General features: G+C 36.8%; 3 protein-coding genes across 4 annotated transcripts; 2 read left to right on the forward strand and 1 right to left on the reverse strand.

Annotated features, from left to right (window-relative positions):
- Nucleotides 1–1,531: 1,531 nt before the first annotated feature.
- On the forward strand, nucleotides 1,532–19,218 carry LOC118751970 (mitochondrial basic amino acids transporter-like). 2 transcript variants are annotated; one of them, XM_036486798.1, is made up of 4 exons: nucleotides 1,532–2,179; nucleotides 14,167–14,257; nucleotides 17,867–18,328; nucleotides 18,394–19,218. In XM_036486798.1, exons 2-4 carry the CDS (start codon nucleotides 14,224–14,226, stop codon nucleotides 19,023–19,025), a joined length of 1,128 nt encoding a protein of 375 aa, XP_036342691.1. In that variant the 5' UTR covers nucleotides 1,532–2,179; nucleotides 14,167–14,223; the 3' UTR covers nucleotides 19,026–19,218. The 2 variants fall into 2 exon arrangements, with proteins under 2 accessions (XP_036342691.1, XP_036342692.1); XM_036486799.1 differs by lacking the exon at nucleotides 14,167–14,257.
- A 3,739-nt stretch (nucleotides 19,219–22,957) lies between these two features.
- LOC118751972 (coiled-coil domain-containing protein 40-like) lies at nucleotides 22,958–38,249 on the forward strand. Its single transcript, XM_036486800.1, has 6 exons — nucleotides 22,958–24,246; nucleotides 24,337–24,479; nucleotides 24,548–25,107; nucleotides 25,217–25,361; nucleotides 37,169–37,377; nucleotides 37,448–38,249. The coding sequence occupies exons 1-6, from the start codon at nucleotides 23,336–23,338 to the stop codon at nucleotides 38,246–38,248; spliced, it is 2,769 nt and encodes a 922-aa protein (XP_036342693.1). The 5' UTR covers nucleotides 22,958–23,335; the 3' UTR covers nucleotide 38,249.
- A 9,224-nt stretch (nucleotides 38,250–47,473) lies between these two features.
- LOC118751973 (protein daughterless-like) lies at nucleotides 47,474–51,123 on the reverse strand (the record flags this gene model as incomplete). The annotated part of the gene is given in 1 exon segment (XM_036486801.1): nucleotides 47,474–51,123. A coding segment is annotated over 1 exon segment (1,647 nt), but the record flags the coding sequence as incomplete, so codon positions are not given.

The following is a 51,123-nucleotide window of genomic DNA, read 5'->3' on the forward strand; positions in this document are numbered from 1 at the left end:
TGTTAACACAAATTTTAGTTTTGTATTACCAAACTATGAAAAAGCATCTGCGACGTGCAGACTGAAAACGTATTTGAACGAAAAACCCGCCCAGCAAAAATCTATTTAAAGTAAACAAGCCCCCCGCTGCATCCCTTTTTCAGTAGTTTCGAACTAGTTCAAAATGCGCCTGATGAGATCTAGTTCGTTCTGCATCCCTTTTTCTATAGTTTTGAACCAGTTCTAAATTCGTCATTTTAGATATAGATTTCTAAAATTGTTTTTTAAAAGTACCACACATCGCTGCTTTTGAACTGGTGGCGATCTAGTTACTATCGGACGGTTCGTTTTTGTCGATAAAGATCTAGTACGGAACTACAAATTTGGTTCACCAGTTCGGGGTTTCCCTACAGGGCCGTGCTGTGGTGTTGATGGATATTCAACATTAAAAAGAAAATTTATATGTCTGAGTGTAGCTGAGTGCGCAAAGATGCTTGCCACAAGTTGTTGATGTCCGGAGACGATCGGGTTCGAATTCCACTGCAGGCAACATGCACATTAATTTTTTTCTTTAGTTTTTGTCTTGATTATTCACTTCACGGATGCTTTTTCAGTACGAACGCGGTCATTTTAATATGCGCGTAATTGAATTGAATATTTACCAATATACAGTACTTTCGTTGACGTTTATAGTAAGATCAATCATGTTTCTATTTGATTTTAATATTTTTTCCCCTCAGTGTATGCACGAGGAAGTTTTTTTCTTAAGTTTTTCGTTCAAGGTCCATTACGTTGTGGCAGCAAGTTTGAGTTAACCGTTTTTCCTTCCAGCTTTTAAATCATTACGGCTTTCAATTACGCGTGAAGCGCACCAGCAAACACTTACTTTCACACTGACACCTACAATCATGCGTTGTAATTTTCCACTATCAGTTTTTGGAAAAACAACGATCGATGATACTAACTGACAGCTGAGACGGCATCCATAGGTCGTGCGTATGTATAAGGAAATAAATACACTGTAAAAAAATTATGGAGCATTTCGGAGGTGTTCATGAAATGCATAGAAAATAAAAGGCGAAAGAAAAGATAAAAATTATGATATATGCACTAAGAAATAAGTAAAATAAAGAGCTTTCAGATGTATGCTTTTCATACATAATATCTTATCAATTCCTTACCACAGAAAGTGAAAACACATAACTCCAAATTGTTGATAGACATTTTTAGAAATTTCTGATTACGCACGCAGGCGTATTATACGAGTACATATGTATTAGATGCTCTTACCCACTGATAACCTCAAAATTCGAACCAAACATGTAAATAAATTATGATTGTTGCTATAATATAATATGTATCATAACTGTACGTTAATTTCTATTTTTCGCGGATTATTTCTTGTGATTTCTGATTTCTAATTATCATTTTTATTTTTGCTTACAACACGAGTATTTGTGCTCTTCACTGCTTATCAGTTAAGCGTCAAAGTGAGAGTAAGTTTTCTGAATCTATGTAATTGAATTGGGTGCGCAGCTTCAATTAGGTCTGTGGTTCTGCAGAGCTAGCGATTAGCCAGTGACTTTAAGTCGGGTTGGAATATTGCTAACAAGCGCTCATACATTTTTGATTTTTACTTCTTACTCAATTGTTTAAAAAACACAATAGTGAGATGGCAAATATTTTGTTTGAGCTCGGAGCCTTAAAACGCATTTAAAGTTTAGCGTTCTCACTCTTTGTTGTTGTGATCTTGAAGAAAAATTAAACTAATCTTAGTTTTCTCCAAAACAATTTTCATACCAAATAGCGTTCAGAAAGTTTGTGTTATCAGTTTAATGCGGAATATAATCCAGTGATAATTCGACAGCGTAGTTTGTGCATTGATTTCAAAAGTCAGTAAACATTATTCAGAATCCGGCTTTTACGTAGAAAGGTTTAAATTTTGTTCACCTACTATGAAATTAATTGTTTGTGCGCACATGGAAACGGTCAAGATTGCTTCTACTGTGATAAAGTGGAAATTGTGCAAATAAAAAATATTAATAAATAAATAAAAGTAAATAAATAAATAATAACAAGCTCTAAATTTCTAAAAAAAAATCTATTTCTTCTTTTTGCAAATAAATAAAACAAAAACAAACAAATATAAAAATCCTTGTAGCTGCTTACTAAATACTGAGATCGTTGTGTAGATATAAAGGTAAAACAATATTTTTAAGTTATCTTCAGGAAATTTTACCAAAAAATTATATATAGATACATACATATTAGAGGTACACGCCGCCGAGCCACGCCGCCGCCGCCGCCGCCAATTTTTGTCATTCCTCACGCGCCGCCGCCGAGTTACGAAAATATCGGCGTGGCGGCGGCGGCGTTCGGCGCCTAAGGAATTTTGTACAAAATTATCATGATGACATTGAAATACATCGTTTGAAGGAACTAAATACTACTCGTTTAAAACACACAATTTTTCGAAATGAAAATTACTTTTTAAAGGAGTTTTTTTTTGCATAATTTGGGCCACAAAGAGCGTAACTCAGAAAAAACATAGTAACATATTTTTCGATCGAAAGCGTTTATTGCAGTTAAATTAGGGTCGAATACTGGTAATCTAACGATTTTTTCTGCAGTAGACAACTCTTTCCAATACTACAACAACAATAAAGTTACAACACATCAAAAACTTTAACGCCAATATCTCATAAAGCAGTTTTAACCGAAGCAGCTTCGGTTCATCTAGCTCATTCCATCTAACTCCTCAATTATTAGAGATAAAACAAAGACAAGTTGATTTTCCTAAGTATTTTTTTTTGTGTATTTGAAACAGACTTTAAATAAAGAGCAAACACTTTTTTTTGCTAATTTTTACATTCGTAAGTTATTTTATTCTGGGGTCCCACATACGTATACAAGTAGTAGGTGGCTGTGTGAAAATTACGTTAGCATTCCTTAATGTTGGTCAAACCCCAGGAAGGTGGTTTTGCTCCCTCGCATCGCAACGTTTTCTACAAAGGGTTTAAGTTCCCCTTTTTGGTAAAAGTTAGTATTATTTTTCATTACATTCGGTTTTCCTTAGAAAAATTTGGCACTTAATATTTTGGTGGACATTTTAACCATCTATAGGGTTGCCAGATTTTGAAACGGAGAAAGGAGTACATTTATATTTTCGATAGAAAAAAAGCAGTACATGACATAGAAAAAGAGTACAATTTTTTTAATTTTTTGTGCAATTTATTGTTACAAATTACCATTAATTAGGTACAAACAAACAAAGATATCTTAGAAATCTTTTTCAAAGCAACAATATATGTGAAAAATAAACAACTATATGGTTTGGCTTTCTAATAGGGACGATTGTTAAAGAGATGGTGATCGAAGGGAGAGTGGACGTGGCACCTTTTCCGACCTTTTTGGAGAGGGCATGAACCGCCATTGACAAAAATGTTACTCCCGACCACCTAGGGCCCCTACGGGACCCCTTACAAAAATTGCCAAAAGCCACAATTTTCACTTGCGACCACAGTATTTTTGCGTAGAATTCGGTTCTCAATGACCGCCCTTATAGGAAAGTTTCCCCAACTAAAAATCTAAAAACTACAAAAGAATTCCTTCTTCCTGAATGTATGACCATTTTTTTTAATTTAAGCCTTATAATTAATTTAATATTTTTCTGATTTTTATACCCGAGCGTCCTGCCCCTAAGGCTATGCTTACACCTTTTCACTATCACACTTAACTTTGCTTACTAAGTAGTGTTTGCCACAATATGAATGGCAAAGTACAGTTCTTTATAGATTTTGTGTTTTTTTTTTTTGTTAACTTTGTAAATATTTTACCTTAATTTTATTAATTGGTTTTAAAATTTTAATCCTGATTTGTATTTGCCAGCTTTGGGAGATAAGTACATGCGGCACGAACCTCTTTTTCAGGTGTATTTTTTCTTAGATTTTGTATAAAAAAAAGAAAAAAAAACCTGTATAGGGTTGGTCGAATGAATGCCCTCCTAGTCACCAGTTTCTAGCCTTTTCGATTGCTGAGTATGAGGCCTTATGTTGGACAAAAGACGGGGTATAAAGGACCCAAATGGGGGAAATTAGCCTATGGTTACAGAAGATATGTAGTAAAGTAACCGGTAAACCCAAATGAGGGGTAAAATTTAAAAACAAATTAATAAAATTGAAGTAAACTCTGTGGACAAATAACAATAAACTACTTTTTCGCAACAAAAAAAACTGTGCAACCGATATTATTTTACACCCTGTATATGATAAAATATTAATAGCTGGAAAAAGGAGTAGAAAAGAAGTACAAAGCTAATAAAGGAGTACATTTCCAGATATTTTTTTTTGGGAGTATAAGGGAGTACATTGCAATAAAAAGGAGTACGTTTACTCCTAAAAGCAGTACGTCTGGCAACCCTAACCATCTATAAGCAATTTTTTTAAACAGGGGGTCAAAAAGACCCATTATGGTTCGAGTTTATGGGTTAAACTTTTGGAAAAAAGTAGACCAACCTTTTTTTCAATATGTAATCCGCCAAAAATCGTAAGAACTCCGTAATTTAACACAACGGTTGATAAGAATATTGCAAAAATTTATTGATAGCGACATAAATTATGCCAATAACTTAACTTTTAAAATTTTTTATTTCTTTGAATTTAAATAGTACATACGGATCTGTCCTGCAGAAAAAAATTATCAATTAATAAAAAATAACCCAGTTGTAGTTAGCTTTTTTGCGGGATTTCTATAAAATATATAACTTGTAGTTAACTACAAAAAGATAGCTTGAAACTAGTTGACAAGTAATGCAGGAGTAATGAAGGAGATTGTTTTCATTAAACGCGTTTTGACAAACGCGTTGAGGACAAGTAAAAGGAAGATCGGAATTTCATATTATCATTTTGAAGTTATGTCTGACGGAGTTCGAATATGGGACCACCTACAGCAGAATATGAAAACAAATATGAAATTTAATAAAGTAAATAAAAATAAAAAGTAAATAAAATAAAATAAAAAAAAAATATTTTGTTTTTCCTATTGATATTTTATGTCCAAAAGTAGTTAGTTACAAGTTAGTCACATCTAATGCAGATGTAAACCCTTGACTATTTCGCGGCCATCGCCATGGAAATATAGTTAGCTTTCGTCAAAGAAAATATACAGATAATAAGTGAATTTTAGCTCCTTCCTAATCAACTTAAAGTTAGCTTATAGTTAGATACATTTCCTGCAGGGTGTATATGTATATATATACCTCAGACCTTCTTCTGTTCGTCCATCGTAATTTAAACTTAAAACTAGTTCAATGAATAAATTAAATAGAATTATAATCTGAATTGGCATGGTGAATGCCTAACGCTGACGAGATGACATGATAAGATTAGTAGCCTAATGGCTCTTTGGAATCTACCTCATGGGCAGTAGCGCCGGCGTTTCTTTTTGAAGTTGACCACACCGCCGCCGCAAGGCCTGTCATATGTATGTAAAATTGGCCGCTGTGGTGTAGTAGTAAGCAGTGCGCGCTTCCACTCCGCAACGCCTGGGTCCAAGTCCTGGTCAAAGCAACATCGCAAAAAAATATAGAAAAAAGGTTTTTTTCTTAACAGCGGTCGTCCCACGGCAGGCAATAGCAAACCTCCGAGTGCATTTCTGCCATGAACAACAGCTTCTCATAAAAATACAATGGCCGTTCGGAGTCGGCGTAAAATTGTAGATCCCTCCGCTTTGTGTGACAACATTAAGACGCACGCCACAAGTCGGAGGAGAAGCTCGGCCACACACTAATGTGTAAGCGCCAATCTATTATTATTATTTTATAAAAAGAACTCTTTAAATGAAATTTAAAAAAATCAAACATTTTTCTCCAAAAATTTAAACTTTTTAATCTACATATATCTTTTCAAGGGATTGTTGTTAGTATAAATTTTGAGTAAAATTAGCGTTCTTAAATTTCGAAATATCGAAGTTTCAAGCATTTCTGAAATTTACCGTTATAGAAAAGTGGGCTAATTTTTTTCAGATTTCAATCATTTTCAACGTTTTGCTTTTATGTGGCAAGCACAATAATCATACCGAGTTTGGTACAAATTGATCGAACGGATACTCATATATGGTCATAAGTGGGCTGGGTCCCGCCCATTTTCCAAAATTTTATTATAAGCGTATTTTTGCTAAAGAATTATTGCAAACATCAACTTTGAATACATTAGCTTCAGTATTTACTGATTTATCGAAGCTTTCGAATTTCTATAAATTACCGTTATATGGGATGTGGGTTTGGTTAGTGTCCGATTTATAAAATTTCCAGCCGTTTGGTATACTTTGTCAGGACCAACTGTGCCAAGTTTGATATAAATTGGTGGAGCGGTTCTCAAGATATACACATGTAAGTGGGCTTGGCTACGCCCTTTTTCCAAAAAATTTATAATATTCTCATTTTTCGCTTAAAAGTTATTGTAATGGTGCATTTACATGGTATTAATCTGTTCATAAGCCGTATGAATTATCCTATAAAAGAAGCACCAACTCTATGAAGAAATGAATGAAAGCGATATATGTTTAACAATTTTGACTTATATATTTGGCAAGTATTTTTTTGTAAACCACAATTTTTTTGTTATTTTAAGGCCTTATGGAAAATTTTAACAGAAATATTAACAAAAACCAACAAAACCAACAACCACATGATCTAGTGAATTGCAGCGGAAGAGCTGCGCTTGATTTTAGTTGGCTTAACAAGTGAAATAGTGGAAATAAGCAACAAGAATTAACAAGGCGAACTTAGCATAGTGCGTAGGCAACTGGCTGAGCCAGTGGGATCGTCGGTTCGAATCCTACTGAAAGAAGTCTGATGAGGAAATGTGGTGATTTCCGAAATAGCTATCACTTCTACCATTTTTTCAATTTATTGTTGCTTTTCCACAATAATTTTCATCAAAAAACGGTCTCAAGCTCAATAAAATTTGTTGAATGTAAACAAATAAAATAGAATTATTTTTTGCTTGCTTCGAAACTAAAAGCTTTTTTTTTTTGTTAAATGTGCTTTAAAAGGGACCTACTTCAATAAAGCCTTGTGGATTGCTATTTTTCCATATTTGTAATGCTTCCATTTAAACATCTTTCTGGAAAAACAGTTTTTTGTTCAGAATTGCTTGTTTACGAAACGTTTGGCATAAGTTTAAATCATAGCGATGCCCTTTTCTTCCGTTTCTCAATGGATTTTTTTTACTTGAAAAGGCACCAAAATATGTAAGCAATACTTCTACAAATCGTCGTTTAAAGTACAAAACCGCGCATCAAGAAAATGCAAAACCTCGTAAGTGAGCTTGCCTAAATTTTATAGGAGAGTGTAAAACTTTTCCTAATTAAAAAGGGTTCTCTCTCTTAAACTTAATTGCCTGAGGGCTTGATGCCCGAAGCTTCCTTCCGGTGACAAAATATCTTTTTTGGCACAAATTTCAGTTTCGAGGTTTTGCAGAACCACGACAAAGGACAGTTTTACGCCGACTCCGAGCGGCAATTGTATTTTTATGAGAAGCTGTTTCCATCAGAGAATACACTCGGAGGTTTACTATTACCAACAGAGGGGCAACCGCTATTAGAAAAAATGCTCCACAGCAGCCGCCACTTTACATATCGATGGCTGAGTAGAAGATCGACCTATCTCGGCAGCCAGTTCGAAAACGCCCATCTGTGTAGAGCGCATAGGAAAGCTGCTCTGAATAGCAAAAAAAAAATTTTAGTCGGATTTACTAGAGCGCGTCAGATTAAGGGCCAATTTCAAATGAATATTTAAATGGCACTTAAGTTTAATTGTGGATTGTTGTTTAAATGCCATTTTACTTTCGTTGGGTTTCGGATCAACTTTGTTTAAATATGCCCAACAATTGGCAGCACTACTGCATGTTCCTTGAAATTGCTGTTGCATTTGCTTGTTTGTTTACATTTTGTGCTGAACAGCTGATTGTTTTTTGGTGGGATTGATTAAACAACCTACCAATCAATCTTGGTTGTTTGGTACAAACACAGGGTTGCATATCTCATATTTAAATTGCCAATATTGGCCATTTAAGTGCAGATTAAATGTATGATCTGAAAATGAATAGTAGAAGTTAATCAATTATCTCTACTTGGGCCTAAGGAATGGTGGGTTAATTAAATAAATGCTGAAGTGTCGATTTCAATAATCTGACGATTTGATCGTGAGGCAAGGGATTGGGAGGGTCGCAAACTTGCAAACGTAAAACGTTACGTTACGTATATGTATATACGGTTATGGTTATGGTATGTTACCACTAATCGGGCCTTATTTCAATTGTCTACTGCGGCCCATCCAAAGGAAGTCTGATGACAAACAAAAAATTACTTCTACCTTTATGAATTGTTGTTGTTTTACCAAAAGAAATTTTCATAAAAATGGCTATAAGCTCTACACATACAAGATTTTAGAAAATTAGTCTGCCGAATAGTACTAGCAGAGGTTGCTTTGGGCAAAGATCGTTATTATCTGCATATGTCAATCAAGCACTAAGTTATTTACAGTTATAGGCTTACATATGCAGAGAGACACGTGTGAGTGAACTAGACATTTTACAATGCCAGTCACGATGCAGTCGCATGTTTATGGTATTGCACAATTGGCATACGGCTTCAGTTGTTCATATATAGCCTTTCTAGATATAAATCAAGAAAAATACGAAAAATTTGCGTAATCGGTTGATTTTAACGCATAGCTCCCATGCAAACCTAACCTCGAAAAAGCCTTAAAAACGCTAGTATTTATATTTATTAGTATATAGAAGAAGTTTTCAGGTAATTGCAGCTCAAATGGATTAGATCCTGGGCATATAAATAATTGGTGCTATATCACGACACCAAGATCGTTGACGAAAAAAAAGCCGCAGTCGAATGAATTAAATATTAAACGGTCAAAAATGTCAGTTTCTTTAAATTAAATAATTACATATGTGACCTGGTCTACGGAAAGGGAGCTTAGGTGTCAAAAAATCAATTTTCACTTTTTGGTTGATTCGGATGGAAGATGAGATGATTTTCACTTTTAACAGCTTTTTCACAGACAACTTTTTTCGCACGTAAGCTCCCTTTTCGTAGACCAGGTCACATATGTAATTATTTAATTTAAAGAAACTGACATTTTTGACCGTTTAATATTTAATTCATTCGACTGCGGCTTTTTTTTCGTCAACGATCTTGGTGTCGTGATATAGCACCAATTATTTATATGTCAAGCGTTATACAAGGTTAGCATTAATATCACCGATGACATTTAAATCTTAGGTGGATTTTTATATCAGAATCTCATTTTTGTGAAAAGTGCAGATAGAGGGTATAATTGAATATAAGCCCTCGATATGTAATTATAAATAATAAAAAAAGTATATTGAAAAACCCCTTAACCCTCAACAATATCAAATTGAGACCTGTATAGTATTTTTGGTTCTTTTTGGTTTCAATGCAACAACGAAAAATATTTCAAAGTAACAACGAAATCTATCATTTAGATTAGATGATTAATGAGGAAAAATATATACTCGAGAGTTTCATGTTAATGGCTAAATAGCACCATCCTGAAGGGGGATGGAATTTTGACCGCGGGAATTAAGGCCGCCTTCTTATTTGTTTGGCGGCCTATTTTCATTTTTTGATTGCGGCCTAACTTCACTTGCCAAAATAAATTATTTCCGCGCGGCCTAATTTCTTTTTTTCATCGCGGCCTAATGTCACCTGCCAAATGAATTATGCCCGCGCGGCCTAATTTTATTTTTTGATCGTTTTTCATTGGCACAATTGAATTATCCGCATAAAATCACAAATAAATTTTATTTTCCATTTGGTCGACAAATCAAACCACAAAATAAAGAAAGGTGTTCTTCTTCGGCAACACAGAAAGGAGAATTCTACTTAGTGAGGGTTATAATCACTGAGCGCGGCCGATGGCCGCCTACGCAGAAAGGTGTTCTCTATATGTATATCAAATTAAAGGTAATAACTTGTACTTTCTAAATAATATAAATTTCATTAGCATTAATTGTGCATTTCTTTTGGAAAAGTTTATTTATAAAATTTTTTTTTGGGTTTTTTTGCTTATGCCCCCGTGGCCTAGTTTCATTTTTTCATCGCGGCGTAATTTCCCTAATCAAAATGAATTATGCCCGTTCGGCCTAATTTCATTTTTGGATCGTGGTCTTAATACCCGCGGCCATAATTCACGGAGCCCGCCCTGAGGACACCTTTTTTTGAGTTTAATATAGTGGCATATTAAATAACATGACATATGGGTATTTCCATACGTCACATACTTGCCAGTCGTACGCTTCAATGAGATACAAACAATGAAACACATTTGTTTTCTTTTACGTTTTACGTACCCTTTTATAGCGCATAATTAGCTCTATATTTAGCTGAAAAACGTAAACAATCGAACCGCATGGTCCTTAAATATAAACAATTAAAGAGAGTGTCGTTACAAGACAAAAAAGCTGATTTTTGCTTTTCTTACAAAATCGCAAAACTCTGTGAATTGTGGGCTTTCCATAAAACTTGTTTTAATATGGTTTGGAGTAGAGATGGGCACGGGCCGGAATATTTGCTGTCAGCACGAACTCGTGCGGTCCTGGGCGTTCAGTAAAATTTCATAAAAGCACGAAAAGGCACGAAAAGGCCCGTTGCTAATACTAAAAATTTAGATGAGCTTTTGTTTTTATACAAAACATAATAGTACATATTTAAAAATCTTTTGATAAGAGAAAAGCAAAAAAAGAAATATTTGGAAACCGATAGAAAATATATGATACTTAGTAGTTTTGTTTACATACATATCTGTACATAAAATACCTTCCACTTTTTCTACTTCCCAGAAAATATATTATAAAAATATAATAATAATAATAAAATTTGATGTAAAATATTGATTCGGCCCGTGCCTATCTCTGGTTTGGAGTAATTCTAGTTTTTTTTAGAGTTTTTTTTGAATTAATGCAACTGGTTTACATGTTGCTTTTACAACCCCAAGTGTGAAACGTTACGTGACGTGGCGTCACATGACATAAATTTCCATCGTTATATTTTTGTTAATATTTCTTTTAAATGAATTTTTAACGCAAATAAAACATGCATTTTAGGGCGAATAACTTCAGCGCCAATTCAGAGTAAATTTTTAGGAAATTTACGATTTATTATGTTTCAACTGCATACGCCAAATTCGAAAAAAATCGGACCATAAATACGGGTTTTCAAAATATCTCGACCTTGGCGCCACCTAGCAAGACCATTTTACGCAAAAATTTGTCTACTTACATAGCCCGTATATATTAAAAAAAAAACAGACATATGCATACAGACATATTTGTTTTAATTTTTTTATATATACGTATATATGTACATACCAGGGATGTTGCGAATATTTACCTTCGCATTCGTTATGGGAATGATTAGCATCATTTTACACATTCGCATTCGCATCAAATGATACGAATGTTTTGCAAATCTTGTAAAACCATCACAAATATAATTTTTTTCGCTCATGTTCCGTTGTACGCCGCGACGCACAGTGGGACGTCCCCATATAAGCTGCCGCCGAAAGTAGAAACCGTACTAGAAATTCGCTGAAATTTCGTATATGCGTTGTTCGGCACTTAGGAATGAAGAAATGTGGAAAATAATAAAATTCAACGCACTACCACGCCCACAGCTCTTGTGGGCGGAAATAGTAAATGTTATCCGATTTTGATAAAATTCAGGGCATATGCTGGTTTTAACGAGAAAAGCTTGAATCTCAAAGATCGTCAAAATCGGTTTACATTATCGTCCAGTAATTCTAGAAAAACAGGCGCAAATTAAAAAAAAAAATCTTTCTGATGAAATGCGGTTTGCCCTGGTCGTCTAAGCCAAAATTTTCCAACTTGGCAGATAATAAAGAATTTTTTATTACGGTGCCCACCTCCTACACAACCTTTTTGCCTCCAATTATTAAATTTTATGAATTTTGGAGAAAATGAACAGGCACATTTATTTTATTTCTAAAGGAGTTCCTATTTCTTCATTTTAAAAATGACAAAACGAAAACATTTACAATACCTGCATACTAAATTATGTGCACGATATGTATTTACACTGAAACTTTCAATTTTAACTACATTTTATACAAAAAAAGCTGAGCTGAGGCAAGCAGGACTCTTGCCATCGAAAACGGATCTCGTCCAGAGGGGCTGAATGTTGTTTGTGATTAATAGATTGGCGAGTCATTCTTTCATTTCCACTTTATATCGCATATTATTCATTTTATGTACATATCAGAGTCTTTCCTTTCAGCTCTACAATACAAATTCAATAAATTTTACAGGAGGTGGGTCTATAAAAGGAACTATTTGAGATATGACACGCATATTTAATGTTTACTTATCCAAAGCATAATTTACCTCGCTTCCTAGGTCCTTTTTAAATATCCCTTTTTAAAGTAAGCACTCAAAAAATTTTACACTCACAAAATTATGTAGAATTTCAAGGTAAACTGTTTTATACATTTCAAAAGATTTATAAAAATGTTAAGCAATGTTTGACCCCAGATATATTCAAAAACTGCTCATTAATCAGATTGGTTTTTTTTTATATATCTGTACAAGTAGAAAAAAGTAATTCAAATTACTTGCGACAAAATCAAAATTGTTTCTTACAAATTTATTTTTTCGCATTGCTACTACTTTAAGCTCGTGTCATGATTGCAAATTTTTATCAAAAATTATTTTTGGTTTGAGTTAGCTGGATATTTTGCTATGCATCTGCGTAATTACTTATTCAGAATTCGCTAATCCGTTTTAACTACTTTTGGCCGCTGTAGTCCCATAGTGCGACGTAGATATATGTATGTATATCGTCGTTTAAAGTACAAAACTCACACAAGCTCCTGGCTCAACCCTTATCCAATCGTCTTGAAGTATACTAGCCAGAAATGCGATTGCTTTATAAAAAAGAAACCCCCTATGCAACTTCAGATACGCGGTTTTGCATTTTGTTTATACGCGGTTTTGTACTTTAAACGGCGATATGTATGTACGTATGTTTTAAATACGTAACAAGTTGGCCAAATGTCTTCTTATACTGCATCCGTTTCAGTTGAACTTTTGTTTCCGAGGGGTCAATGCAATAATATAATACGAAGACATATCTACTGGCTTGTTGATTGTCTAATTCCTCAATTTCCAACGATTCTCTATTAGTGTACAAGAACTCACTCATACTTGGCAATGATCCCGAAGCCAATTTATGCCATCTTGATACGATATGTCTACTACTTCAGATATGTATTAACTGCTGTCAAGGTTCGTCGGTCTCTTAAATTCACTTGGACTTGTTGACCAATCTACTTATGTTAATAATGAAGCATTTCAATAAGATTTAGAGACATTGTCAAGAATATAATTATGCCTATACTGCCTCGACCTCCAACAGAATTCTAAGGGCAGTTGATGCAGATTCACATTAAGCGCATCGGTAGGACGTGACTTAATTGCTCCTTTAGCACCTGTATAAGCTGCTCGCTGAACGCTGTTTAGTTTTTTGGTGTAGTATTTCTTGTCCAGCGCTGGTCTCATAATGGCTGTATAAATTCAAATGCCCACTTTTGACTTAAGTCTCGAATTTCTACTGAATATCCTTTTACATTTATTATAGGGCCAAGTGATTTATAGGGTGAAAAATTATTTATTTATTATTTATAATTTTATTTTTTTATCTACCATGGAGTCCAGCAACTCCTATGAGTGCCCATTTTGGTTCATATCGTTGTCCTCTGATCGCCGTGAGGGAAGTTAATACTGATCACGTTTTCTTAATAGACTTCCTTCACCTGTATTTGTTCATATACTGGTATTATCCTCTCTTCTAATGAGACTTGCTTAAAGCAATGAAAACTTTGTTTGTCTAGTGCAGATTTTAAAAGTAAAGTATTATACACAGTCAGTTTGTTTGGGTGACTTTTTCGATTTTGTAGTATGGGGAGTCCATTTCTGCACTTATATTTTTCTTAAAACTTCCACCAGAGGCCGCAAGATTTAAAATGGTTTCTGGTAGAAGTGACCCGCCCTGATGTTCATCCATAATATTCATACATATTTGTTCCGATAGTATTAAAAAAATATCCTTTATACAACATTTACTTCTTTTCAGGCTCGTTCCGAGGGTGTACAACATATAGTTCCTGTAAACCGAACACAGATAGCGAGAATGGCTTTTGATTTTGTTGCGGGTTGTCTTGGTGGTGAGTTGAAAAAGCAAATAAAAAGATAGACTTCACAACGAGACTACGATAGACCCATAATGCAAGGCTCACTACGCTCTGATTGACCCCTGAGTTGTAGCTAGAGAAGTATTTAGAACGTTCCAACAGCAGAGCCCGTGAACGAGAAGAAACCAAGCGAGCGGAGTATACATAATTTCTTTCAGTGGGGCTTGCCGCTATTTCAGCTTTTATGATTAGAAAAAGATGTCGAAAACTCCGAACTGGTTGATTGGGGACCTTAAATTACCAGGGCTCTTTTATTATTTATTCGTTAGGTTACTCAATGGTTATCTAATCGGTATTATTTGCCCGCGTACTCATATGTAGCGGCAAGCTTCCTTCTCTTCCTTGAACGACTTTAACATTGTCCTCCGAGTAGAAATACTTAGATGTCGTTTTATATACCAAACTGAGCTGGAAGGCAAGCGTCGAGATAGACTACACAGCTTTTTACACATGCAAAAAGATATTCCTACGGTGCACAGTGGGGCAAAAAAGGTTGCTGTGAACAAATGGATTTCGAGAGCTTAAATATGAACCGACTTCAAATTTCTTTTTTTTTTAATAAGATATAATTAAATTTCGCGTCAATCTATCCGTGCCGCTTTTTTTAGAAAAGGTCTAATTTTTTATTTATTTATGTTGAAAAATGAAAGAAACAAAATTTTTACGTTTGAATGCTTCCACTTTTTTGGAAAATACTTGAAATTAATTTCAAATGCCTGCAATTATTTAAAAAAAATTCTCACATTGGAATGTGTATGTCATGCGAGAAATTCAGTTTGTACGGGAGGAGCCACGTCCCCTTTTTCAATAACTCCAATTTTTTCCCATGAGTTTGGCGTTGATATTATATATCTCTGTACTAAGTTGCAGCACTCTACGATGAATACTTCAAGAGATATGTTGTGTGACAACTTCAGTTTGTATGGGAGGTGCCACGCCCCCTTGATATATCGAAATTGCTTTTCATCTATTATCATCCTTGGACAGTCCGGAGTCGATGTCCAAAATTTCAAAGATATCGGTAGAGCTGATCTCGAGATTTACGAACAGAAAAAAAAACCAAAGAAACGGCTTTGAAAAGAAATACGTTTTGTAATTAAATGTATCCTATAGGAAAATATTTATGAATATTTTTTTTAAAGTAATTTCAAATATTTTCCAAAAAAGTGGAAGCATTCAAACGTAAAAATTTTGTTTCTTTCATTTTTCAACATAAATAAATAAAAAAATAGAGCTTTAAAAAAAATCGCCACGGATAAATCGACGACAAATTTAATTTTCGCTTATTTAAAAAAAAAAAAGTTACATGAAATTGGTTCATATTTGTGCTCTCAAAATTCATTTGTCTACAGCAATCTTTTTTGCCCCACTGTTCGGAGCGTTAGGAAGTTGACCAGCACTAGAAAAACAATACAATGTCAATCAGACTATGTCTATACTACCTAGATGGATTTCAGGAAAAACTTTCTGCTAAAGTTTATTTCTAGACGTGATTGGATTAAAGGCAGGATAATCGAGGAGAATATATTTGGCCGCATTATGACAAAAAATAATAACGAGGAAAGATATTGTTAGGTTAACAGCCACGATAACGGGCAGCGTTGCCAGGTTGACGTTTTTAACGTCATTTGGACGTTTTTTGTACCCTGTTGACGTTTGGATGTTTTTTGTGTAAAAAATTACGTTTTTTAACCTCTCAGTAATTTTTCTTTGTTACTAAATCTTTTAAGTAGAACTGATTTTGAATTATTTTCTTAATAAATCTTTACAATCTTTGTGTTTTGCTGCAGCTGCTTCCTCCAAAGGTTTTTTTTTTTGGATCCGAGGACTAAGGATCCTTTGTTTAAAGGCTGGTTGTGTAAACACTTGAGGTTACGAGGCTTGCTGTAATGATGGAATTGCACCATAAAAACCAAATCAGGTAGAGCCGATCTATTGCAGCAGGCACGCTCGCAAAAGCATCAAAAAGCTGTGCAGCATAAAACGTCAGAAAAAAGTAGGCGACTTCTTTAAGACTTTATTGAAAATGTACTGAACGCAAAAAAGACTGAAATATTAGGTCCATTCAATAACTTTTCCAGTAAGTACTTGCAGCGAGAACGTAAAAGAAAAATAGAGAGTAAAATTAAGAGCAAGAGAAAATTTTCAGAAAAAGTTATTGAACGCAAAACTAGTAAAAACTTGCAACTTAAGCCATTTTGACACTTTCTGACGGTTAAGTTTTGGCGCGCAATTTTCTTTTTAATTGGGAATAGTTCATAAGTCATAAAAGTAAAAATATATACAATAGTTTTAAATTTTTTATCCATATTTTCATTTCACTAATTATGTTTCATCAAATCATCCTCTTAAACAGTTTGTTTACATTTGAGTTTGAAACGTAACCTTACTTTTGGACTTCTGCAAATTCCTGCTAGTAAAATTTTTACTTGCAAGAATTTGCAGCTCTCTCGGGTTGTTACGCTCTCGAATTCGCTCCCTCTTGCAAATAGTTTGGGTAATTGAATGCATTTTCAGTAAAAACTTGCAAGTACTAGTAACAATTCGTAAGAATTTTTTGATATTGAATGGACCTATTGCTATGCTCCTTCTTAGCATAATGTAATTTAGCATTTTCGACAACCGATCCCCTACCCAAATTTCTACAAGAAAAAAAAATTAGTAAAAAACAACGCGATTATTTAGCCCCTTTAAACTTACACATTGTTGCCCTGAAATTTAATGGGCTAAAAAACCCGAATAGAAAGTTAAAAATCTAGCTGAAAATTTGCAGATTGTTTATAATTTTTGCACAATTTTTGCGGATTTATATTTTGTTTGTTAATTACCTTGGCTTTTATGGAAAAATAATAAACATTAAATAAACGAAAGAGAAACAGCCAAAATCGATCAAAATGTTGATGACTTAATCAGCTGATCACAAGTGTATGTATAAAATGATTTTTATATTAACGATCTCAAACCAGTTTACAATGAGTTTTAAATGTGCTCTGTCGAAATGATATTTTAATATGCCTTACGTACATATCGAGCCCTAACCGCCAAAATAACGTAAGCGACATTTTTTTTTTCAAAATTTTCTTTTTGATGCAGAAATGTATCTAGATGCTCTAGGAATTAACACAATAAAAGTTTAAATAAGAACACTTTTTTGTACATTCATTTGAAAAAGACGTTTTTGGGTAGGAAATTACGATTTTTTAGACCAAGAGGGACGTTTTCTCATGCTGAAGACCTGGCAACACTGATAACGGGCATTGGCCATTGCCGAACATGCGGCCGTACAACCCCCGGTGCCGTAGCGGCAAGCTAGAGGAAAGTAAGGAAACGATGCTCTCAGCAATAACTGGGTCCTGGGCATGACCAACCAAAGACTTTGGAGCTATGGACTCCACTAGGGACTAGACGATTCTTAATGACTTAACTTTCATTTCATCTACGGTTGATTTCTTAAGTTTAGGCAATCATCTACACAGGTCTTCTTCGTATTTATTAGGGAAGCTGACAGTATCTTAATAATTAACGGATTATTTATCTTCAATAAAGCTCTAATAAATAATATTCTTCTTTCAACTTTTTTAGGATGTGCAGGCGTTTTAGTCGGTCATCCATTCGACACAGTTAAGGTTCACTTACAAATGCAAGATGTTAAAAATCCGGTATACCGGGGTACATTCCACTGCATATCAACTTTAATTCGAACCGATGGTGTGGGCAGTTTATATCGAGGCATGTCCAGCCCACTGATGGGCATTAGTGTTGTAAATGCCATTGTCTTCGGTGTTTATGGCAATGTACAACGTCAAATGCCGGAGCATAATACATTACATTCACATTTACTAGCCGGTGCGGTCTCTGGCTTTGCACAAAGTATCGCCTGTTCGCCAATGGAATTAGCTAAGACGCGTATGCAACTTCAACATCTGAATCCGAAAGCACCTCAATTTCAAAGTCCATTCAAATGTATAAGGCATATAATAGCTACAGACGGGTTTAAGGGAGCATTTCGTGGATTGGGTATGACAGCGCTGAGGGATGTACCAGGTATGTACATAAATTTTCTATTCACAAATATAAAAAAATACATTTTCACCACAATTTCTTCACAGGTTTCTCCGCATACTTCGTCAGCTATGAGTGGTTAATGTCGTTGAGAGAAAAGCCAAACGTGGCGCATGCTCTTATTGCCGGCGGCTTGGCCGGAATTGCCTCCTGGCTCGTGTGCTACCCCATAGATGTGATCAAAACTTTATTGCAGGCAGACGGAATGCATTCAGCGCCAGTGTATAAGGGGGCCTGGAACTGCGCGGTAAAGAATTATCAAAAGGATGGTTTACGCTTCTTTTTCCGCGGATTCACATCGACCATAATAAGAGCATTCCCAGCGAACGCAGCCTGCTTCTATGTGGTTGCGTGGATTTTGGGTTTGGCAAAGCATACCAGCTTGAATGTGGAATTACAAACAGCAGATCCATTGGCCATCGCAAGTGTGCATATAGCAGTGGATATGCCACTCTCCTATCTGCATAAGTACGAAAGAGAGCGGCAGGAAGTACGCGAGAAACGTTCGACTATGGTGAGAATATTGCAGACATTGGGTGCATTCAATGAAGCTGTTTGTCAATCTGATATTGAAGAGCTGGCATCCGAATTCTATCCCGAAAATGATAATGATTTTAAATATTATGTGTTCGAGGATGAACGTTTGACAGTGAAAGAACATTTTGATGATAAGGATTAATGTTATATGGTTCGTAATACTTAGCTGACTAAATGTATGTATGTACGAGTGATATGTATGGATGTATGTTTAAAGAACACACTTGGACATACATAACTGTGCATATACAAATACTTAGTGCTAAAGCATAAAATCGTCGTCTGTAGGTAGGAACTATGTAAATTAATAAATTTGTTTTAAAATAATATTTTAAGTTTTTTATAAAAGAAGGCATTTATGTATATACTTTGGAAGATTTTAGTGAAAAAAAGGGGAAATAAATAAAATAAAATAAATTATTTTAAACTCCAAATCAATACCTTAATAACTTAAACTTTCATTTCGAAAATAATTGTAAAACAAATTTTTTTTTTCGAGTCTTCCTCGATAACGAATGGGAAAATGGATAGTATTCGATTCGAGAACTGGGCTAGGCCATTCTCCAGCAAAACTGAACCTTCGGTATCCAATGCATTTTCCCTTCGTTGTGAATTCGAAATCCAGCCCATTATCGAATTAAAATTTTAATGAGAGAGATGGTCATATAATGCTCTTTGAGGATGAACTGGATTTCACGTTCTCTCTTTTTTTCCAAGCCATCTCGGATGTATTTCCAATATACGTTGGAAAAGTAAAGGTCTAATTATGCATATTTCGCATAGCTTCGCACAGCTAATTGTATCAGTGCAATAAAAATGTAACTTAAGAAAATGTGAAGCGAAATGTAAACTCACAAGATCGCTAAGTTTTTAAAAGTTCTGCTAATTTCTGGCTAATGGAATACATACAAAGTACATAGGAAATTACAGTTTGAAGTTTATGCCAGGGACGTGAACCGGATGAAAAATTTGGTCGGTTCGGTTCAGCGGTTCGAACCGTTTTTGCACTTTTGGATTGGTTCGTCAAATACTTTTTTACATATCTTCTGTAAATATAGGCTGATTTCCCCCATTTGGGTCCTTTATACTCCGTCTTTTGTCCAACATAAGGCCTCATACTCAGCAAACGAAAAGACTCCGAACCGGTGACTAGGAGGGCATTCATACGATCAACCCTTTTTTTCTCTTTTCTTTTATACAAAGTCTAAGAAAAAGTACACCTATAAAAAACGTGAGTGCCGCATGAACTTATCTCCCAAAGCTGGCAAATGCAAATAAGGATTAAAATTTTAAAACTAATTAATAAAATTAATGTAAAGTATTTACAAAGTTAACAAAAAAATACTCTTTTTCGCAACATCTATAAAGGACCCTTTTATTTTTCAAAAAATCTGTGCGACAGTTATTATCTTACGCCCTGTACTTTGCCATTCATATTGTGGCAAACACTACTTAGTAAGCAAAGTTAGAAAGAAAGAGTTTGGAATTCTTTTGTAGAATTTAGTTGGGGAAAATTTCCTATAAGGGCGGTCATGGAAGAGGCGGTGAGCGAAGGGGGAGTAGGCGTGGCACCCCCGACCACATAGGCCCCCTATGGGTCCCTAGGGATGCCTTAGAAAAATCGCCAAATATCACAATTGTGTGCCACGCCCACTCCCCCTTTGATCTCTTTAACGACCGCCCTTATTGGAAAGCCAGCTCATTTAGTTATTTATTTTTAACATTTATTGTTGCTTTGAAAAAGATTTCTAAAAAATCTTTGTTTATTTGTACCTAATTAATGGTAATTTGTAACAATAAATTGCATAAAAAGTAAAAAAAAAAATTGTACTCCTTTTTTAGGTCCTGTGCTGCTTTTTTTTCTATCGAAAATATAAATGTACTCCTTTCTCCGTTTCAAAACCTGGCAACCCTAGGGCAAATCAAGGTTTGGAATGTTATATAATTCCGATGCGTTCTTATTAGCGGAGCTCTCGTATCTACCAGAAAAGCACACTGTGTATTGTTTTTACAATAAAAAACAAAAATGATAGAATACAAGATTGCGCCCATCAGAGAGAATTTTTGAGACGTCGCATTGGTGCAGAAGAAGAAATTTTGCAAGAAAAACGTAAACAAGTGGCACAAGTATGACGTCATACAAACAGCGATTCTGTCACATTCACTGAGAGCGGATGCCACCTTTGTTCTCTATATCATATACAAAAACACTACATGGTATTTCTAAAGTAACACGTTTCGGTTTCTGTGTACATCGAAAATCAAACACATTTTGCAGAGTAATTTTATATATATGTATTTTTTGTATTATTGAATAAATTTCATCGCGAGAAAAACTATCGTCAACATGCTTCCTTCATCCGGCATCGATCCCAGACTCAAACTCAAGACCCAATCACAAGATGAACTTGCGAATCAAGAACTTTTTGTTGACTATCTGAAGTCTCACTAAAGCACTCTGTACACGCATTGAATTTTCCATTAATTAAGTGTTAAAACTCCAGAAAAAAGTGTTCCTTATCAAATGCATCTATCGCCCGCGAGACCATTATACTGCCTAAGTATACTCAAATGTCGCCATACCGTTCACTTCGTAAAAGACAATACCAGCCTTAGGCCCTTTACAAAAATTTCCATTAAAAACTGTTTACGTATGGAAACCGAGCCGATCTAATGTGCATCAACAGCCGGCATGGAAACGAAACTTTCACACTCTGTAATGTTTACAAACACTCTGCTCAAAATATCCAAAGCAACACGTTTCACGTTTTTACACGGATGAATCCAAGCTAAAGAACAGGGTTGGCTACGGAGTTTTTTCTGTAGAATTAGGACTGGAAATATTCAACCGAATCCCGGGGCGCTGCAGCGTTTATCAGGCAGATCTAGCAAAAGAACAGGTGGCTGTGTACCTTAATACACATGCCGTAACGAAGACTACGATTAATATCTTCTCGGACAGCCATCAAATCAATGATATTAGCACGGTCTTCAAGGTCAACTTCACGTGGACAGCAGGACATAGAAATATTGATGAAAATTTCCAAGCCGATGAGCTAACCTCTTCTACTGCATGAAAACAGGAGTAAGATTGGTAACATTGATAACAAATTGATAAGAAAAAACGGAGGAACTGCTCAGCCATTCAAGAGAGGATATTTTGATGGTTATGGCTTATGTAATCGATTATTAACTATTTGGTAGCCACGCTTCGAGACTAGGAGCATTCTCCCATGAATATTTCAGAAGTTGCACAGGTAAGGAAGAAGAAGAAATATTTGAGCACTTCTTCTGTAGCTGTCGCAGAGAGCTTTCTGGGTAACTCTCTTATGGGAGGAATAAAACCACTCCTACACTTCATAAGAGCTAAAAAATGAAAAAAGTCGTTGATTGCCATACGGTGTAGTTGTTGATAGGGGAATCGTTCATGTACATATTTGTCAATGAGAGCCAATTTAATAATACGACTGCTGGTGTCTTCGTCATACCAGTTGTTCCTACGTGGAAAGTAGGAGAAGGAGCCAACCACCTCTTCCGCTGACACAACTACTACATACTTCTACTAACTACTACTTCTAATTATTAACTAATTATACTGGACTGTTATTCTAAGAGTAAACTTTCAAGCTTCATTGGGCCTCATACATAAAATAATGAGCTTAACAGCCTTATTATATATATCGAATGATAGGCGGCTCTGATTTCAAATTTATTACTCTATCGGTTGTCTTCGTCTTGCTTTACGTCGATTATGATTAGTAGGTCGTCTCGATTACGTTTAAACCGGCTGGAATGAAGCCGCCGGACTAATTGTTCCAGCACTCATCTGAGTGTAAGCTCGGACTCGAATTTCAGTACAAATGAGCTTGACCTCACTCCATCAGTGCAAAAAAATTTAGTATGAGCTTGAACTCACTTTTTATGCATGAGTCCTATTACATCTTCAATCAAGTTCTAAAAATTTCGTCTAACGCCCATGTAATTTCTACATTGTGCCGTTTTGCAAACGAGTGCGTTGGATGTTGCATTTTTTTATGATTCCTTCGTCTAACTACACCACCACCATCACAGCTCCTTGTAAAAATTTGTTTCAGCTTCCATTAAAAACTTTTCGTATGGAAACCGAACCGGTCTAATGTGCGTACATACATCTGTATGTTTTTATCATGGTTTGTATGTATGTACATGTCAACAAATAATACTCATTCAAAATTTGTTTGAGAAAAAAATCCAATAGCTGACATAGCAACGAGAATTTCACACTCTGTAATGTTTACAAGGGAATAACACTTAGCTCAAAATATCCAAAGCAACACGTTTCAATTTCAGTCGACCCCGAAAATCAAAAAACCAAAAAGTATTATTCAATTTTTACTTTCCAACTGAACCGGTTTTAGCTAGCGGTATATTTCACATTTTTATTTTGAAGAGGTTTTTTGAATCAACGCCACTATGAATAACGAACAAACCTCCGATGAGACCGCACCGGAAACGCAACCGACATTTGGCGACGATTTCGTTCCCGAACCCAAGTCGGAATCTGTAAAAGAACACGGCCATGATGGGCTTTCCGAATGCGAATTTGCAGCTATGACAGAGGCGCCAGCTCCACCTGAGCCGAAACCTATACGCTTGGCGCTTTTGCCACCGGACCATCCGCTCTTGGCAAAGTTCCAGGCAAACTTGAAGGAGTATCTTTTGCGCACGAAGGAGCAGTTGAAGAGTGAGATTGCCGAAATCAAATATCAACTCAAGTTAAAAGAAGCGACACGCGAAGAGCAGGGAGCGAAGCTATACGACTTGCAGCAAGGCATTAAGCGACAAAACGAACAGCTCGATGAATATGGACAAGAGATACAAACAAATATGGAGAAGCGTGTTGAAATGGAGGGTGTCGTTGCCAAACTCAAAGAGGAGTTCGAGGAACGTTTTCAAGTGAATAAGAATCAAAAGCAGAAGTATAATAAACGTATGGTCGAATTGGAGAACTTAAACACTTTAGAGGGACACATACGCAATTGGGCCGATGAGGTGGAGGACGAAGTGAAGAATGCCAAGCGTATCGTTGATCGTGATACCCAGCTGCAAAAGCAACTAAGCGAGGATAAGAAAAAATCTGACATGCTATTCTACCACCTGGATATGGAAGTGAAGAAGAAGGAACATCAGATCGAGATAATGCGCAGTGAGGTGCAAGATATGCGTGAAATAACCGATGCGCTGAAGATGAGCATTAATGATGCAAACACCGACTTGGAGGTGCTACAAACCGAGCACAAACGCTTGACTCTGGCGTGGAGCGAGGTGATTGTGGCCATACAACATCGCGATAAAATACTCTATCAAGCGCAACAAGCAATGGGGTGAGTACGAAATCGTCGAAGCGGTGATGTACTGTTAAGCTTAGCTCTGAGTGCATTGGTGTTCCAAAAAATGTGTTTTTGAACTTTCAGCAAAGAACAAGAGTCCATGAAACTTAACACCAGAAGCATTGAGGCCATCAAAAAGCAAATAGCAAAGGAAACAAAACTAAATGAAAAATTAGAGGTTTTTAAATCACGTCTTCTAGCCGATTGTGGTAATATTAAGCGCGAATGTAAGTAGGAGCTATTTTATTACTTCCGTAGTAGATATCTCTAATCTTTTATTGCTTACCACTTGCAGGTCAAAAGCAATCCGACACGCTTCTTGCTCTACAAACGAAACTCGAAGAACTTCCGCTTTGGTTGGAGCAAAATGAGAAAGATTTAACCGAAGCTAATCGCGAAGGCACTAATTTAGAAACTGAATTACGCAGATTACAATTGATATGTGATAAAATGAATGCCAGAAAGTATCAGCTGGAGGAGAATATGCTGAAGCTGGCGCAAGAAGGTTTGATTACGGATAAAGCCAGTCAATATCGCTTGAAATTGTTTCGCGAAGCACAGGAAACACGCAGAGCCACCGAATTAAACTTGGCTATAGTGCAAAGCCAACTGTCGGAAATACTGCTGGATATAGAACGTTACCGGGGTATATTGATTCGTTTGAATCAGGAGCAAGAAGAACTGCAAAAGCGTTTGGATATAGCTGAACACAACGCGGAACTAATTTCGGCCGAGACGCGTAACATGGAAACACAAATCGATTTGAAACTAAAGAAGGTCGATCGTTTGTCGAGTCGTGTTGCCTATCTGTCTGGTATTGGCGAAGACGAGGGATTAAATGCAACGCGAAAGAAGGTAAATGTAGAGAAGCTAGTTGGAAAAATGCGGAACAATCAATTCGTATTTCTGTGATAGCTCATATAAAAAAGAGATATTCTTAAGACCACTGATTTGTTGCCTACAGATTAAATTGCTAGAGAAAGCCATATCATCCATGGAACAGCAAATACGTGATTTACAACAATTTTGGCTGATGATGCAGAATCACTATGTTAATTTGTCCGAGAAGCGAAATAATCAGCTAAATGAAATGCAGGTTACCCAAAAACGTAAGTATGTGTACTGTTAAACAAAAAATTAAGAATAAACGATTCCGACATAAGCCTAACGCTGTAATATTTTGCACTGTTTCTAAATGATGTCAATAAACCAGCGATAGGCACAATTATTTTACTCTGCAAGCGTCTATACAAAATGTATAGAAAGCTTAAAGAGCCTTTCCCGGGGAAAGGTGACCGCCGTCACCGCAACAAACGCATATTCTCTTTCTAACCTAACTCTACAATCGTTTTTTGGTTTTAATCGAGACCAAACAAACTTCACCAATTATCTGTCCTCTGCAAAGTTGCGCCAGCTACTCAATTCATGTGTAGACAGGTCTTTGTGCACTTGTTCCTCCCTTTGTCTCCATGATTGACTTTGCTTTCGTTGACCACTGAAAGTGCCGAGTGGTATAATCCTTGCACCACAGCATCAACATCCAACCACATGCCCAATCCAGCACAATCGATGAATTTTTTGCGAGTTTGACTATGCCTGGGTCATTATAAAGTCCGTACCTACAGTGCGTCATACTATCTTACACGGTAACCGTCGCGCACGCAAATAGGCTCTTAGATATTACGTAAAATAGTTCTCTCGAAAGTCCCCAAGGCATTCTTAACTTACCACGTCTTCGTTCAAGTTTCTTTTCCATAAAAAATACGGTCGTGTCGAGAGATTTCATTCGGTTTTTTTTTTGTTTATTAAGAGAACATGTAGTGGTAAGCAGTGCCCGCTTCTATTCCGCAGGACCTGGGTTCAAGCCCCGGTCAAAGCATCATCGCAAAAAAAAAATTTCTTAACAGCGGTCGCCCCTCGGCAGGCAATGGCAAACCTCTTTCTGCCATGAAAAACAGCTTCTCATAAAAATACAATCGCCGTTCGGAGTCGGCGTAAAACTGTTGGGCCCGTCTTCTTTGTGTGACAACATCAAGGCGCACGCCACAAATCGGAGAAGAAGCTCGGCCAAACACTAACATATGTGTAAGCGCCATCTATTATTATCAGGGCGCGGTTCGGTTCAGTGGTTCGAACCACTTAGAAAAAGCTTGTACCGATACAAGAACTAGTTCTCGAGTATCCTTGAACCGCGGTTCGGTTCGATTCAAGTTGTTCAATTTGTTTATGCTAAAGTATATTGGCCTTATTCAAAAAAATAAAGTAGGTTTAGAGAGTTTTATAAATTGGAAGTTTTCAAAAATTTTTCAATTTATAAAGCTTTTAAAGCTACTTTATTTTTTATGAATAAGGTTATATATTTTACGAAAATATGACAAATCCATAATATAAAAATTAAAGGCTTTGTTATTGAAATCAAATTTAAATATCCACATGTATAGTGGTGGAAAAAAATAGGGACGCGGCATTTTATCAAGTATTGGCTATTTTTCTTTTCCTTATTTATTGCTTACTTTTTTTTAACTATATAAAACCAATTTTCAAACTTTCTGCAAAAATTATGAATATTTTCCATAGTTTCAACTAAATTGCAAACTTTTTAATAAGAATTCCTAGGATTTTTTTTTATCTAAGGGCCAAATTCATTTTAATGAAAATTTGCAGAATTCTCTTTACTTTTGTATATGGTTTGGAACTCTAATTTTTTGGGTTTTTGTTGTACAATCAACCACATTTTTATAAAAAGTTAGCAAAAAATTAAATATTTAAAAACATAGTTGCCCGTATTGTAAAAAATTCGCCGTACCTAAACTTTATTGACTGGCTGTATGTTGGACAATTTTTTTCAATGGAAGAAAACAAAAAAAATTATTTAAAATCAACGCGATCAAAATGAAATTAGAAGATTTTTAATAAACTTTTTAAACTTTAAACTTTAGTCGAGTATGTATATTAAAACAGCATACTCAAAATTTCGAATTGACCCTCAAAATCTTAGCTTAATGTTAAAAACCTCATTTTCGGTAGACTGGAGCTGACACTGGCCTTAACTTCATATGTAGATGTATACCTATGGTCAAAATAATATCAGTGCTGCATTTTACTATTTTTCTTTTTTCGGTTTAATGTTCATTAATTTTTTATAAAAGTATAGCTCGTTATATAATAACAAGCATATAAATCCAAATTTCAAACTTTGTACGAAAATTAGAAAAAGTCTACAAATTTCCAGAAAATTGCATCAAAAATTCAAACTTTTTAATCCAAACTAAAAAAATCCGAGAGTTATGCCCATTTCGTTTGTACCGAAAAATGCAACCTTTTCTTTGTCCTCTACGCATAAACACTAAGAAGGGGGCGATGAGAAGGCAACATTTTTTGTATAAACGAAATCGCCATTAGAAATTTTATATTTAACTGGCATCGTTAAGCATTTTCTTCTATATAAAAAAGTATCAAGCATTCTTTACAGGACGAAATTACAACTCACGGAGTTGCCATCAAACAAAAAAAATGTTTGCAGTTTTACTATACGGGTTTTTAGACCAAGTTGCGTATCACAAAACTTGAAAAATGCTTTACTGGACTTTCATTTTAAACCGAATCGAATCATTTTTTGGAGTGATTTTCGGTTCGGTTTTGGCATTTCAAAATAAAAACGGTTCGGTTCGAAGCCCGTTAACAGGGACAGTTAGGTTCAAGAAACGGTTCGGTTTAAAACCGGGTTGCAGCCCTGATTATTACTATTAAGAGAGCATCTATTTAAATCTATCTCTAAGATGTGTGACTGTACCAACAGTTTATAAGTAAACATCTCATTTAGAGTTATTATTTGTAAATGGATTTCCCCCATCTCCTCGTCTCAGTTAGCCAATACCTCTTTGTAATCACCTGAACTTTCAGCACTGCGAAAGATAGTCGGAAGGCGATGGGACAAGGTCAAACGCACCGTAGTCGAATCGTTAGTTTAATAAGTAGGGACTAAATTTGACGCCCGCCAATAGCGGTTCTTGCTCTGCAGGCAAAGACCAGGCCTCGACTGGGTTTATGCCATCGCAGAAGAGGCTAGACCGAACATTAAAAAAAAAGGTTTGATAATTTTTATAAGCGCACAGTAGCACTAGGGAAATTTAAGCACTAACGGAACCTATATGTTCCTCAGCCTCTCTCGGGCCACCACGGGATACACAGTAGAGTTTACAAAAAAATTTTAGATCTATTAATTTGACGCCCAATAGCGAATGGTCAGGCAAGCCAAAGGGGCCTATGAGCACGAACTGGTTTCCTGACAAAGTAATGGAACTTAGCTTGCCCTCATAGTAATATGCGACTCACTGAGGATACCGATTATAATTATAGGCTTATTTGGGTTGGCTGAGGATACCCCATGTAGTACTAATATATATATGTATGTATGCCGTAAGGGACCACCAAAGTGTACACCCTTCTTATGGAGCTTAGTGGTTGACGATCTTCTATAGAATCGCTAGCTAAAAAAGGGTATCACAGTCAAGAACACACGGACTGAGCGGTAAATCTGAAAACACACTTTGCGACAGTGACCAAAGTCTAGTGTAATTTAATATATTTTAACTCCTCCAAAACGGTTAGAGATAAATAAACTAAAATATCCCGTACTCAACCTAAATAAAAAGCTTTTGCGCAGAAAATAATTAGAAGTGCTTGCGAAGCGATAGAGAAGCCGTCCAAATTAATCAGCTCTAGAATGCTCCCCAACTTTAGCGGTCCTAGAATCAGCAAGCGACTTTATCTAGGGTAGTGGACGAATCCTTGCTATATGATGTTCCTATATGAGCACATTCTCTATAAAACGAGACACATGTCTAGACCTTTATTCGCGGCGACAAAACGGCTTTGTGCAGTGAGAGTCATAATCGCCTTCACGCCAACTTGAACCAACCAATTGAAGTTGGCGAGCTAGCACAATGCACAATTTCTCGAGAGAAAACATGGTGACTATAGGCGATGGATAATCAGATAAATGTATGCACTGATTGCATAACCTATAGTAAGCAATCGCAAGGCTCTTCGTTTAAGATTTCGACATATCTAATTCTTGAGCTTGCACCAATTACATCAGGTAGGGGCGAAAGCATGCGTATTCTATGAAGAGTAAAAATTTTAACGGGGCTATCCCCAAAAAAAAATGGAAGTTTTCACTCTAAGTATCCTGAGGTAAAGTCATTCTTAACCTTGGATTGTACAGATAATCACAATTCCATCGCAATCCATCTCGCCTGGAAACCGCACACAAATGTTGTTTAGGGGGTCAAAATATAGTGGAGCGGCGAGCAAAGAGCATCGAACAAAGCGTCGATTTCAAACGCTTATGTTTCAATGGGAGAATGCATAGTGCAGAGCAAAGCGTACATACACGTTTGTAATTGGAGCTTTGCTCGATGCTAGCTCTTCGCTTTGCTCGCCACTCCACTATGTTTTTACCCTTACAGCCCTATTCGCGTGCAATAACAAAACTTGCCGCTATAACTATTGTCATGCTTATAATCAATTGTCACGTTTAGTTATGCAGAGAGCAATTTGAAAGCTCTAACGGTGACAATTGCTATTATTTTTGTGATGACCTATTGAGTACGTGACAACGCTAAAACATATGTTAATAATTATTTTAAATTTTACGAATTTTGCAGAAAAAAGTTACAAAGTTGTATTAAATAAAAACTGTGCAACCATTTTATTTGCTTAAATAATGGGTGATTTTTTAAGAGCTTGATACCTTTTTTTTTTAAAAAAAACGCATAAAATTTGCAAAATCTCATCGGTTCTTTATTTGAAACGTTAGATTGGTCCATGACATTTACTTTTTGAAGATAATTTCATTTAAATGTTGACCGCGGCTGCGTCTTAGGTGGTCCATTCGGAAAGTCCAATTTTGGGCAACTTTTTCGAGCATTTCGGCCGGAATAGCCCGAATTTCTTCGGAAATGTTGTCTTCCAAAGCTGGAATAGTTGCTGGCTTATTTCTGTAGACTTTAGACTTGACGTAGCCCCACAAAAAATAGTCTAAAGGCGTCAAATCGCATGATCTTGGTGGCCAACTTACCGGTCCATTTCTTGAGATGAATTGTTCTCCGAAGTTTTCCCTCAAAATGGCCATAGAATCGCGAGCTGTGTGGCATGTAGCGCCATCTTGTTGAAACCACATGTCAACCAAGTTCAGTTCTTCCATTTTTTGGCAACAAAAAGTTTGTTAGCATCGAACGATAGCGATCGCCATTCACCGTAACGTTGCGTCCAACAGCATCTTTGAAAAAAATACGGTCCAATGATTCCACCAGCGTACAAACCACACCAAACAGTGCATTTTTCGGGATGCATGGGCAGTTCTTGAACGGCTTCTGGTTGCTCTTCACTCCAAATGCGGCAATTTTGCTTATTTACGAAGCCATTCAACCAGAAATGAGCCTCATCGCTGAACAAAATTTAAAGCGCGAAACACATTTCGAACCGAACACTGATTTTGGTAATAAAATTCAATGAGTTGCAAGCGTTGCTCGTTAGTAAGTCTATTCATGATGAAATGTCAAAGCATACTGAGCATCTTTCTCTTTGACACCATGTCTGAAATCCCACGTGATCTGTCAAATACTAATGCATGAAAATCCTAACCTCAAAAAAATCACCCGTTATGTGTGTCAAAAAGATACCATTTGCGTTTGCTTATCATAATAATGCAGAATATTAATAATGAAGGAAATAATTATTATGCGCGCGTCTATTGATATGGAGTAAGAAGGAATTATTCAGAGAAGAAGACTTCTGAGGGGACCCCGGGACAACAGTTTTTACCCATTTGCAGTTCGGGGTGGTCGTTACAAAACTGCATCTGCTCTTGTGTGGTGCGTTTATATTTTTCACGCCTGTTAATACACGAATTCCTAATAAAATGAAATAAATTTTCCTATTATAAAATTGCTCACTTTTCGGGCGTTTCGTAATCCATTGCGGTATATTTTAATTAAAAGAAATCCAGTCTGTTGCAGTGGCGGTCAAAAAGAACAATTAAAATGTAAAGAACAGCTGTTTCACTACAGAGAAACTTTCGCCACAATTGGCAAATAAAACGAGCTTTTCGGTTGTCATTATTGAATGTGCATACCTGTGACTACAGTTGATGACACGATAATGACAATTGAACTGTGACAATTGACGGCTGTGACAACACGCGAATAGGGCTGTTAGTCAGTCAACGCATTGCAACGGCAAAAACATACACCCCTATTCTGCAACTCTTTCGTATTCGGATTTTGCTACGAATCGTAGAAATAGTATGCTGCAATCCGAATCGTATTTTCGAACTTTCGAAATTCGTAACAATGGCATGGCTAAAAACGAACGAGTAAGCCTTTTTGCGTAATTTTGTACGAAAACAATTCTGTGTCGGAGGCGAGATAAAAGATGTAAATCAAATGTGTGTTTGCAGGAAATATTAGTGGTGTTCATTTAAACAGATAAAATTGTCCTTCGCATACACGTATATTTTTATCCACTGCTTTATATAAACGAGCGAAAAATAATCTTTGTTGCCCCTTATCGAGAAACTTGGGCCCAGTTTAGTTATTTTTACAATGCTTTCCGGTAGTTGTGTCCAAACGCATAATCCGAATCCAAAAACTTTAACATCACGTGTAATCGAAGGATTAAAATTTTATTCAAAACAAATGTTTCAAATTTCCAAGCACTATCTTATTAATAAATTCGGATTGCACTATGCATTTTTTTGCAAATTTCGACGTGGGTTCTGCGCAAAAATACTGTGGATGGCGTAGCCAGAGTGATGTGCACAAGAAGTGTTGTATACCTTTGACATGCGGAAGCCCCTCTTCTCCGGCAACACAGAAAGGAGAATTCTACTTAGTAAAGGTTATAATCCCTAAGGCAGAAGCAATTGCAACAGGGGGTGGACCTAATAAAGTGCATGTTTTCAATGACTTGGAAGAAGCTGTTGTTGCATTAACTGGATTGAGAACCAGTTCTTCAGGCATAGGAGTAGTTCTGGCTTGTGGTTCAGCAATTCAACCGGAAGCTGACATAGACGCGTCCATGGTTACTATGCCCGACAGCTCCGCATATCTTTGTCAAATCATTCCCATAGCGCGCTCTTGCTCCGCTGCTATAATTGCAAATGCAATAGAATCCACCGTTTCCTTCGAAATATGTAAAATCAAAACATTTTACTATAAATAAGCACTTCATGAATGTTTTTTTAATTCCTTTCCACTTTGTTTTCCTTCATTCAGCTATCTTCGAAAAACAACTGATAGCTGGCAATGCTGCACATGTTTCCGCAAGGGTTGCAGCATGTGGATTTTTCGTTTTTCGTAGCTGAGCTACGAACTACGAATTACGAAAATTCGGGTTCTAGAATAAGGGGGATAATTGAGGAGAGGTAAGGAAGTGTTGATTGAGAAAGTACATGAAACCAAGGATGCATTATAACGTTAATTTCAGCGTTTACCAAAAAAAAAAAATTCAATCGTTTCTGTTGAAACGATTCACTTTTTTATCGTTTAGGTAATTTATCAAAATAATTCTATTTTGCTTATTAACGTTAATGCTGAAGCTGTAGCATGCATTTAGGTGCTAGGCATGATACAAAAAAGAAGGTAGTTTCATTTAATGGCATTCCTTGTTTTTGTTAACCATTTGACTTTTAATAAAATTATGACATTTCATCAAATTTATGCTGCCTGATCACTAGAAGAAATATTTTTTTTTTCTTTTAACCAGAAGATTTTATCAGTACATTCAACGATGTGGAATATGATGAACTAGAAAATTATGCCTGCTACATGATTTCGAAAATGGGGTTGACGACTAGGTTTCAGAAAGCATGAAGAAAGTGTATGCTTACATATCGTCGCTTAAAGTACCAAACCGCGTATCGTCGTTCTGCAAAACCGCGTGACTGACATTTTTTGCCAAAAATGGGATTTGCTCACACAAGCTTTTGGCTCAAGCCTTATCCATTCGTCCTGAAATGTGATTTCTTTGTAAAAAAAGAGAACCATTTTGAAATATGAGTGTTTCTCTACAAAACAATTTATGTAACCTCACATACGCAGTTGTGCATTTTGTTGATAGACGTTTATGTACTTTAAACGAGGATCTGTTAGTTGTTTATCGGAGGGCGATCTCTTCAAGCCGACTTCAGGTATTTTGCATAAATTAAGAATTTGTGAAATTTAATGATGATGCGCTAATCACAAAGCCTAATTTTTTGCAAAATCTTATGAGAAATTTAAAAGTAAATTTGAACCGAAATATAAAAAGGATTTATTTGGGAAGAACATCCTTTAGATTCGAATCGCAAGATTGCTTTCAAAATAAGAAAACAAAAAAATAACAGAATAATGCGCGCGTGGTTTTTATTACAAAATGAAAAGAACAATTACGATGAAGTCTCCTTTAACAGTTTTCATTTTAAATATTTTTAATAAAAAAAAGGAGCGAACCACGTAAGTAAAAAAAGTACCAAACACTGATAATTACCATTAATGGTTTTTAATTTCAAATGTCATTACATTGGTATAAATATGGGAAAGAAAATACTCCGATTTATTGTTTTAATATCATCAAAGTGGCAAGGCCGTTGATAATACTCACAACTTATACAACTTATAAACTTAAAAAAATTTTATTATCCATCAAAAGTTGTTTATTGAAACTAAATACCTTCTTTTTTGTATCATGGTCATATATATAATACTCCTATATTGGCAGTAAGAGCTAGTACGGTCCGAAAACACTACAGTACAGATATATCAATAAACACGTACGAAAGAATAGAAACACATACGTTTATAAATATGTAAACATGTACACAACACATATACAAAAACGGCACTCAAGTACACAATACATTGACAAAAACAGTACTAGACTGTCTCGCTTTGATTTCGGAATGCTTACACATTGAGAAGTTAGCTTACTGCCAATATAGACCCAATAAACATTTGTCTTGGTTAACAATTCTAAAATGATTGGAAAACTAACATTTTTTTCAAGTCTCACCTTCGATAATGAATGTGGAATATGTTAGTATTCGATTCGAGAACTAGGCCATTCTCCAGCAAAACGGAGCCTTCGTTATCCAATGAATTTTTCCTTCGTTCTGAATTCGAAATCCAGCCCATTATCGAATTGAAATTTAATGAGAGAGAGTATTATATTTCCACTCAAAAATGAGCTGGATTTCACTTCCTCTCTTGTTACTATGATTTTAATTTTTTTCGAACACATCTCGAATGTAGTTCCAATACATTATGAACGTTGGAAAACTAAGGTTGGTTATGAGTTCGTTCTCAGTTCGATATTTATATTGGATATCGAAGGTAATTTTCGAACGTTCGCCAAAATGTTTATAGGGGAAGTATTACATATAAGATCATGGTGCTAGGTGTTTATAGTGAGTTGGCAATGGCATACAACAACAACTTTTCGTTGATTTATTTTGTTTCGCTGTTAACGATTGAAGATTTATTTCGTTTCGATGTTAGCGATTGAGTTTTGTTTCGTTAATTCAGCTCTGCAACGAAACGAAATTATTTTGACAAGCTATTTTTGCGCATCAACAAAACGAAATCGATTCATATAGTTTGTTGAGCATCTCTGCATAAAACCTGTTGACTTTTAACGTTCCTAGCAACTTCCAAAAGAAGAAAATGTATATTCCTATTATCCGCGCAGAATATTATTTATATGTGGTATATGAAGGAATTCCTTCATTCTTACTAAGTGACCTTAAATATATCGTCCCACCAACTACGTTTGTCTAGGCCTCAACTAAGTTTTAACCCATTTGCAGGCGCTAAGCTTGTCCCGTCCGTTTAAGATTGGATTGTTTCGGAAACTCCAACACGTTTTCTGATGCCACAGTCGATAAGTCAAGTAGACCTTTCGTAGTCTACAGCGACCTAAAAGTGCTTTAATAAAAATTCTCAATTTAGTTTTTGAATGTTTAATAAGATTTTCTACACTTCTGCACTCCAAATTGAATAGGAAAAGAAATTTAGTGGAAAGGGCTAAGAAATCCCTAGCAGCATAGTACAAGTTCAAAAGGACATTTGGAAAGCAATGGGAATTGTTGCGGCGCCTATGGGATGTATACCGCAGTCATCAGACCAATTTCCAACCCACTGGTCCTTAGTATGGTGGAAGGCTCTAGAAAAAGGGAATAACAGGAAAATAATAGGAAAATTGCAAAGACTCGCATGCCTATGGTCGAGGCCACGCAATGAGCGGCAAAGCGGTGAGCGGCAAAGCGGTGAGCGGCAAAGCGGTGAGCGGCGCCATACAAAAACACAGCTCAGTGAATGGCCACTTCAACAGTATTTCATATGTTTTAATTTTGAGCCGCTTTGCCGCTCATTACAAAATGCGCCCTCAGGCTCAGTGAGGGCCAATACATGGAAGACAACCAATTTCGAGTATGCAGAAATACTGAATGAAATAAAAGGGGGCCGGCTCAATGCAATTAAAGCTGACATAGAAGCTAGCACTGATTACATTACGCCTGCTTGGGAATTCAATACTAGAGTTCCTATGAGGTTCCCGGCCAAAGAAGAATTGGATGCAGGAATAACAGTACCAGAGGAAGGACTGCAGATCAACCGATCCTGACATCTTCTGAGTGACAGCAGCGTCTTTCAAACAAAGATCTACGCTATAGAAGTGGCGGCTAGTCTTTTACGTAGTAGTATGGTTCCAGAAGATTGAGCCACTATCTTTGTCGATAGTCAAGCAGCACTGAATACAGTAGGATCTAAAATAGTGATATCTGGTATTCCATCGTCGGTCGCACAAAGCTAACGTAACTGAGCCATATCAACGTCACTCTATGCTAGGTCCCCGGACATAGCAATATTGAAGAGAATGAGTCGGCTACTGAGATGGCCAGATACGGAAAATGTATGACTAATATATTGTTTTATAAGCAGGAACGTTGCGAGACCACAAGATTATTATAGCCGCGGCTTAATAGGAAAAAGGCGAGGGACCCACTGAAGCTCAATAGGTCTGCAGTAAGAGTCCTTATCCTTGTCATCACAGGACACTATGCTATAGCACCAATGCTTAAATAGTGTCGAATACCAACAAGTAATCTCCGAAAAAGCTGCTGATATGAGGATGAGTCAAATTGACCACCTTCTGTGTCGACGTCCGGGTCTAAAGTCGAAGCGCCTGAATCACTTGGGTTCACACTTCTTCAACAGTCTGAGCGAGATAGCGAAGTTGGAACTGTTGGATCTCCCCGGCTTCATTAGGGATAGTAATTGGTTCAGTAGAATGATTTGAAAGTACTTAGCTACTCTCTCGGTTTTGGGTACGTGTCTCCGCCTGACACTCGCTTGAAGAGGACACTCACAATGGACAATTCTGTATCAGAGTAGGCTAACGTAGCCTACCCTTTGATGTTGGTCCTTAGCAATAAGAACGTTCGCTGAACGGTTACAGTAAAATTTGTTATAACTGCTTCCAAGTAAAGATCATTGGCATGAAACCCTCCTCCCCTTTTGGTTACGCGGTCTTACCAGCATGGACTGTTATTTTATGGACATTTTATTTTTAACTTTAAAGCCCAATAGGTCTGCTGTGGTATGCCAAGTTTTCAAAGTAATCTGAAGGTATGTATTTAAATTATTCCTTTCGGCATTAATGCGAATAGTGACACAAAACACAGCTCCTCCGTTATCCAAATGCCTAAAGGTGTATACAAAGAACTTGACTAAGCAAAGAACTGACTTTAGAATATCGAAACCAGTAATAACTCTCACGCTTTAGGGGACTTAATTGTATGAGGGGCGGACATACTTCCAACCCTTTATCTGCTTCTTACTATTTTTTACTTATTTTGAAAATATCCGGCACTTTGCAGAGCTCGGTATTGTAAAGCAAAAGTCGCTGAAGATCGATGTAGATCTAGAAAAGCAAGAGGAAGCTACAAAAGAACTGGAGCGTGACATAGAAATATTCTTAACGAAATTGGAGATATTGAATAAAAAAATAAGTAAGGCGCGCCAGCAGCATGATACCGAGGAAAATGAATGCCAATTGGAGCACACGGAGCTAGTACTCAAATTAAAGGTAAGCCATTAACGAGGTTTCTTAATGCTCTCAGCCTCTAACAAAACGAATTTCTATTTAATTTACATAGGACCACGAAATGAATGTTTTGAATATGGAAGCCGAAATTGATGAGCTGCAGGATGAGATCGAGCATTATAAAGACTTGGTATTGGATAAACATCGCGAATCACTCTCGTGGGAGACCAAATATAAGCTCATAGAGGAGACGCTGCGTTGGCGCAAGGATGAAACGAATCTCACCAGCGAAATCGGTAATATGAAATCGGAGATACATCGCATGCGTATACGTTTTCAACAGCTGATGCGCGCTCAAGAGAAGCTTGCACAAGATTTGCAACATGGTGTGGCACATCGTGAGCACATCTATGTTGCCGCCTCGGCAAAGAAGTTGGCCGAGGTGAAAGCACAACGCATGAAAACTGGTATTTCATCCGAGCAGAAAGTCATCGATTTGCGTAATCGTTTGAAGAAGATACAAAATGAGATAAGCATCATTAACGATCAGCAACTTGTAAAGGTTACTCGCGAAAACGAACGCATACGCGCCGATCTAAATCGTTTATACAACAATATTGAAGGTGAAAAGGCAAACGACGAAGAGTATCGCCAGAAGATTGATGAGTGCATGTTGTTGAAACATTACAATTTAGAGCGCATTGTACGCAAACAAAATCGGGCAAAGTCCTATAGGCGTTTGGGTGTGGGAACTGTAACACCGAAAATGCGTTCCGATTCAACGATAGGACAACTGGTACAAAAGCAAATGGAAATCAATGATAATCTATTGGACGTAGTGCAGATTTTGACCAATGACTTTGCAGAAAAGAAAAAATTCTTTGCAAAAATTATCCAAGTTCTAAGAGACTAAGAGGTATATACATATATATCTATATCCTTTTTCAGAATATTTGCCTTTAATTAACGATTTTTTTGGTAAATAAATATATTTCGGACATCGAATTTCTTAAAAATATTTTTACTATTTACTTCCCGCCCATGGTGCAATTATTGCAAGTACATATTGTCTTCCCAGAGAGTATTGCTTCACATCGAAATTCGTGCTCTATTAGTTTAATTTTTAACCGACTTCACAAATTTTATGTATGTTACCGCATAACTTCGGACCACGTTAACCGATTTTGAATTGAAGTCGGTTTTGTTTTTTGCTTAAAAATTAGTTGTGACCAAGGCATATCAAACAGGTAGTAGCATTAGAGCAAAAACAACATTTGCGTGTATTTTTTTGTTGCTTCTGATATCGAAAGTGTCAAAAACTGTTGATTTTTTTCTTCTAAATCAAAGCATGCCATGTGAAATACAAAAAAAAAAATAAAGAATAAAAAATTGAAATTGGAAAAAAAATAAAATTGTTGCCACTTTTTTTCTTAGTAAAATTGCTTGCTTCTCGAAGCATTGATCCGTCCTTTGCAAGGCCCAGCCATCAGCGCACAGTGGTCAATAAATGGAATTTAATGTTCATAATTCACTGGAGCCTCCATTTCTCAACCAATTTGATATTTTTTTTTGTATTTTAAATCAAAGCTAATTAAATTTTCAAGAGGCTAGTTGATCCCGAATTTGAATTTTTATTTGTTTATATTAAATTTTTTAGTGCAAAGTGCAGAAAAGGTGCCAATATTGAAGAAGATCGGTTATCCTGTTCCAGCTAATAAAAGTTTCATAATAAAAACTAAGTAAAAATAATTGTAGGGTTATCCCAAAACGAAAAAAAAATTAAAAAGTTTGAAATGTTATAAAAAAAATTTCACCTAAAGTATTTTTTTTTTTGGTTTTTATAAAAATGTGCATTTATGGCAAAATATGTAAGAATATGCACTAACAAATCGATGTCATCTTAACACAAAACTCTTGATTCGCAACATTTGCTAATCTTTAAGTTCCTATGACTTACCAAAAAAAATTTAAATGCATAGAAATCCGGGCCCTGGTTATTAATTTTCCATGCAGTATACTTTTAGGCCCATTGCTTTTCATTTAGAGAATTTTGGCGACGAAAATTTTGCGTAGCGATTGTCAGAATTCCAATATAAAAACCCGAAGCGAGGAAATGAACAAAACTCTTTTTTAACAATTTTATTACTTTTGAAATTGAGCGCATCTTGTGTATATAGAACTTCTTATTAAACAAGTCATTTTTTAGCAAAAAAACATAACCGACTTCAATTCTCGTATACAAATTTAGGAATACCGTTAATTTTTTCATGATCCAATGATCGGATCTAAACCAAATTACGGGACGACCCTTGAGAGGTACCACATTTCCGATAAAAAAAGAACTATGGAAATCGGTTCACGTGGTCCACAGTTATGCGGCAGCATACATAAAAAAGAAAAAAATATTCCGTCGAATTGATAACCCTTTCCCTTTTTTGAAGTCGGCTAAAAATGTTTGAGGTCTTTGTTAATTTTATGTAAATAGAGTGCAATTTATGAAACTTTAAAGTTTATTTATTTATTATATACTATACATAAAACTTGCATAAATGTATTTAAAGAGCATATTATCTGAATCGAATTTTCTGAAGTATAAACCCCTAAATGAATTCCTGGTCGCGCCCCTGATGTATTTTATATTGGGAAACACTTTTTCGTAGAAAGGGTATAGAGTTAATTGAAAATTAATACTTTTCGATCGAAAAACCTTGTTTCTCTTCAGAAGACTTTTACCATATTTTAATACTAGCGACTTTTTATTGGCCCCCCTCATTGCGTTTTTTTAGGATTGTAGAAGGCCTATAAAAAATAGTTAATATTAAAAATAATGAAATAAACAATTGGGTGTTATGGGGCATCCATAAAGAGAAACAGAGTTTTCCGATCGAAAAATACTGATTTCAAGAATTTCTACAAAAAAAATTATTTTTCTCCATATAAAATACAAGGAAATCTTTATGGGCTTTGAGGCAGTTCTAAATATCTTCTTCCTTTTAACAAAAAATACGAGTATTCCTATTTTTCCATTTAAGAAAATCCTAACAGGCGAGAGATTGAGATTTTAAACTTTGTTCCCGCTTAATTGATCTGTACTTTGCAAAGACATGCTGAGAGTGGCTGCCGAGGAATTCTGTTTCCTACACATACACAGACTAAATGGTCTTAACCAGGTACCGAGTGCAAGAAATATGATCGAAACCAAAGGTCGTTCTCGTTGTTTTGTTCCCAAGAACGCTTAAAAATCCAAGCCAAAATGAGAAAAAACCTTCGGGAATGTTTTCACAAAAACGAAAGTGAGTAGGCTGTCGAGAAAGTTCTCAACGGGAATTATACAAGAAAAAACTCTGTGGAACGTTCCCAAAGAGAACAAATTGCGAACAATATTTTCGGGAACATTTCTAAAAGAACCAAAAAAACAACAAAAATGTCCGGAACTTTCTTACAAAGAAAAAAACGGGAATAAAAGTTTAAAAGAGCAATTTCTCAGGAACTATCTGACAGTCACCCTACTGATAAATCACTGAAACGATTTTTCATCGCAACACGCAGCCGCCCCTCTGATTCTTAACGTTATGATCTCAAAACTTGTATTCTCTAGCAGAACGTTTCCCAAGAATTTTGTTCTTATTTGATCCTCCTTGAAAAATTTTTCGATACTTCCGTTCTCTTTGGAAACGTTCCCGAAAGTTTCGTTCTCAGTCTGTTCTTTTCGTTTTTAGAAGTTTTTTCTCTATTTTGAGAAAGTTCCCGAGAGTTTTGTTCGCATTTTGACCTTTTTGGAAACATTCCCGAACACTTTGTTCTAGTTCCCGTTCATATTGCTCTGAACGCTTTTGTTCCCATTGTTCTCTTTTGCGGGAACGCTCTTTACGTTACAGTTCTCGTGCAGAACTAAAACATAAACCGGAGCGCGTTCTCGGTCCCTAGTCTTAACTTCTTGGAAGATATGTGATTTTGATGGCTGTGGGGGCACTACCAAGGCCTGTCCAATTCGGCTAGTCTAAACCCTAAATAGCGGTTTAGTCATCTCCGCGGCGCGCAGTTTTCATTGGTTGAGTATATGATAAGAGATGTGTGAAATATTTACGGTGCCAAAGAGGTGACTTATACCGTTTAATCCGTTTCCGAATGCGAACCGATGCTTTCGATGTGCACATTTAGTCTTGCTCTGTATGAATTGAGTCTGCTACACCAACTGGATCGGAGTTGGCTCAGTGTAACTCTGGTATATCGGGGACGTCAAATTCTCTTAGGGGATACATGTAGGTGAATGGGGGCAGCCTAGTTGCGAACGCGACTGCTTTATGGTGTAAGCTATTCTTCCATGTAGACTCCTCTGCCCAAAGGGTTTCTCGCGTGCTAATCTAGGTGTCCCAGTTTACTTAGGTGCTGTTTATAAGGTGTTTCGGTTAGTTCTGGTCTTATCTTGTAGATGTTGCTCCGCCGAAACGAAAAGAGAACCTGTAGCGGAGCGAGTGGCAGTATTCTACCCGGTTTGGAGCCTGGTCCACTGTGTATTGCTGGTGCCCACCGACAGGTCGTCGTTGTTTACATATCATCCGATAATCTAGTAGGTGGCAAGCAGGACCTAATTGCTGCTTCGGAGTTTGCTGCTGATTGTCGTGGGGTGAACCTAGAAAGAGAGCAGGCTATTAAACGTTACAACCCGTATTCGTGGGTGATTTACGGTCAGAATTTTTGTGCCATCTGTCTCTAGGTCCAACTCCAGCCTGACGTCTTTCACCAAGGTTATGAATAAGGTGGCCGTGGACTCCGCGAAGACTTCGCGTACTAAAAGACCGTTGCACAAATCTTCGATATCTTGCCAGTTGCCATGATGGAGCGGAAGATTGCAGAGGTACATGCTAAACAGGGTTGGAGGTAACCTTAATTTACCTGTTGACATCAAGCGCTTGATATATAGTGGTGAATCAGTGTACAGTGTAGCGTGGAAATCGGTGTCGAGGGCCATCGACAGATCGAGTGCTACGAAGATTTTACGTGCACATGGGCTTCTGATTGAGAGCGTCTTTTATTCGAGCGTTAATGGCGTTTATTCCTAGGCTGCTTTGATCGAGTCGAATGTAAAAATGGCGTTAGCTGAGTCTAAGTTAAGTTGTCGAACGCCGCTTTGTATCGTGCATCATCATACGTGTAGTCTACGTGCGCTCTCCAGTCATACAGCTGTCATTTCCCGTGTTGAGGGGCGGACTGCAACTGAGAAGGAAAAAAAAGTATCGAATGGGATAATTTTTGTAACCCATAGCGAAGGACAAACCGCTATCGAACGTGCTCTCAAGCTCTTGGGAGGTGGTACGCAGTAGATATTTTTGGGCCTCAACTTACACGTCGAGTTCTAGCCTAATCTCCTTGGTGCATATGGTGAAAAATGTGACATTGAAGAGACTAGACAGGTTAACCGCTACTTGATCCGTCCTATTATAAGGTCAACGTTGGTCCAAACCCTCACTTATCTGAATAGTGATGGCATGCACTGCTATCCATGCTGCTATTCAGACTATTTTAGGATGCTAAGTCAGTCTGGGGAGAAGATAGAGGGAGATAAGGCAAATTTGTCTGTACGGTTCTCCTGCGTTCGCCATCTGTGGCTTAAAGGGTAATGGATTCTACGTATTTTCCACAGCGTCGGGTTTAGTGCGCACCCCTAATTCAACGTAGCAGTCTCGTCTTTTCTGAATTCAAATAACGATTTACCTCCACACAGATATCTGGTTATCTACCGTTTCGTACGGGATGAAAGTGAAGAATACAGAATGGTTTGGCAAGGGGTCGTATGGTTAACGGTATCTAGTACCTTCGAGATCAAGCGCAACGATAACCGTCCTATCGCAAGGTGGAATATGATCCAGACCCTCAGTTATGTGTAATGATGGAGTTGACTTCTGTGGTGTTGCTTTCCATGCTGCTATTCCTACTATTGTAAGATGTTGGGGTATATTGGGTATAACACGGATATGGGCATGTAGGATTATCTTTTGTTTACCTATTTTTCTGGCTTAAGAAGTGTAACGATTCCACATCTGCGCGATGGTCAGAGTGAACAGTGACACATATAAAACGGTTGTGACGGACCAAACGGAGGGCGGTGTTAGCTTGAGTGGATTTGAGTCGGCAACTGAAGAGATGGTTGGTGTCGTGGGACAGCCTTCACAAACCGCAAGTTTGTAGGGTATGTCAGGGTTTAGTCTGGATACATACAAGCTCAGTCGACTGCAGTGTTCAAGCCTCAATTGAGCCAGATTTACTCTGGCCTTTCGAGGCAACTGAAGCTGGTCGACTGCTGTTGGGCTTGTCGTATCATCGAGTTCAATGGTTATATCTAAATTGTAGCCGTGGATTCGATACGTCTTCTGGCGTATCTGGGACGGGCTCTGCCTCAAGCAAATGTCTGTTCGGATGCTCACTACGATAGCAGTCTGGAACTGCTTGCTGGGGACGTTCAATAGCCTCGTATGTTGCCAACAACGTACCTTTGTCTTTGCTGCCGGCGAGTGATTTGAGAGCCTAGTATGACTGCTGCTACTACAACACTAAAAAATGCGTTTCCTTGCACTAAGATGTGAAGAGTTAAGCGCGTATTAAATGAATAGCTGATTGGAAGAGCATAATACGTAAGATTCGGCAGTTGAAAACCAACTGCTTGAGCAGAAGAAAGAATAAAACCAACAACAACATTGAAAAATTAAGTACATATAATATACACATGTGATATATTTTACCATTTTAATAGTATTAATACATAGAATTTCCTTAGATCATCATCCAATTTCGTTTGCTATACATAAACATATTTTTTTCACAATTTCTCTCACTTGCGTTATTATATCGCATTAACGCGTGGCCCTTAAATAAAAAACACATCCACGAAAATATAAATGAACATGTAAACGCGTACGTATGTATGTATGTATGTACGTTGGCGGTAACGCATAACTTACCATAACTATCTTTTTTTTTTAATGTGGTAAAATTTTGTAAACTAATATAAAATACTTTTTTTTTATAAATATAGTTGATACTATATATAACAAAACCTATGTAAATCAAAGTTTCAAACTTTGTCCAAAATTTAAAAAAAAAAATACATAAAAATTTCAAACTTTTTACATAATTAATTTTAGTATCATAGAGTGCAGCTCAAAGTAGCTCAAAAATATGGTCGTTTTTTGAAATGTTTTTCTCGTACGATGTTGCGCATTTTCCCTCATATAAAAAGCATGGAAAAAAACTGCGCAATTTTTTAAATCAACGGGAATTCACGGCTACTTAAAACTTGTAAATTATTATACGACATACAACTTTAAAAAAAAAAAAATTATTAAAAAATTATACATTTTGATTATTTTTTCAAAATGTTGTACATAGTTTGAAAATTTCATTTTTGGAGTTTTTATTCCAGTGTGAATTATATTTAAAAAAAAAATATATATTAATGTACAAAATCCTGCTTCATCAAAAAAAAAAAATTGCGGTGTTATACGTGACCACCAATGTATGTAGTATATAAAAAATAAAATTTATAATAGATGCATACATACTTACATATGTATATATACTAAATACAAACTTTATGCGTATTATGTAGGTAAACAGCTGGATGCACTTCTCGTTTAAAATACTACATTTTTATGTATGTATGTAGCTACACTAACACTTTAAACTGTTTCGAAACTAATTAAATTTATTATAAAACTTAGATTATTTTAATCGATTAAGTAAATACTTTTGCATGACATTTGTTTGCCATTATTTAAACAAGAAAGTACCATACAAAAAAAAAATACATATAAAAAAGCATAATCAAAATACATACGTATAACAAAAATTAACTATGTTTTATATAGAATATTAACTTAAAGGCGATTGATTGTAACTAGTACTAATGAAACTTATGTATTTTGAGTTTAACTATTTTTGTTTTTGTAACTGAATGATGTACTGGCATAAGTGTTTCGTTTTCTACACCACTTGCTAGGCATAGCACCTGTTGGCGCATAAAGGCAGGAGGGCAAACGCTTACAAAGAAACGGATAATGATTTTGGCAATAAAATTAGCGTACTAAAAATTTTAACAAAGGAATTAAAAATAATAATTTAACAAAAAAATAATTTGTATTTACCAGAAAACTATAAACTAGCGTTTTGCATGCTTTGCAGTTGCGCGCAGCTTATTTTTTTGCGGTTTATGCGGAATTAAGAGAGGCAATGAGCATAAAGGGCCAGTAGTTTGAACGCTAACAATTGCTTGTGATTTAAAATTCTGTTTGTTTTTTTTTTACTTTTAAATTTGGCCAACTTGTTACTGGAGCTGCAATCTTAACTTTCATTTTTTTATGTAGGTATTTTGCAGTTGAATGAGGTTCGAAAATTATTTTTTACAGCATTTTCTTGTGGCTTACATGTGTGTGTCTAAGGTGGTATGCAATAGAGAAATTTTTGAACCATCACATTTAATTAGCTTTATTTGCCATTATAAAACATTTTTTTGTTAAAAATCTTGTTTTATTTGAGCAAACACTAAGCGCCTTAAAAAAAATACAATTAAACAATTTTCAAACGCCATTCAGTGGAATGCGTAAGTGTATCATTGCGGTGAAGTTATAGTTGTATGCAACAGTCCTGTGAGTTTAAATTTAAACAGAAGGTGTTACATACATACAGTGTTGCAACATTGACAGTATTTACTGTAGATACTGGTTTTTAGACAAGGCTACAGTTTTTTTAAATTTCCGTCTAGTACAAATTACATTTTTTTCAAAATTTCCGACTTCAACGAATAAATTAAAATATCTCTTTCTCGAAAGTAAATTTTTAATATAAAAAGCACGATGGAGGGGCAGCGTTTTCTATTTAAAAAAAAAAAGAACACAGTTAAAAACTGTAATTTTCCGAAAATCCCTTTTTTGTAGCTAGTTTTTAGTTGAAAAAAGGTAGTTTTTTGGAAATTTTGCAGTTTTTTGGAAATTTGCAGTTTTTCGAAAAAACAATCTGTCAACATTGCATACATATAAATACACAATCGTGTAAGCATATTTATGCAATGTAATTGATTGAGCCCTTACCCTTTTAGTATGTTTTACGAGTATCGGCAAACGCAAAAAACGCCACAGCAAGTATTTCAGATTTTCAACGCTGGTGTGACGATCTACTGCAACGTTACATGAACAAAGTAGCTACATACACTTCACCGCGACGAGCACTTAACGTTTTGGCATTTCAAATTTTACTCCCCTTGCTTGCTAAAATATTCTTAGTTTTTTTTTTGTTTGCTTTTAATCCTTCATAGTCTTACTATCCTGCACTTGATACTTTCAACAATTTCTTTTCGATACAATACTTAGTTACACTTGCAGTTCTTATATCGCTTTTCGTTAAACATTCAACTTTTTTTTTGTTATCATTTGTTTTGCGGGCTTATAGGCTATATCATTAAATTTAAACCATTTTATATATATGTATTATTTTATATATATTTATTTATCGTAATTATAACATATGTATGCATTTATGTACCTATGTATGTATATGTATATGCAGCTAATAATTAAGTTTTATTAATCTATGTAAATATGTATTACTTCATTTTGTGTGTGTGTTTTTTAATTTGTTTTTATTTTTATTTAAGCCCATATCCATGCCTTATTCGCTTCATTCGCGCCATTTTTTATTATCGTTTTTTTTTTTTATATTACAAAACAGTTCTAGTACATTGTTTTTTTTTTTTTAACGCAACTTATCGCTCGGCAGACAGGCAGGTCACATTTCTATAGTATGAAAGACTGAGCACTCGTCTGCATGTAAGGATGAACACAATGTCTATATAGATAACTAAATTTGTTTCGTTCCGAAAAGACAATAGAACGATGAGCTGTATGAGGCTTTACAATGATATGGACATAGTGCAGCGAGTTAAAATACAGCGGCTCCGCTGGCTTGGTCCTGTCGTTCGAATGAACACCGACGCTGCAACTCTGAAAGTATTTAACTCGGAACCCGCTGGTGGCAGCAGAGGAAGAGGGAGGCCGCTATTGCGATGGAAAGGGAAAGGGGAGAAGGACTTGGCTTCACTTGGCATTTCCAATTGCCGTCAGTTGGCACAGAAGAGAAACGACTGGCACCAAAGAAGAAGTTCCAAAAAATTTAAATTTTTTAACTCTTCAATTTTAAAACATTCCAACTTTTCATAAGAAATTTGTTTCACAAATGGTTTCATCAACAAACAGACAAACTCCACTTGAGGTTTAAGATTTACGGCTAGGTGCCACTTTTTTCGTCGAATCCTTACAGATTTTTCATTGCTTTGGGTTTGCTTATGCCGTATTTCCGCTACTCATATAGAAGTCTTTAATGTTCACAAAAGCCGAACGAATATGCGTATATATATATATGTATATAATAACACATACGAAAAACTAGAGAAAGATCGGCGTCTTTTGTGATTGTGTCCTGAGCTTTAAAATGGTACTTCTGTCATTTCGTTATCAGCAGTACTGGCAGCTCTATCGGCAGATAATCGTAGGGTGCGGTATGTCGACCGAATGCAGCAGTAGTACTGCCAATTCATAGGCTCCCGTCATCAAGAGGCTTTGAAAAACTTCGACAAAAAAATGTAATGCCAGTGGATCTAATGATGTTCGAGATTACGTTGCCGGAGCAACCGTTAGTTATTTATGATTAGCGCAAAAACAACAATTAATAACTTGACTCATGTTTGCTAATTTTTAAAACGTATATCCGTTAGCTGTTGCCAACCATACCGACATTGCAGAGTTCACTCTGGATCATTGGCTGCTTCTTGAGTTCTGGTGACTAACAAATGCTAATGTTGCTGGAGTGGCTTACCAGATATAAATGCTTAGCTCACATAAAATCCTAATGGAGATTAATGCAATGCATTTTTGTAAGCATTTGCCTGCCGGTGGTGACATAATCTAAATATTTTTCTGATACTAACGTTTTCTTTTAAAATAAAAAATTGCCTCCCGTTAACCATATGCACCAAGCGATTAGATTTTCAACATTTTTTTGTTGTTTTCTTGATAACTTTACTGCTTTTAAAATAAAATGGCAGATGTGGATTGTGGGAATTGAACTTTGTCTCATCATAATTTTTTGCTCATCTAATATTGGTTTCTATTATCTAAAACAAACATTCTAAAAGTATATTAAAAAAAAAAAAGGAAATTATGACAATGATGGGATTTACGATAAAATATATGCACAAATACGGTCAACAAACGACAAACGAAGCGATACAAAATCTACTTATCATTTACGCTACTTAATTTATAAAGGTATAGAAAAATATGGCTGTCGTATATACATGATTTGTTGTTGTACGACAAGTAGAGAATGAAATAAAAACTGTTAAAAAATAGCTTGTTGATAAAACCTACACAATTCAACACAGTATAGCATTGTACATATGTATGTATGTGTGTTAAATAAATCATAAAGCAATAAACGAAATGAGCACTAATATAAAAAACAAATAAGTATGTATAAGACGGTAAAAAATGCGATTGCCGTGCATGCCACGCAAATAATCGCAGTGAAAATTAAAGGTACGACAAACATATGTATATGTACATAATATGTATGTATGTATGTACTTAGTTTTCTTACTCATTTATCAATTATATACAATTGTGACGCTTCCATGTGCGTACCTATGTGTTTGCGTGTGCGCGTGTAAGGGATGTGCGCTTGTGTGCGCCCGCTCATGCGAGCAACTACCAACAAAAGACAGCCAGCCAGCCCTCGCTATTGTTCTTCACCGGGAAAATTGCAAAAAGGCGACTGCCTGCCTGCTGCCTGCCGGTGTTGCGCCTGCCTGTCTACCTACAGCTGGTGCTGTGCATGCTGAATTTGCAATTGCGCATGCGTGTTGCTTCCGCTGTGTTGTAGGTGTGGTGGCGGTGGATGTCTTCGCCTGAAAAGGTTATTCAATAATTGTTGCTCCAATTCGAGGGCGTTTGTTGTATTGGTGTTGCTGTTATTGATGGCCTCCTGTTGCTGCTGGTGGTGCTGTTGCTGCTGCTGGGTGGTGAAGGGTGGTAGTTGGGAAGTGGGAGGATCAGTCATGAGTGCTGTAGCCGCTGCTAATGCTGCTGCCGCCTGCTATTGTTGTGGATGTTGCGGCTGATTGTGCTGTTGTAGATGTGGTGGCAATTGCACTCCACTTCCTTGTGGCGGTGGTACTGGCAGACCGGCGCCAGGTGGTATTGACACCTGTGGCAATGGCGGTTGGCCGTAAACACCACCGCCTGGTGGCTGTGGCAACATATGATGCTGCGCCGCAAGTTTTGGCCCATCTTCTGCTTTTTCTTCTTCACGACGTTTCAGACAAGCCGCTTTCGGATTTAGATTACGCTCACGTACCTGCTGTTCCAGTGTCATTATCACCTCCACGGCCATATTTAAGATGCCCAGCTTTGTTTGCGGTTTATCCGACTTCAGGTGTGTCATACACATCCGTCCAAGCTCTTTTAACGCTTCGTTAATGTCACGTATGCGTATACGTTCCCGCGCATTATTCGCTTGACGTCGTTCTTTTTCTCGCATCGCCTTAACGGCTGGCTCTACATCGTCATCGTCGTCTGCTGACGAGCAATATCGACGCGGTCGTTTTGAGCCTTTGCCTGACGCCCCAGGATGGTTGTGTTGAGTAGCCTCCATTGAGCTGGTTGGTTTCGTATCAGGTCCGTCAACTACGCCTCCCATAGCACCACTCATTGACGACGTTGAAGCTCCTGCGCCAGAGTTAGCCGATGCGGCAGACATTGCGGTTGTGGCAGCAGCGGCGGCTGCTGCTTCTTTTCGTTTCTTTGATGACTTCGTCGTGGTTCCAGAGCCGCTGGATGTGGCCGTAGATGTTCGTTCCATCTTTATTTGTGTGACCGCTGATGGCGTGGCATTCATTCCACTACCGCTAGCTGCGCCTACTGTATCCACCGACGGACCGGCGCCTGACAGAACGTCATGTGGTGAATGTAGAGCTGATACACCACTTGTGCTGCCCACACCGCCGACCATGTGCGATGGCGGAGATGTTGGCACAAAACTAGACAGCCCATCCATGTGGTCCATTGCCGAAAGTGCAGCGCCTACGCCGCCCAGCAGCTCAGGCTCGCAGTGATTACGTAACACGTTAAGCGCGTCATCAAGACGTTCTTCCATGCGCGCACCTTGGAAGACAGCGGCCATTGTGTGCAAACCGGATGGACCAACGTCACTGGCGTAGCTGCCGCCTACACCAACTCCCATGCCTCCGCCACTAACTGAATTCACACCACCACCACCACCACCATTTAAAACGGCTCCCCATGGAGTTCCACCTCCAGAACTACCAACAACTGATTTATCAATTAGGGATTGCGATAAACCACTTTGTGTCAGTGGCGGTGGGGAGTTTACCGGGGTTGAAGGATTTGAACTAAAACTGCTAATGCTCTGGTCGGCAGCAGCCGCAGCGGCTGCTGTCATGTACATGTGTTGTCGCAAGGAGGCAGTTGTATTTCCAGACGTAGCAGAAGGTCCTTTAGGGCCAAGAACGCCAAGACCACCAACGCCTACACTAAAAGCATCGGACTGTACCGCTGGGCTATGTTGCTGATTGTGATGATTGTGCGAAAGGGGATGATGTCCGTGAGCTGTTGCCGTCGCTAGGGATGTGTGTTGAGCGCTGTGCTGTGGCGAATTGTAAAGCGTCGCCGGCGAATGGGCCGCTGGCCCACTTATCTGTTGCAAGTTATTGGCACCACTGCG

Source organism: Rhagoletis pomonella, unplaced genomic scaffold (genome assembly GCF_013731165.1).
Source record: "Rhagoletis pomonella isolate Grant_MI unplaced genomic scaffold, Rhpom_1.0 Rhpom_scaffold_01133, whole genome shotgun sequence".
Classification (NCBI taxonomy): domain Eukaryota; kingdom Metazoa; phylum Arthropoda; class Insecta; order Diptera; family Tephritidae; genus Rhagoletis; species Rhagoletis pomonella.

Coding starts and splice junctions, on each gene's coding strand:
- LOC118751972 (XM_036486800.1), top strand. CDS start 23,336: ATGAATAACGAACAAACCTCCGATGAGACCGCACCGGAAACGCAACCG. Junction 24,247..24,336: donor CAAGCGCAACAAGCAATGGG/GTGAGTACGAAA, acceptor TTGAACTTTCAG/CAAAGAACAAGAGTCCATGA. Junction 25,108..25,216: donor TAAATGCAACGCGAAAGAAG/GTAAATGTAGAG, acceptor TGTTGCCTACAG/ATTAAATTGCTAGAGAAAGC.
- LOC118751970 (XM_036486798.1), top strand. CDS start 14,224: ATGGCTTTTGATTTTGTTGCGGGTTGTCTTGGTG. Junction 14,258..17,866: donor TGTTGCGGGTTGTCTTGGTG/GTGAGTTGAAAA, acceptor CAACTTTTTTAG/GATGTGCAGGCGTTTTAGTC. Junction 18,329..18,393: donor AGCGCTGAGGGATGTACCAG/GTATGTACATAA, acceptor ATTTCTTCACAG/GTTTCTCCGCATACTTCGTC.